General features: G+C 40.7%; 3 protein-coding genes across 12 annotated transcripts; 1 reads left to right on the top strand and 2 right to left on the bottom strand.

Annotated features, from left to right (window-relative positions):
* Nucleotides 1-14,675: 14,675 nt before the first annotated feature.
* On the bottom strand, nucleotides 14,676-26,497 carry CBX3 (chromobox 3). 5 transcript variants are annotated; one of them, XM_077176246.1, is made up of 7 exons: nucleotides 25,478-25,575; nucleotides 23,906-23,956; nucleotides 21,987-22,136; nucleotides 20,040-20,182; nucleotides 18,330-18,495; nucleotides 16,877-16,971; nucleotides 14,676-15,320 (listed from the first exon to the last, which is right to left on the bottom strand). In XM_077176246.1, exons 3-7 carry the CDS (start codon nucleotides 22,026-22,028, stop codon nucleotides 15,194-15,196), a joined length of 573 nt encoding a protein of 190 aa, XP_077032361.1. In that variant the 5' UTR covers nucleotides 22,029-22,136; nucleotides 23,906-23,956; nucleotides 25,478-25,575; the 3' UTR covers nucleotides 14,676-15,193. The 5 variants fall into 5 exon arrangements, with proteins under 5 accessions (XP_077032361.1, XP_054506183.1, XP_054506174.1 ...); XM_054650208.2 differs by lacking the exon at nucleotides 21,987-22,136 and having other exon boundaries at nucleotides 25,478-25,616; XM_054650199.2 differs by lacking the exon at nucleotides 23,906-23,956 and having other exon boundaries at nucleotides 25,478-25,614.
* On the top strand, nucleotides 25,704-39,051 carry HNRNPA2B1 (heterogeneous nuclear ribonucleoprotein A2/B1). 5 transcript variants are annotated; one of them, XM_054650169.2, is made up of 13 exons: nucleotides 25,704-25,877; nucleotides 30,900-31,010; nucleotides 31,773-31,919; nucleotides 33,005-33,215; nucleotides 33,503-33,604; nucleotides 33,694-33,774; nucleotides 34,281-34,343; nucleotides 34,813-34,932; nucleotides 35,206-35,328; nucleotides 36,339-36,421; nucleotides 36,573-37,501; nucleotides 37,744-37,874; nucleotides 38,704-39,051. In XM_054650169.2, the coding sequence occupies exons 1-10, from the start codon at nucleotides 25,848-25,850 to the stop codon at nucleotides 36,398-36,400; spliced, it is 1,050 nt and encodes a 349-aa protein (XP_054506144.1). In that variant the 5' UTR covers nucleotides 25,704-25,847; the 3' UTR covers nucleotides 36,401-36,421; nucleotides 36,573-37,501; nucleotides 37,744-37,874; nucleotides 38,704-39,051. The 5 variants fall into 5 exon arrangements, with proteins under 5 accessions (XP_054506144.1, XP_077032316.1, XP_077032323.1 ...); XM_077176201.1 differs by having other exon boundaries at nucleotides 33,694-33,783; XM_054650177.2 differs by lacking the exon at nucleotides 25,704-25,877 and adding an exon at nucleotides 27,145-27,301 and having other exon boundaries at nucleotides 33,694-33,783.
* Nucleotides 39,052-43,767: 4,716 nt separating this feature from the next.
* On the bottom strand, nucleotides 43,768-63,008 carry NFE2L3 (NFE2 like bZIP transcription factor 3). 2 transcript variants are annotated; one of them, XM_054650122.2, is made up of 5 exons: nucleotides 62,979-63,008; nucleotides 62,764-62,823; nucleotides 49,896-50,000; nucleotides 48,960-49,043; nucleotides 43,768-46,585 (listed from the first exon to the last, which is right to left on the bottom strand). In XM_054650122.2, exons 1-5 carry the CDS (start codon nucleotides 62,991-62,993, stop codon nucleotides 45,374-45,376), a joined length of 1,476 nt encoding a protein of 491 aa, XP_054506097.2. In that variant the 5' UTR covers nucleotides 62,994-63,008; the 3' UTR covers nucleotides 43,768-45,373. The 2 variants fall into 2 exon arrangements, with proteins under 2 accessions (XP_054506097.2, XP_054506106.2); XM_054650131.2 differs by lacking the exons at nucleotides 62,764-62,823; nucleotides 62,979-63,008 and adding an exon at nucleotides 62,412-62,687.
* Between the last annotated feature and the right edge of the window lie 7,837 nt (nucleotides 63,009-70,845).

Genomic DNA, 70,845 nt, shown 5'->3' with positions numbered 1-70,845 from the left:
TTCATAAACTTTAGATGGAGCCCTGCTTTAAGCAGGTTGCATGTGGTCATTTCCAAATACACAGTTGGAAATTCATTTCCAAATTCCAGGCTGCAGTTGGCAGCCTGGGCTTTGTGATACTCCATGTGTGAGTTGCAGCAGTAGCTCAGCACCAGCAGCAGCCTCTGACTATTACCTCATCATGAATCCATGTGGTCTATTGTTCCATTTCCTTCATTTTGTACATTTACAGTGAAGGAGTAGTGCACTTTGGCTTGATCTGTGTAAGATCGTTACTGGGAAACAATCTGAAGTGCAGAACTGAGAGCCCAGAAGCTGTGGTGTACCAGTTCCTAAAGAAGATGCTCTTATTTTCCATGATGGATGCTTCTGTTTGCTTTTAACACAGCTCACTTCTCATGGTCAGCTAAATGCATACTTAATGCAAAAAAAAAAAAATTGTCCCCATGGGAAGCTGTTGCAGAGCAGATACTCTGGTTATTCTTAGCTCTTTCCTGTGTAGACAAGTTCTGTGATGTAGATCATTGCTTTGTCTGCGCTTGATGTCCTCATGTGAGGCTTTTTAATTATATTACATGGCCAAAAAGAGCTAATGCCAAGATCTATCTGAAATGTGTTATTTTATTAGACATGGCTTTAGGAATTTGATTGTCTTTAGTTTCCACCTGTGTCTTGATTTCCTCTTTCTGACTCCAAATTTTAAAACATTTGGGTTTGTTTTTTAATTACCTTGCAAATTACCAATGTTGGATAATAACATAATGTGGGAAGAGTGGTAAGAATTCCTTAGTTAAATTTTTACAAAACTCATTGGCCTGGCCTTCAGATTTGTTGACATTGCAATACTCCTAGGGAGATTTATAATGCCTCCTCTCTCATCTCAGTTTGGGATGTGGGACTCTACTCTGCACTTGCTGTGATTTCATGTAATTATTTCCATGCTCTACTGTGCTGTGTTCTCACTTCATTAGCACAGTTAAGCAAGAAACCAGAAATACTTTTGCAATTCCTTATTTCTTTTAAAAGAAAAAAAAAAAACAAACCAAAGAAAGCTTTTCAAAGTTTTTGTATTACCAAGCCAAACCAAAAGGAAATAATAAAGAAGCCTTTTGCCTGTGTGAATGGAGAGCCTGGTAGTTGGGCTTGCTGTTGCTGTTACAACCATTATATTATGATTACAGAAAGATTGAGTAATATCTGGGGAATGGGGAGAACTAAGATTTGAAGGGGCTACATAGGCAACTCTTCTTTACCTGTGCCTTTGTAGGGCATGTATTCATTCATATCTGCAATGTCCAGGCCTTGATATACTGACCTCTGTCGCTGTCGAGGCAGTCACGACATAAAGCAGAGACCACAAGCAGTCTCAGTTGGCAACACTTTATTATTGAATATGGCTGATTTTTATACACTTTCCAATTGTTTATCCTTCTTCTATCTTTACTATTGGCCACAATAAATCAACATAATACTATTGGTGAGAAGTTATGGTGACTTAATTAACTTTCTAAAAATGTTTCATCCAGCTGCAAAGTTCTTCTGTCCCTCCTCTCTCAGTCTCCTTGGTTACAGCCTTAGAGAGAGCTCCTTATCAGTTTCTTCTTACTTCTCAGCTTCTTCTCACTCCTTTAGCTAACAGGCCCGCTGTTAGCCCCTTCCACAGACCTCCACTCAAATCAGCCTTAGCAACTACAGAATTAATTTCTCACTAAGTACAGGAAAGAGGCAAGCTAATTTCAAGTGACACCCTGCCAAATTGTCTTAGTAATGACATGTGGCTGGGTCAGACACAAAAAGATGAAGTTGGGTCTGGTTTTGTGCTTATTCAAAACAGACACAAGCAGTGGGCTGTCTCTAGCTGCTCTAATTGAGCAGCTTCAGGTGGCAAGGAATATGAAGGGTGATAAGCAAGAGAAGGAAGTCTGAACATCAGTTTTGGTTCAAATGTTTGAATGTCATGTTTGAAACTCATTTCTCCACTTAAGATTGTAACTGTCTTTCAAATACTACTACTTCAGTGCTGATGTCTTTAGGTACATACATCATTCTCTGCTAATTCAAGCTTTAGTATTCCCTTAAACTTTAATTTTGCTTTTTCAAAGCACTGTCAAATAGATTTATGTCTTTTTAAAAAATACAGCATTGATTATTTTGAGAGAAGTTTATATTCATCATGAGAAAGAGTGAAGAATTAGGAATCAAGCCTGTGATGGCATTGGTTTTATAGGTTTCTTGCAACTGTGGGAAAAAAAAATGCTCTGTGACTTTTGTTTTCACATAACACCCCCAGTGTATACTCAGTCATTATATCTGTATGGGTAAAGTGCTCTCATTTATTTTCTCTGTTCCTCTTCAGGTGCTTTGCTGCATCCTCAGCCTTGCATTGGCAGGTCAGCTCTGAGTCTAGTCCAGCACTTACATGTTGTAGGGTGTGAGTGATGTTACTGCAAAGGAACAGGAATATTTCAGTAGATGCTGCTTCAAGGGCTGTTTTAGCACTACAGCTTTCTTGGAAACATAGTGATTTATCAATGCATAGTCTTTTTACCAATTTGAGATATTCACATTTTGCACTTCCAGCTGTTGAGATGTGTCCCAAATCTCTGTTTATCACCATTTGTTCTGATTCTTCTGTTGCTCTTGCACATATGCACAGCAGGCAAACTGCACATCACTGTGTACAGCTGGTCTGCATTCCTCCCTATCTGCTCTCCCCTGCCACTCCACACCTGTCCTGCATGAAGTTAAACAACTCCTGCCTGCTGCCCAAATGTTAAATGAGGCCATTTGTAAGCCAATGAAGCAAATAGTAAGTCATATATTTAGGACATCACACCACCACCACCAGTGTGACATGCAGCCATGAAATCACAAGCAGGAGGGCAACCATGACTCCCCCAAAATCAGCTTGAGAAGTTATTTTTCAGCAGAATGGTAGTTTAAAATAGTCCTTTACAATGCCTTTGGTAAGGGATTTAAAATTCTAATCCATGTCATTTTACATATCTATTGAATTAAAGTTTAAGATTTGTCATTCATCCTAAAAATGCATTTACAAACTTCAGCATGGGTCTTGCATATCTGCCATGAGATAAATAAAATCAAAATCTCATTATTCAAGCCTTGACCCATACTTAAGCAGTTAATATCGAAGACTTATGTTACTATCTTTATTCCCCTGGTTCACTTACTTCCCTCTAAATGATCACAACATCCTCTTAATGGAGGCACTAATCTTTATGACAGGAGCCCTGGCTGCTGATCTACTGGCAGCAAATAGATCAGTCACTAGAAAGCAATGAGTATAATTAGATTCCTGGACGAGATGTCAATATATGGAACCATCTTGAGGGAAGTCACCATTCATCTCTGAAATTCTTTGGCCACTGCTTGCCATTCCATTCTAGCACATCCTGAATGGACCTCCACAAGGAGATGGCTATACAGAAACAGCTGCTTTCATGGTCTCCCTTCTTCATATGTCATGTCAGAGTGGCATAGAATCATAGAATCACAGATTGGTTTGGTCTGGAAGGGACCTTAAGGAGCACCTAATTCACCCCCCCTGCCATGGGCAGGGACACTTTCCATTAGACCATGTTGCTCAAAGCCCCACCTTCCAACTCTTTGAAGTCATGCACCAAAAAAAGGGCCAATATGATGAAGAACAGTTCAGTATTAGTGTCTGTCAGAAAGATGGTGCACGGTATTTGGAATGTGGCACCCAGAACATTAGCAGCAAATTTAGTCTGGAGCACTGAACATGGAAAAAGGGGTACATTGTTAATTTGACCCCAATCCTTAGTATTCTGATAGGTTCTAAAACACATTGCATAGGGCAGACAAAAGGTATTTCACTGCAGAGTAGCACACAGGCTATGAATTCTTTGCAGTTATGTGGGGAAACCCAAACATCACCCCCCAGCAGCACCTTTCTGAAAGGGGAGGAACAGACTGCAGCAATCTGCTGTTAAAACACAGCAGCTTAGGGTCCCTTTTAGCCATGAAACTCGTAGAAGAGTCTACAGCAGGGTGGCACAAGGATGACTGACTGCCTGGAACACCCCGCCGCCGTTCCCACCATGCCAGCCGGGTGTTCCCAGAGGTGCCCGTGGCTCCCCAGCATCTCCCGGGAGCTGCCGGCCCAGGCAGGGCGGCACGGCCGCTCCACCTGCTGGGCACCGACAGGGCTGGGTGCCGGCAGCAACGGGGCTGCCAGGCTGGAGTGCCATCTACTGAGTCACCACCACTGCTACCCTTGGCACTTCGGTGGTTCGGCCACAGGAGTCCAAATAAAAGCCGCAACACCCAAGATATTCAAATTATGTCTTCCATATAACCACATGTTTAAGTGATTAAACCTATGAATTGTGTTCTCCATTGCCCCTGAAAGGGTAAAATTAGCTGTAAGTCAACAACCCATTTAAAAAAAAAAGGATAGATTTAACTAGGTTCTTTTCTAAATGGAGGGGATAGCATACATTTTCTAAGCAGTGGCGTGCAGAATTCTGAGACACGCCACTTGTACATCAGTAACAGTTTAGAGAAACAGCAGAATTTCAATGGGAAGCACACGAATTCTGCTATTTCTCTAAGAAGTACCAGGTATTATTCCATAAAAGCAGAAGTTCTAAGCACCTCCACCTGGGTCATTAATACAGTGGTTATTAACACTGTCAGGACACAAGCGTTTCCAGGGGACTGGAAGCATGCTGCCTGCACACTGCTTCACCTGGCTTTTGTTCAACAGAAATGCTGTGTCCTGTCCAGGCTTCTTGTGGTGCTTGGTGATTGAAGGAGTAAATAGGTTTTCAGTTCTTCACCTTCCCAATACATTTAGTACAAAGAGCATTTGGTGGTTCTGGGAAAACCAAAGTCACAATTCATTACCTGCCTTTTGACTGGTAATTTAAAAGGTGCGGTAAAGAAATTCAAGCAGCCTTTCAATTGCAGACAGTGGAAGAGCAAAATGCATTTAGCAGCCTTCTGTTGTCCAACTTGTGGGAACATATTGGCTCCTGTATAGTAGCCTCCATAACTGTATTTGTCTTGATTGGTCACATTCTCTTGGCTTCTTTTGAAACAGATTGTCCACAAAGAGCAAAAATATTTTAGCTTGCTGACCATAGCATGTGCACGCTGAAGAGAAATTGTTATTGCTTATGGGACAGCAGAAGACAATACAAATCAGTATTGTAGTAGTAAGTGTAATTGTTCTCTGTAGCTGAGTACTGCTTTTATGTATTTCTCAGTATTTTCCTGTTTTATTTGTGTTTAACTGTAGTTAGCTAGTTTAAAATAGCCTTTTGTTGTCATTAAAGGAAAAGAAGATCTGACTTTCTAACATCATTTATGGAATACTTGAAAATTTGCAACTTAGTCTATTAGGGCTGACATCACTGAGAATTATATTGAAAATCAAAATTTGTTATTCCTAATTTCTTAAGGAAGCAAGTACTGTTTATTCACCTTTACATACATCTAAGATGTATCTCTGTAGTATCTCTTGCCTTAAATTTCCTCATCCAGAGAGTTGCACTGACCTATTTCTTTGCTGGATTTTACACTGCAGTGAGAGAAATGAGGGAGTTGCCAAATATAAAATCCTGAATTCAGAGAAATGCATTTACTAGAAAATCGACTGTGCTGTGACTTGTCAAAATCAAGAAATATTTAGCAACAACATCCAAAACTGCAGATTAATCAGCTGCAGTAGATGGAATCATAGAGAATAATCAGAAATGCTGCCGAGTAACAGACAGTTATGTTCCTGCAACAACTGCAAAATGTCTGTGACACCAATGTGAGATGATGTTTCTCCCTTGAATCTCTGATTTTACTGCCTTCACAGGATATGTGGCTTAGTACAACTGTTGGAGTATCAAGTTTAAAGGTTCAGCATATAGGCAGATTGCCTTCCTTGCCCTGGTGAAAAATTTCTCCTTTCTAGTTTTACAGGTGTATGTGTGTGTCTGTTTTGTATTTTTTTTCAATTAATCAAATAAATGAAAATTAACTGAAAACCCAAACTGCAACTCTGTTCATATGATTAAAAAATTAATTAATAAAACTATAATTTCTTTGTTACACAAAGAAGATTCCTTTATGTATCTATGATTTCAGCTTTTCTGAAACATTAAGACATGCTCTTTTGCAGGGTTTTTTGGTTTCAGGTCAATAATTTCAAATGATGGTAAACAATCCACTGAACACAAAGTCTTGCATTACAGTAGGGTCTGGTAGAATCATTAGACCCCACCCAATTTTCTGTAACAGCTCCTTTCCTGTGATGATATAGAACAGGCGTGCAACTCTATGTGCAAAACTGATTCAGTACCTGCAAAAATTATAGAGAAGGTCATGCCTTTTCCCTGAGAACCAGTTCAGGATATAGCATGAATCAGCAAAGTGTCCTTTCATGGCTTCTCCTGTTTCCTGCTTTTAATTTTGCTCCTCTCCTGCAGTAGCATTGCTGCTGCAGTTCCATCCAGCTTGTCTCCCTCTGCCTTGGCTGCAGTGCTGGTGAGTTGAACTGGTGTCTTCGGCACAAACCTTCAACTGGACTTACCAGTACTGCTGTAATGTCAGGGCTTGTTTGCAGATGGGTATATATATAAATATATATACATATATTTACATATATCTATATATACATATATCTATATACACAGATATAGACACGTAGGTAGATAGAGATATATAAATATAGATACAGATATATAGATAGATATAGATGTGGGTAGTTGTGTGTAGATACTTTCCCCCAGTGATTTCTGAGAAGTGATTTTGCTCATTTTGTTCCAGGAGTGGGCAGAAACAGGAGCATTTTCTACTGTTGTTTTGAATGTAATAACGGTGTTGTGCCTAAAAGAACAGTTTGTTCAAACAAGCACAAAAATTTTCTAATTTCAGATGGGAGCCCAGCTGGGGCTTCTGCAGCCTACAGCAACATCTCCAACAACAAACACAGTGACTCTCCCTTTTTCTCTGAAGACCACTCAAGAAATAAGCCTTACTGGGGGAGAGATCAACAGTCATTTTGCATTTCTAGGATGTGAACAACATTGCCAGAGTGATTATCAGTCTCTGAATATCTGCCTTCTATACAGTACCCTTAAGTGATCCTTAGCTGAGCTTTTTTAAACTCTTGTTTTTCCTGAGTTTTGCAGGGAAAACCTTCTCAATCCACAGAACTGTAAACCAAATTGGGATCAAAATGCTTTATTGATCTGTCAGCAATATGGAATTAAGCAGCAATCAGTGAAGTGTTGCATTCAAGTAGTAATGCAATAAGTAAACCCTCAGACTAGACACATTAGTGTTAATTAACACCAGCAATATAAACACTCCCTGCAACAAATGCAAGAGGTTTCTGAAATGCTATAAGCCTGCCTGACCACACATGCACATTGTTTTAATACTTGTGAGCATCAACTCTGAAACAGTTTCAGGAAAATAAAATCCTGTTTCCTCTTGCAACCTTTTGATTTGTCTTCTTGAAAGGGGTTTTTGTAGCTGATAAATCCCTGGCATTTCATGCAAATAAAGATGTAATTTTTATTCAACTAATGGTGAGTTCAGGGAAGAGAATAGAACAGAAGAAAATCTTTACCGTGAGGGTGGTGAGGCACTGGAATAGAACTCCAAAAAGTTGTAGATGCTCCATCCCTGGAAGCATTTAAGGCCAGGTTGGATGGAGCTCTGAGCAACTTGGTCTAGTGAAAGGAAGACAAATTCCCCTCTCTACGGTGGGAGAATTGAAACTAGATGATGTTTAAAGTTTCCAACCCAGGCCATTCTATGATTCTATTAATAAAATAGAATAGTTATGCAGTGTTAAGACCAGCATTATGCATGACAAACTCTGATGTAGAAGTGAAGGATCTATCCAGGACAGCATCTCTCTGCTTTGTACATACCAGGCCCATCCAGCACACAGGGGCAGAGATGGACAGAGAAGGGGAAAGGTGGGCTCTAAAGAATGTAATAAATAGTGACTTTCTTAAAAAAAGAGAGTACTCCTGATTGAAATAATTTAATCTAGATATTATTGAGAAGGACAAAAACTGCTGCCATCTTCTTTTCATTATGATTTCCCAGAGCAGATGTGTGCCTTAAAATGTGTGAAAAAATATTCTCAGTTCTAGAATTTTAAATACCTTCAAGCTGAGAATAAGGTAATTTGCTCATCTTCCATCCAAAGAGACATAATTCATCTTTGCTCTGGATGGGTGATGGTGCTTCACTTACAGTTGTGTGATATTACATTGCATTCAGTCTCCAAATCCTATCTTGTGATACAGAGATCACTGATAGAGTTTTTAATTCCCAGACAAGTAAGGAAGCGGGTCAGCAGAGCTGCACTTTAGACTTCTGGAGGGCAGGCTTTGGCCTGTTTAGGAGACTGATTAACATTGTCCCTTGGAAGGCAGTCCTGGGGGGCAAAGGGGTCCAGGAAGGCTGATCATTCTTCAACAGGGAAATGTTGAAGGCAGAAAAGCAGGCTGTCCCCATATGCAAAACATGAATCACTGGGGAAAACCAGATAGCTTTGGCTAGAGCTCAGTCTGTGATACTTAATGCCTTCTTTGCTGAAGTCTTTATTCGTAAATCCAGTTGTTCTTGGAATATATGGCCCCTTGAGCTGGAAGACGGGGACAGGTAGCAGAATGAAGCTCCCAGAATCCAAGGGGAGATGGTCATCAACCTGCTACACCACTTAGACAAACACAATTCTGTGGGGCCAGACGAGATCCATCCAAGGGTACAGAGGGAGCTGATGAAAATGCTCAGTAAGCCACTATCCATCATTTACCAGCAGCTCCTGCTAACCAGTGAGGTCTGAGTTGACTGGAAGTCAACAAATGTGACACCCATCTGTATGAGGGGCTGGACGGATTTGGGGAACTACAGGATTGTCAGTGTAACCTTGGTGCTGGGGAAGGTTAGTGAGCAGCTCATCTTGAGTGCCAGCAAGTGCAGGAAAACCAGGGAATTAGGCCCAGCCAGCATGGGTTGACCAACCTGATCTCCTGTGACCTTGTGATCCACTTAGAGAAGAAGGAAAGGCTTTGGTTTGTGTCATCTGCACTTCAGCAAAGTCTTTTACACCCTTCTCACAGCATTCTCCTGGAGAAACCAGCTGCTCATGGCTTGGACAGGTGCACTGTTCACTGGGTAAAAAACTGGTTGGAGGGCTAATCCCAGAGAGTGGTGATGAATGGTGCTACGTCCAGTTGTTGGTAAGTCACAAGGGGTTCCAAAGGGCTCAGCACTGGGACCAGTCCTGTTCTAGATCTTTATTGACGATGCAGATGAAGGGATTGAGCACATCCTCAGTCTGTTCATGGGCAACACTGAGGCGAGCAGGAGTGTTTGTCTGCAGGAGGGTAGGAAGGCTCTGCAGGGGAATCTGGACAGGCTGGATTGATGGGCCAAGGCCCACAGTCTGAGGTTCAACAAGGCAAAATGTTGGGTCCTGCATTTGGGTCACAACAATCCCATGCAGTGCTACAGGCTGGGGCAGAGTGGCTGAAAAGTGGCCCAGCGGAAAAGGACCTGGGGACAGCAGGTGAACATAGGCCCAGCGTGTGCCCAGGTGGTCAAGAAGGCCAATGGCAGCCTGGCTTGAATCAAGGATAGTGTGGCCAGCAGGACCAGGGCAGTGATTGTCACTCTGTACTGGGCACTGGCGAGGCCACACCTCAAATCTTGTGTCCAGTTTTGGGCCCCTCATGACAAGAAAGACATCGAGGTACTGGAGCAAGTCCAGAGCAGGGCAACGGAGCTGGGGAAGGCTCTGGAGAGTGAGTCCTATGTGGAGTGTCTGAGGGAGCTGGGGCTGCTTAGCCTGGAGAAGAGGGAGGTTCAGAGGGGTCTGGTCACTCTCTACAGCTGCTTGAAAGAAGGTTGTAGCTAGGTTGAGGTCAGTCTCTTCCCAAACAAGCTACATGACAAGAGGAAATAGCCTCAAGTTGCACCAGAGGAGGTTTCGATTTAATATTAGGAAATTTCTTTTGCTGAAAGGCTTGTCAGTCATTGGAACAGGCTGCCCATGGGAAGTAGTAGATTCACCATCCCTAGAGGTATTTAAAAGATGTGTATATGTGACACTTAGGGACATAGTTTAGCAATGGACTTGGCAGTGCTGGGTTAATGTTTGCACTCAATGACCTTAAAGGTCTTTTCCAACCTAAATGATTCTTTGATTCTAAGTTTCTTTAACATCCATTTTCTTTATAAAGACAGAACTTCCTGATCCTTGATCTTGCTTATAGAAACTCAGGCAACAAGGCCCAGTGCTTTTCAACAAAGATTCTGGAGCAAAACTACATACACATTTCAAATTGTAACTCTGTGCAGAGCAATGCACCTGGATAACATTTCTGGGAAGGAGAAATTGTTTATAGAAGCCAATAATACTCCTCTGGTCTAAGCAAATCTGAGGGATTTACACATTCAATGAAGGAAGAAAAAGAAACCAAACTCTGCCATCCCATCCCCATAAGGGTGACCTTTTCACCAGATTAAAATATTTTGGCATACACTGCAATGCATGCAAGTACTTGACCACTTACTTTATCTAGTAAGAAAATCCATCACAAAATGTTATTACATTCTCAAACACCATGCCATCAATGCCACCATCGTAAGACAATATGAGCTTCCATCTGGCAGGTGCCATCTGGAGCCCTGGGAATCATATCCAATTCTCTCACCAAGTTAAAAAATGCTGCAGCACTCTACAAGGAAGAAGAGCACCATTTCTACTTGAATCAGACTGGAACAATTGCAGGCGTTTTTTTTTTTTTGGGACAAGTGTTTCGATTTTGCTTAGTATAACTTATTAGCTTTTCTAGCTTAAACCATCTATCATTTACTTGAAATCAGAGTCCAGAATGTCAGGAGTTCCTGACAGACATTTTGGGACATGGACGTTTTCTATTTAAACTTCAAAAGGATGTGGTATTACTCAAACTGGGATGGCTGGGATTGCACCAACAAGAGGCAGCAGGAATGAAGCACAAAGCCTCTGCAACTCTTTCCTGGTCCTGCTGAGATGAAGGTACTACCAAACACTTTTGGCTCCACTGCAGCATGCCCTCAGGTGAATAGGAAAACACTGTCAGGTGGAAACAGCTTGTCAAAGTACCCATCAGTCAGGTAAACCCTGCAAGAGCTAGTGTGGATATTCACTCTGCAAAACAAAGCACAAACAACTCCTTGAGCTGGTAGTGTCACAGTATCATAAACCTAGAGGGAAAAACAAGGTTCTGTTTGATCCTGTGGCATTTTGTTCCAGGAACCTCACAGCCCTACTTCCATGGTATTGCACTTCAGCTTCTAAGGTGCAGTAGGTTTGTGCAGCAACTTTTCACTTCAGAAACAAATCTGGGGGCACCTGGCTTGGCTACTAGCCCAAGTTTAGAAACCTCTGTCAGCAGAGTAGCCATAACATAGTCTTAACATAAGTAGCTAAATTCAGAAGCTGAATAAAAGGTGGCATTTTGAGAAGACATTAAACAGAGAGGGACACCAATGGCAAGGAGAATACTGAGAATATTGGAGAAAGGTCTTAGAATAGGAAAGGAGTACAATCTTTTAGGCTGCAAGAGCCCAATTCAGGTAAGCACGTAAGATAATTTGCAGTTAAAGGAAAAATGTAGTTATAGTTACATTTCAAGTTATGACAACATATGTTGAGTCCTAAATGTACTATAATCTATTGCTAAGAAACTGTCACAGTTTTAAGGAGAACTGCACCATAAATCTAGAAGAATTACCACAAAGCATGCAGAATCCATTTGTGCTGAACTGATAAAAATCACTTGCAATGCTAATAGTTTTTTCGCAGGTACCATATTTATTTTATTCAATTTCATATCAATTACTCTGATTAATTTGAAAGTAATACAATACTAATAAACAAAGTATGAGTTTTATTCTTTCCTAGCGAAGAAGTAGGAACAAGGCTATAAGAGGATGATATTGTAGCTGATCATGATCTCAATTTTACATAATCTAACACTACCTGGTTATGTTTAACCTGAGTATTTTCTTCAGCCAGCGTGAGAAGCATTGGAGCAAGCACAACTGTGATTTTTGTGGTTGTGTGGGTTTTTTTTTCAGGACAGCACCATTAACACAGAGTAATCATAAAATTACAGCCTGAAACCCATTTGGTTTGGTATAAGAAAGGAGACAATGATGAGAAACCTCTGCACAACTCAACTAACTACAGAAGATATCTCATTTATTTCATCAGTTAATTTTAAATTAATAACATTTGTTAACTTTTTGCCTATGTATGCAGCACATTCAGCATACTTTACATAACTTGTAACTTTAAAGTGTTGCATTGCATTACTAGCAAAACTCAGTTTGACACAAAGTGAGGAGAGAAAAAAGGAAACAAATACCAGTCAGCATATTTACCATCATAACATAAAAAAATCAGCAATCTAAAGAACTGTCTAACAAGCTGCAAAGTTGTTTAAAAGTGAATTCAGTGTATTTTTATTAAGTCAGAAGGAAGAACCAAATATAAGGTAAAAAGCTATATGTAGTTACAAATCTGTATTTTAAGGGTTACAAACTGAGGAGAACCAACCTTTAACAAAAATCTTTGTCTACCACTAACAATAACCAATAATTAAAAACAACCGTTTAACCTGTATTGCTTCAAATCAGCAATTTCACACAGACTTGATATCCACACTTGAAATGTGTTACAGAAACTGCAAAGTTTCAGGCAGTAAAATGCAACTTGTACAGTAACAGTTTTAAGACTCTTTACAAAGTACTCCATACTGAAGAAACTGGCAGGAGAATACAATCTGCTTTGAAATTCCTCTTTAGCCCATGCGTTTATCAAGCTACTGGATAAAAAAGCAAGGATTTCAGAATCCTATATACTAGATGTATAAATATTCCTATTACGGGCCTCTCAAAAATTAAGCCATGAACTCTGTAGGAGTCTTAAACATGATAAAATCAGGGTGATTTGTCTAAGGAATAACCAAGAGAGGTTAGTTAAGTGCTCAAATTATCATTATCTGGTGCAAGGGAGCTCCATGCTAACAGGGATATCAGATTTTTCCTAGAGCCACAAACTGACTGAATTCTGCCCAAAACCAGTAATAAAAGATCTTTAGGAAAAAGTTCATATAGCAAGTTTAGTCATTGCTGTTTAACTAAAAGTAGGTGTTCTATAGTGGCAGGCTTTGTTTTGCAATATAAATGGCTTTTGAAACTATTGAAAGGACTAATAATTATAGTAATGATTTGTGAAACAGTATCAAAAGAACATCAAGCACAGACTGGATTCCTTCCTTCACTTGTCAGGCTATGCACACTATAGGAGGGTTTCCAGGAATATCCACTTTTTTTTAATCTTCTGAAAAAACATACCCAGGCAATCCCAACTGTCTCACCTTTGAGAAGGGCCACAAAGATGATCAGAGGGCTGTAGCACCTCTAGCACCTCTCCTGTGAAGACAGGCTGAGAAAGTTGGGATTGTTAAGCCTGAAGAAGGCTCCAAGGAGACTTACTAGAACCTTCCAGGACCTAAAGGAGGCTTACGAGAAGGCTGGAGAGGAATTACAAAAGCATGTAGTGATAGGATGAGGGGAAATGGCTCCCAGCCAAGAGTAGGGTTAGGTTAGATATTATGGGAAGAAATTTTTTACTCTGAGGGTGGTGAGGCACTGGAACAGGTTGCCCAGAGAAGTTGTTGACAACCCATCTCTGGAAATGTTCAAGGCCAGGCTGGATGGGGCTCTGAGGAACCTGGTCTAGTGAAAAGTGTCCCTGCCTGAGGCAGGCAGGTTGGAACTAGATGATCTTCACAGTCCCTTTCAACCCAAAACCATTCTATGAGTCTATGGACACTAACAGTGTACTACAGGATTATATTTTTTAGTCAAAACTCTAAATTAAGGATAATTCTGAAATAATCTTGGCCACTGATGTATAAGCACAGCTTAAGGCGAACTATAGTATGGTAGTCAAAACACAAAGATGATGTTTAGATAAAAGCATGTGAAAAGATGAATGGCAACTTCTGCCCTTCTGAAGGTATTATCCAAGCAGCTGATTATAGGACTAATTTCAAAATTCAATCTGAAATAGAAAAAAGTCTTTTGCTCCAAGTATATGACTTAAGTAGCTTCATTTAAATATTCCACTTTAAAAGCTGAGCTATGTAAGTATTCTCACATAGGTGATGGCCTGTAGAATAATTCCATCTGAACCAGCCCTAGAGTACATTATAGCCTCCTATTAAGAACTGAAATTAAAACAAGGGCTAATACTGTCAATACACGTCAAATATTTCCCAGTGTGCCTGCAGAGGCTACTTGGCCTTGTGACCAACTGTTGTAGCTAAGTTGTGTGGTTGCAATCTGTGATTTAAAGAGTACTCAAAGCACATTAATTTTACAGGCCCTTCCTGACCCAGAAAAACCCGTGTCTCAGGCAGTATTCATGAAAACCTCCAACTAATAATCAAAGCCTGGTACTTGTCCAGTATTCTGGTAAGAGTAGCAGTGGGGTAATATTAATAATCAACCTACCCCCCGAGAGAACAACTTACAGTTAAATATATTACAAACTGAGTTTAACATATCAAAAGTTGAGAAATACCCCGCTTCAAAAGAGTCACAGCCTATCAGTATAAAGGAAGAATATAAAACTATTTTATTGACCACTGCTCACCAGTATTTACAATAAAGTAAACAATATACAGTCTGATAACATTCAAATTACTACAAAGTTAGTTTTCACCTGGTCTTCTTAAGACCGAGTGATCCCAAATACTAGAAAGAATGACCTTACAGGTTTAAAGGGCTAGGTTTGGGTAAAGAAGATACATGCACATCAATAGTATAGAAGACTACAAAACATCTGTGAGTTTGTTTAGACATTCATTATGATCCTGTAATAACTAAGGAAGTTCATCAATGTTTTATAAAAGCTTTTACCTAATATGGAGGAAGTAGTAGTATCAAATGCTCTCTTGTGGTAAATGAAACAAGTTGCAGAAAGCTTTTATTTACTTGCTGTTGATGCAAAACATACTACTTCAAAAAAATATCAAATTTGAAACTTGTTAGAATGTATGCTTCTCACATTGCTAATAAATCAAATTTCGGGTTTTAATATTCTTATATATAAAAAAAGCAATGCAAACAATTATTGTGCTTCATCTTCTGGGCATGAATGCCAAGTTAGCCGTTCTTCATAAAAAGCGATTACAATCTGAGGACACTTCACATTAGCTTCTTTGGCCAGCACCAGATCTGCCTCATCAGAGTCTTTCCTGATGTAGAAGAGAGCAGGATTTGAGAAAATTAATAATCAGTATTTCAAAACATTTAGCAGCTCTTCATAAGTTCTAAGTTCTGAAAACAACGTCAGCTAGAAACGTCAGCTTCCAGTATTCCTTTCACTAAAGCTACCAAGACTTTCCATGTTAATGGTAATGACGAGGTGTCATAGCTCCATTGTTCTTCCCTTCCCATGTATTTTCTGTTTGAAAGGAAAATGCTATTCAAAGGGAATCAGTCATAAGGTTACATACTGGAGTATATAATGAAAGAAGTAAAATTCAGTTACTTTTGTCTTTTAAAGACTAATCAAAGCTTCAAAGTAAGACTTCAAAATCAATAGGACCAACCAATCTTAAAGAGTTGGTACTTCCATGCAAATTACATTTGCTGTTTATGCAAATAACTTCCTGTATTTCATACTGTTATTCTTGATGCTGTCTTGGACTAACAAATGAAGCTTGCCAGTCTGACATGACTTCACTTCATTTTGAAGTCTATGCTGCCTTTAAAAGTCAGCTTTGTGCATATAAACTCATCTATGTTTGTTACCTAAGACCAATTATGAAAAACTCATCAACAGCAACTGAATTAAACAAAAAAAATGTCCTCTGTGTTTGATATTGCCAATTATCACTGCAGAAATTCAAACACTTGTGATCTTTGTTTTTCAACTTTTCTAAGTTTCACATAGAATTTATAGAAAATTTGAGAACACAGAAGGCAGACCATCTCCCACAGCACTAATCTTCAGCAGTCTAGGTAAATCCCAAGACAAATGATGTCTCAGGAGATCACTCAGTTTAACTCCATTCAGAAAATTCTGCCCTTCTCAAAGGCTGTGGAAAGCCATCCTTCTTATCCCATCGCCTTAAGAAATCTGACTCTCAGCAAATGTCAATTCAATCTCTTGATTTCTCAACACTGGGAAGAAGCATTAATTTTACCCCATTTGTTCACAAAGCAAGAAATCCTTCTCCCAACACTGTAGCTAATGAAGCTGGTCCCCATCTAGTCTCCCAACAACACAAACTCCCCACATCACTCTTGCCTCTTACTAGCCCATAATGTCAAGCCTCAACGTGTTGTTTATTCTTTATCCCCACCACTGCTTTCTCCCCTAGTTGCTTCCAATTTCACTTTGATGCATACAGAACAGCTGGCACTATGCTTGGTTAAACAGCTGGCTATCCAGCAGCTGGCTTCTGCTTATTGAAACATGTAAAGCTGGATTTCTGCCTGCCATTCCCTCTGCAAGAGCATTATCAAGATCCATTTTTTTCCATACAAATGCCAATTTCTTCCTATTTTATCAGAAATTACCTTTTAAAGTAAAACTGAACCAACAGAAATGAAACATATTTTGGGTTTTGAAGGAAGAGGGACTAAGTCCTAGCTGAATATAGAAAGCTTGTTTTTCTAAGAATACAAGGTTAATAAGGAGACCACCAGCTTCTGTGTCTTATTCCTGAGAGGAAGTTGTCTCTTTAGGCTAAGTGCAGCTGCCTGCCCTCCCTTTATGGACAAGAACTGTGGATGTAAGACTTACCATTTCATGAGGAACATAAGCTCTCCACTGCTATCCGTAGCCCCAATTATCCGCTCAGGATCAAGACCCCTTGCAAACCCTCTTGGCTTATCAACCTAGTAATTTAGAAGATGGTTATCTAGTTTAAGACAAAATTCTATTTTGGTACTAGATACAGGAATTTTTGTACATACATGCATGTGTGTATTCGTGTATCAGAACGAAAAGTACAGCCTTTAAACCAAATCAAATCTATAATTACATAGTATTTTTTCATGACCAATCTTCAGGCCAAGTAATTTAGAGGTAGGATAATAATAAAGGATTTTATATCCATGTTTCCAGCATTTATTTCTGAAAATATAATAGATGAAACAAATGGTCTAAAATAATTTCAGCAGATAAACAAACAAGCATGGTCAGTAAAAAGAACAAAAACAGCAAAGTAAAAATGCATGCCTGGAAGTGGAAAAAACATATCCTTTTCAGCAAAACAACAGGCATGGGTTGCCTATACCAACAGTGAAACTGCACCCTTGGGGAACACCTCAACTCTTCTTGGCTCACTGACATCACACTGGTGACAAAAAATATCACAACTATTTCCTGTATTAGCTCCTTTATAGGTTCATAATATCCTTTTAGAGACAGTGGCCACTATTGTACCAGATGAAGCCAAACAACTGACTTTATACAGAAAGCAAAATATTCTTTGTATAATTCATGGACTATTCTTTCTGATGCCTTCCAACCTTTTTGACAGTAACCACATGTCCAACTGCCTGCCTTCTCCAGTACATGAAAATGACTGGCAGTCTCAGGTTTCAAACCACTAGTCCAAAAGTTTACAGAAGAAAATGTGAACTGTTGAACACATTATTACGTGTCCATTATTCTGTACTTATCAGCATTAAATGTATCAGTTTGCCTACTCATTTAAACTGAAGGAGAAATCCAGACCTCTCAGGAAAGGTAGGCTTTTTTCACTCACCTCTTCTACTCCTTCTCCACCATTATGTCTGCTCCTAGTCTAAGTAACTGATTGATTTTCACATTTTGCCATCTTGCCAATCACCCATTCAAAACCATATACTAAATATGGCAGCAAACCAGAACTTCATCTTTGTTCCATTCATGGATCTTTTGTTCTAATAGAAACCTATTGCTTAATACCATTAATTAATAACTCTTAACCAGTGTTACTTTCAATTATTCAGTAAGTGGGATGATGGGACAATGTAAGAACTTCTAATCATCGTGTCAGTCAATCATTCTTTACTAACCATTTGGACAGTCTCATTACCCGCAATGAATATATACCCTTTTCAAACCACAGATCCAGATGCTAAGAAATTTTTACAGTTTTACATCAGTGTTCAGTCTCATTCTCAAAGTCACAATATGATTTTTGGGGGATGGAGAGGTAGGAGAGAGATGGAGGAAACAAAAACTTAACACATGAACATATACTTACAGAATCACGCTTTTTCTTTGATTTACTATCATCAGATTCGCTATCTGACAAAGATTTTCTTTTGGCACCATCTGTTTTTTCTTTACCAGCTTTCTGAGAGTTCAGAAAAGCTTCAATTAGCTCTGGACAATCTAAGTTCTCTTCAGGTTCCCATGTGTTGTCAGCACTGAAACATACACACATTTATGTAGAACTAAGTAAAAAAGAAAAATGTAAAACTAGCCCCATGGCTCCCCTTAAAATAAGCAACTTAATTTTTGTCTCACTATGTAAGGTAGGTCTGTTAAACCCTAAGGACGTTTATCTTGCCACCTTTAGTAGCCTTCATGTACTGCATTTGATGACTGAAAGGATGCTTCATTAGTATTGAAAACAACATTTTTAATCTGAAGGTAACAGAAAAAGCAGCTCTATTAACACCTGTGTTCTCAGTGGGGTATGAGAGTTGAAACAAGCAATCCACACCCTACCAAAACTTAACTGTCCATTTAAACTGACTCACTTCCCTGGCTCCTCTAAAGACTGTCCATGAAAACTAACAGTATGATATGAGTTACAGACAACAGAGTGTACACAGCAGTCATTAGAAACAGCCTAAGTATAAATCCATACATATAAGCTTTCAGACATGAGGAACACACTAAAGTTGTCTCTGAGCACTGAACACAACTATACCTAGAACTATCTGCTTCCTTCAGTTGACTGACTGCAGGACAGAACAAAGGTGGGCAGAGCTGGGCACTGCCTATGTTTCAGTGAGTATGCATTTTGCTAACTAAATTTTTAAGAATATTCCTCACAACCACTCTGTATCTCACATGCAAGTACTGGCACAGCACTACTGCACCAGCAGGATACCTACAAATTATTTTCCATTACAATAATATATTATTACAAGTTCAAATCAGACCCTCAAATACTAAACACATTGTGCTTCACATTTATGCACACATGACTACACACATTCCAGGTTGCCAGACTGCACAATGTTGCAATGCACTCACTTTGGGAGGTATGCAACAATAATATCATAGCATACATAACCATTAATGCACAAATTCTTCTTTCAGCTGTCAAAGCAAGCTGCCACAGTGTCACTGGAAGGAGGCACAACTACATTCCTTCTTAAACAATCAGCTTCTTAAGTCTACTGCAAAGTTTTAACATACATATGTAAGTCCTGGGAAAGACACTCAAAAATTCCTTTGATGTATGCCTAATGAAGGCCACCATTCCACAGGCATATTCAGTTAATTTGAGAACAGTTCAGGAAAATTAATAATAAGCAAACTATCTGCTTCAAAGGTGCCTGCTGTTTACATTCCTGCGTGATTTGTTACTCAGAAGTACCATTCATTCTGCTACATATATGATAACTGTCAGTCTATCTTACCTTGATAGCTATGGACACAAGCTCTATGAGAGTGGTAAAAGAACAATCACTAAGAACGTCGTAAAAGTTCTCAAATGTTTTATATAGAGTAAACAATGAACTACATTATCTTCTATTTTATCTTCATACTCGACTATCCCACTTGACTATGCATTTAAGAAAAAAAAAAAAAAAGTCCTTCCCTCAAGCTTCTTTAAAGTGGATGCCCATTGTCCAATCTCTTGTCACAGTTTCAAATCAATGGTGTTTATCATTCTATCAGGAAAAAAAAAAAAAAAAAAAAAAAAAAAAAAAAAAAAAAAAAAGGAATGCCTTACTCTGTAAATCCTTTCCACTTCAAGTAGTATTCCACCTTTCCATTTACAACACGTCTGTCCAGGACTTTCTCCACAACAAATTCTTCAGGCTCTGCCTCTTCAACTTTTTTACCTTTGCCATTCTGTTTCTTTCCCATTTTGTGCTACAAAAGAAATTCAGAATAACATTATTCTTTTTTATTCTTTTGCTTTACACAGTTACTTCACCGGCTTATTAACATTAAAGCCAGAAGCTCAGACTCCTTTCATGTTAGTGCATGTGGTCAGGTAACCTGAGCAAGACATGGTAATATTTTGGGTTTTTATCAGTTGCTTAATGAGATACCCAACACCAGTTTTTAAAAAGGTGAAATTTTTTTGTTCACATACTCAGTGACTATACTCCCCTTAAAAATTTAATTCTCAGTGCTACATGCTCAAAACATCAGGAAGCTTCTAAAAGTTAACTCTATGCCTGTGAAAAGGCAGAGGGCAAGGCAGAAGTAGAGAGAAGTAATAAGGAAACTGTGAAAATGCATAAAATAGAAAAGGGATGGTACTGAAAAAAGGTGGCTTCTACCTTTTCCAAAAAAAACCAAGGAGAAACTGATGGCAGCAAAGTTTATGACGTATTGCTACAATAAGCAAAATACTCAATAATAACCCGCAACTATTGAAGAGGACACATGCTAGGAGCATTCCATTACTGCAGTCCCTTCTCATTCTTAGCCATGCACCCATGTAACTTACAAAGAGATGTCACAAAGGTGCATACATTTAAGACTGCTACACTTAAGTACAGCACTTAACACATAAATGGAATTTTGCTAACTTACAAAACTTTGGAAGTGTTTTAAAGTTTACATTTGATAGTTCAGGTAATATTCTTTAAGTTCTTAATACAAATATTACATCCACATCATCCTCAAGGCATTCCCAGTTTAATAAGGCACAATTGAATAGCAGTAAAAGGACACATTTCAGAATTTCCTTGTTTGTAATCTTATAAAAGTTGGAACAAGCCTATCATGCTGTATCACAGTTCTGGAGGACTAGCAGACCAAAAGCAGTTTGCTTGCCATTTTGGACTGCACCTCATAAAGAAATTGTCAAGTGGCAGCCATAAACTAAGTATTAAGCTCCTAAGAGTTATGCAGCACCCTAAATCAAAGTGGACAGAAGTAATTCCTCACTAAAGCACTTTCTCTACAACAGAACACAGACAAGCAAATACCACAAAGCACCTCTATTTGCTTGATAGCCATTCTCTAGTCCTCTCTAATATGGGTTAGTTTGACAACACTGCAATTTTCAAATTTTCAAACTTTCAGACTTAGTAGAATTTTGTCTTGATGTGGTGAAAGGTAAAAAAAAAAAGTATGTTAGAACAAAAACTGTATTCTTTTAGTGAAGACTGGAAGATGCTTCTCTTGCCAAAGCCCTGTCTTTGTACCCCTTATTTTTAATAATTAATTTTTCCCTCCCTCCTCAAAATACTTCACTCTTTATGGTTAGCAACCCATAAATTGAAGGTTCAAAGTACAAAGAGGAGAAAAAGTCTCTAGTTTCTCATTTAAACAGCAAGTTTCTACATATATCTCACACGGCCATCATTTTGATTTGAGAGCATAGAAGAGAGAACAGAGCATGTATTTCCAATTAGATTTTAGGTGCCTGCATATCCCAGGTGTATTTTGACCACAGCATTCATGTCTGAAAAGTGTTAACTTAAGCATATTGGCTTTTTTTGCCTCCACAGGAAAAAGAATGCAAGACTGATATTGAAGGGAAATACAACATGAAGATGTCCAAGGCTTCTATGAGGGCAGCTTCTTTCAAAAAATGGAAGTGTGAAATAGAAAGGGGTAGATATGAGGGAAATAAACAAATAATAAAAGTAGCAGAGGGGAAAACGACAACACAGAAAAAGACAGACTCACTATACCATAGTAATAACATTATAATTACTGGTGATGAGGCAAGCAGGCTACAAGTGGGGAACATCTCCATCTGTATTCTCCGTTGGACTAAAATTCTTTGATTCAATGGAAGACTGTTTTCTGGTACTCTTTTCGGCTTCACTAATTCTTGTCACTTAAAGATCAATGTTTTGGATTTCTGTATCAAAGCAACAATTTGGTTTTTTACTTTCTAAAACTTAAGTATCTTAAGTATCTTCCACAGAGGAAAATGAATGTCATGGGGGTCTGTATTTTTTCTTGAAGTGCAGTAAGAAATAGCAAAATAAAGAGTATGCTGCTTCTGTTTTAAATATTAGAGATTTATTAGGTCTTGTGCATCAGCACTGCTCTTCAAACTCTTGAGCCTATTAAAATAACACTTGATTGCAGAGCCTGCAGAAATACTGAACATGTTAAAAACCTGTACATTCTGGGATTATACAAGCCCATGCACATCTCAGCCCACAAGTGAATTGTGACACCTGACTGAACTCAAAGAATACCAAATGCCCACTTGACCCCTGAAGCTCTCCTCTCTAGGGTTGCATGCTGTAAACTGGACATTTGACCATTGAAGGCTAATGTATAGCTTGTTTCTCTTTCTGCATTCAGAAGTCATATGACACTACATATGACAGAGGCAGATCTAAGGATAATCACTCTTTCTTTGGGGGGTAAGCTTAAAACACTGATGTGACACTGTGGTGTAGAATTTTAACATTCAAGATATAAGAAAATTGGAATTACAGCTCTAGAGCTACCCTATCCCTTAACACATTTAGGTTTTGCATGCAAATATATAACGAAGCAGAATTAGTTATGGTTCCCATGGGAACCATAACTGATTTTCCTGACCTGTGCAGCAAAATTCTTGACATCAAAAGATTAAAAATACTGCATTTGTAAGATTTTTTTCCTCTCTCCAAAGTGCCCTTCCCCACCCTGGCTAACTTCTTCTTCAAATTCGGGATAAGTGGACAATCAACTACTAACAGAAAGTTCAGACATTCACCTTGGTGAAATATTTTAAACTAGTACAACACAGAGGAAGCACTCCGTTGCACTTCTAAGCCAGGAGTTAATACAAGTTTTGAATATATTTTGAGCTGAGTAATCATTTCTGTAAATTTAAGAACAGGCCTTTTGAGTGCATTATAAACCAGCTGTTCTGCTATTGAAGTTCTGAATTGTGCACATGTATTTTTCCCTTACTTCCCCGTCTACACCTCAGATACATCTCACATTATACTTCTACAGGTCTGTCTTTTGTGAAACTATGTATCATTATTAGTAGAACTGTAGCCAGCAACCAACTGCCCTTAGGAGTCCATATTTTAATGTCAAGCAAAGCTTTAGAGGACTTGAGATCCATGAATGCATCATTAAAATGGTCCAGGAGGGGTTGACATCTGATAATCTCTGCTCCTATGAAATTCAAAGAAACTGTTATTTGTTAAAAAGCATTTCAAAAGGCATCTTAATTATGCCACATCATTTCTCAATAATGTTACTTTTCATCTGTAAAGACTGCCTTTTGTCAGGCAAATAGTTTTCTCCAAATACACTGGGAGAAATTAAATGAGTACATGATTTGGACTTTATTTTTTACATGTATGATGAATTACATGGTATGCTGAAAGGAGGCTAAAAAAATCCTCAGTATTTTCTATTGTAGAATAGATGAAATAGTGCAGAGTCCTTTCACACTTTTTTCCCAACAAGTTTCTCTTTAGAAATGGCAGATTTATTAAAACCAAAGACAATGTCCTTTCTAGTAGCCTTACTTTCTGGATCTGAAATTTTGGTCAGAATAATGCTGGGGAGGGGAGATGTGGATGTATCTTTTAAATGGAGATGCCAAGTTATAAGTTTGAAGAAAAATATGTTGATTAAATCCTTATATACTTTAGGTGTGCATGAACTTACCAATGTAGTTTTATTGGAGGCCATTTTTATTGCAGACTTGCAGAGCTTTTACTAGAAAAATGCATGACAATTAAAAGGAAGTTTGCATTACTCAAAGAAAGGCATCCCAAGACAAGCATGGTCCTTGTTCCAACCCCCATGTATTCATTGCATACAACATTTCTTACACGGATTAAATCCAGAACAAAAAGTAGGTTACTACTTTGTCCGGCATAACCCAGTAATGCACCATTAGGCTAGCCAGGATAAATGATACTGACAAGGTGGTATATAGGGTTGAAAAAATTTTTCCCAAGGCCTTCAAAAGCATAGACATGTTTCTAGGGAAAAGGGGGAGGACCATCAGGGATGCTTATTTCCTTAAACCAAATAGAACAAGAGCTCAGATTCTAGAAATTGAAGATATACCTAAGTTATATTAAATGCAAATATCCGATGGGGAACAGATATATTTGTGGTGCAATGAATCACCCATTATTCTTACATGGTAGCAAATTCTTACAAACAGCAAATATTTATCTTAATGCAACTATAACGTTGCCTTCTGATTCTCAAGTTGGCAAGAGTTAAGGTCCTAGAACAATATTAACTCAGCTAAGATGCACATATTACATATTTAACCTATGCAAATTACGTTGAATACAATCCATCCCCTTTTCCATGTCATTTCTCATACCGACCAGCTCCATAGGCATGTATTGTCACCGCCCCGCAGCGAGCTACAGAAATGCTAGAATTCCCCATATGCCTGGGTAAAGCAGAGAAGTCCTTTAAGGCCAGAAAGCCTCCCGGACTCAGCGATCCCGCCCAATCCTCCCCTGACACGGGAGGTGGATTTTGGCAGTCCCATGGGCGGTGGGGTAGGCGAGGTGGGAGAAGGGCCGGGGCCAGGGCGCCAGTGCCGAAGGTCTTGCCTTGTGTCTCCCGGAGAGGTAGCAGAAAGGGGTAAAAAAAAAAATCCCCAAAACCCAACAACAACCCCCCCCACCACAGAAGAGAGGCAGCCCTGCGGAGGCCTGCTGGGGGCGGCTGCGCCTCGGGCCTGCGGCGGGCGCACATGAGGCCGGCGGGGCCGCCCCGGGCGAGGTAACGGGGACGCAGGCCCCGGGCCGCTTCCGCCGCCGCTGACAGGGCCCCTTCCACGCCGTCTTCCCCCCGCCCCGTCACGATTCCCTCGGGCCGGGCACACGCAGGGACGGCCGGCGGGCCGGCTTTGTCTGCCGCGCGGGTGCCTCTGCCCCCGCCCCCGGCGCTGCTCTCCTTCCCCGTGGCGACAGCGCCCGCGGGTCCGGGGGCCGGCCTCCCTCCCTCCCTTCCCGAGCGGGTGCCGAAGCCCCGATTCCCCGACAGCTCCGCTCCGCCCGCCACCCCCCACCGCCAAGGAAGCGGGGGTGGGGAAGAAGCGGCGGTGGGGGGAGGCGGGCGGGTTGCGCTCCGCATCTCCCCGCGGCGGCCCGCAGCAAGCCGCAGAGGAAAGGGGAGTCAGGGAAGGGGACTCGAGGGTGAGTGGGGTGAAAGGAGGCGGCTGCAGCGAGAGAAAAGAGGGAGAGAGAGAGAGAGAAGGATACAGACTTCAATGGTGCCCAGCCGCTTGGGTCTCCTGTCTCCTCCTGGCTCCCGCCCTGCGCGCACTGAGCGGCGGCGGCAGCAGCAACAGCGACATCCGCGGGGGGCTGAGGCGGGGGGTGGGGGCAGGGAGGGAGAGAGAGGGAGGGCGGGAGGCGGAGGGCGGGGAGCGGCGCGGCGGTGGCTGGCGGGGCTGGGCTGGGCGAGCACTGCGCGCCGGCGGCTGTGACGGGGCAGAGCGCACGACGCCGCCGCCGCCTACGCGCGAGCCGCTACAACCTCCGACCGTCGTCGCCGCCGGCACAGGAGGGGGGCCAAGACGTCTCTCCAACGCGGGGCGAGCGCAGGACCGCGCCAGGCGTCCAAAAGAAGGAAGATGCCTCGCGGCGACCGGGAAAGCGACTGGGTAAGCCTGGGGGAGCGGACGGGGTTGGCAGACCCCGGGAGCCACGGCCGCCATCATGGCCGCCGCTGCGAATGCGCGCCGGGCCGATGCTGCCCGCCGCCGCGGAGCGAGGCCCTCGATCGGTGCGGCCGGGCGGGCCTCGGGCGCGCGGAGGGCGGGCGAGGAGCGCTGGGGTGGGTTTGAAGCTCATTTGGAAGGGTCCCCCTTGGAGCGCGGCCATTTCCCGCGTTGCGGCGGGGAGGCCTGGGCGTGAGCAAGGGGAGGGGGGAGGGAAGCGGGCTCGGAAAGCAGTGGGGCTCTGAGGCCCTAGAACTCATTCATAAGTGGGAAAAGAGGTTCGGGGAGTCTGCTGGGGAGGCCTCGCTGCGGGCGGGAGATCCGCGGGTGGATCCGCGGTGAAGCTGAAAGGGAGGGGGAGCAGAGGGGGCGGGAAGAAAGGAGCTGCTCCAGCGCCATTTCTTTGGCGCGCGGGGCGGCAGCACTCACCCTTTGTCGCGGTGCGTGTAGGGCTGCCGGAGAGGGAAAAAGGGAGGGGAAGAAGGAGGGGAGGAGAACAGAGCGGCGGAGCGGGCGGCACGCCCGATGCCGACGGTGCGGGGTAGAGCGGAGCGGGCTGCGGTGAAGTCCGCCTCCCTCCCTCCGCCGGGGCCCCGCGATGTGTCGCACTTGTGCCAAAATCTGTGTAGCTCTCACTTCCTCCTGCCTGGGCGGAGGGGGAAGGGGGCCACGGTGAGGTTTCGGGGGGCGATGCGCGGCCGCCCCCGACTAATATTAAAGCCGAGGTTTGAGCCTTCGGGGCCTTTTGTCAATTTCCGGAAAAAAAACCAAACAAAAACAAGTGACACGGTGCCAGCAGCGTTTGAGGCCGCTTCGGCTGCGCTCGGGCACGTCTCGCGAGCCTGTCGGTTGTCGGAAACTGCCGAGCTGGCTGAAGTAGTCGATGACTTGCTGCGTCTTTCTGTCCGGAAATTGCCGAGCTGGCGCCGAGCGCCATTTTCGCCTGCTGCGGCAGATTCCGGAAATTACCGAAGCGAGTCGAATGGGCTTCCATTCCTGGTTCGGCTTTTTCCGGCGGCTGTCGAAGCGGATAAGCTCGACGACGACAGCTCCTTCGGCTCATTTCGGAGACGGCCATTACTAACGGAGTCGATGACTTTTCATTATACGATAAAAACACGTAGGGGCGTTATTCAGAACTGCAGCCCCTTTGGAGATATTTAAGCTCCAGATCCTGGCTTTTTTTTTTTTTTTTTTTTTTTTTCCTTTTTTTTTTTTTAATTAATTAAACCTCGGAAGCGAGCCCGAGTAGGAGGGCGCTAACACTACGCGGAGCTGAATTTCAAATTACGTAACAGCTCAGGCAGCCATTACCGACCGGTTGTACGGTACTCTCGGGCAGGAATACATAAACCATGAAGAATATGGTACGTGGAATGGGAGAGTTTAGAGCTTGCTTTTAAGGAGGGAGACGCGTTTGCTTGTGCAGACAGAGTGATTTTTTTCGGGGCTGAGCATTACAAGCAAGCTTGGTCGTCCGCGCAAGTCCTGGCGCTGCTGCTGGGTCGCAACGCGGGGTGGATGCTGGATGTCTTTGCGCAGAGGAAGGTTCTGGAAGCGGCGACTGGGGCTGGCGCGCAGACAGGCGAGGCGGCGGAAGCTGCGGTGACCGCGCATGGCGGACAGCGCGTTCTTGAGCCCGTGGCCATGGCTATTAGCTGCGCTGCTGCTGAGGTGTCGCAGGAGGAGGGGGAGTCGGAGCTCCGCGGGCTGGGGGCCGTCTTGGCCCCGCCAGGCGCGGAGCGGCCGAGGCCGCGCTGCGGGTAATGGCGGTGGCGAGGGGGAGGGGTAAAATGGCGGCCTGGCCGAGTCTCGTGGCTGCGAGGGGCAGTGGGGATCCCTCCGGCAGAGCGGGGTGCCAGCTGTAGTCGTCAGGTATTCACGGGGGCGAGAAGGAGCGCCGGAGAGGTCTTAGTACCGTGTGTGTAGGTGCACGCTAGAAACAATTTGCTGCGCTCTCCCTGGAAGCGGCGGCTGCTCCCGGGCGCCATTTTCCCCGCCCGGCTCGGGGCCGCGGTGTTCCCGCTGCCGCCACATGGCGGAGCCGGCGCGGCCGCTGCGTTCCGGCTGCCACAGGCGGCGGGCGAGCAGCCACTGAGGGATTGCCGAGCCCTGCAGTTCAGGGATCCCCCCTCCCTAGTCTCCCTTAAACGTTTTTGTTACCCGAATTCTTAATTCCGCAGTCAGCGTGGATTATGTGTGCGCACGTTACTGCTATATGAAACACCTTTCCTTGCTCTGGTGATTAATATTTCAGTAAAGGTTATGCATTTTTTAGTGCTTTCAAGTTGCTTTAAGCCTGTGAAGGAAAGGTTTAAAATACACACGGATGAAGATCCTACAGAGGTAAAAATTTGCTCTGGCGCTTGATTCCTGCACGGGATATACTGTGGAATTCTCGAAAGAGGTGTTACCTCCAGCTTTTATACTGTGGCCTTTTCTAAGTATGAGATGTCTGTGTCTTTACCAAAAGAGCATTTCCTCAGGATTCTAAGAGGTACTGGCATGATGATAGTTATTGTTGTACATTTTATACTTTCTGCACAAACTTTAGATGGGCAGAACTCTCTGGACTTTGGTAGGAGGTTAATGTTATTGCCATCCAGAGCTTCTTGAAACTGGCTCATTTAAGACAAATAGTTTCTCTGCATCTAGAGATTGTCTGCATGTTCGTGGAGCAGCCTGTGTATGCTGTTTTGGCACAATGGTTTTCATTAAGAACTAGTGATGAATGTTGTTATTGCTGTTTTCTGACGTGTGGTGCCTAGCTATTCTAGGTAGATCATGACCCTAAATACATCTGTACAATGCATTAACTATTGTGTTCAGTGTCTGTTAGTTATATGTAGTATATTTTTATAATTGTTCTATTCTTTCCTTGAGTTCCATTTACAGGTTTATAGCTATTTTCAGGAGTAAACATAACACTGAAAATATCTTACCTGCCTACTAAACTTTCTTAATTCTCATATTATTTTATAATAATGCCCTTTATTAAATGTATGGTAATTGATTATACAGGAAAAAGGTGTCGTGTAGATCTATGAAACTGTAAGCAAATGGTCCCTAATTCTCAAGCAGCAGAACTGAAGGGAGGATTTTTATTTTTGCAGTATTGATGCTTAAATTTTTTTCTACCTCCTACTCAAAATTAATAAATGGCATATTGATGTATATGATTTTTTTTATAGTGGTCTGGTGTGCAGTGTTCTTCTGTTTGTTCCTTTTATGCAAAGAGGTGAAAATAAATTAGTTAAAGCACGTGTCTGCTGCTTTTGAGCACGTGTCTTATTTTGACTGTCCTTTGTGTAAGGAGGAGACAGTACTAGCTTTCTTTTTATTCCTAGAAGAAAAAAAAAACTAGATCCAACAGCAGATTCCAAATATTTTTCAAGAGAAATTTGAACTCATCAGTCTTAAATAGAGGATGTATTTGGAAGAAGGAGGGGAGAAAGTTGATTTCCTTGTCAGACTGCAGTATATGAGGCTGGCAATACGGAGGTGTATTTTGAAGAAAAAACCCTGGGTTGTCACTGCCTACAGTAATTGTGTTCTGTTATATGCATCTTGATCTAGGCCTGCCTTGGACAACTTCAGAAAATATGTTGGTCTGCATGCAGCTTGGCTTAATACTTCTAAAAGCATATGTGTACTGAAGTATTTCGCTTGTTTTCTTAGGCTCAGTGTTTTTCTAGTTTCCTATTTAAATTTAGCTTAATACCCATTGCACAGTTAATCGTGTTGTGCTTGTCAATTACACCTCCTGCTGCGATATTTGAGTTGTATAAAAAAATAACCACCATACTGAAGAAAACACACAACCAAACACCCAAGCAGATTTTCTTGATTTTTAAAGTTAGTTAACAGTAAAAAGCTGAAGTGATTTGAGTTCTGTTGTCCCTAGAAGAACAGTTCTCTTCAAAACAACATTCTAAAATAATGAATTTGTAGAAGAAAACTACTTCTTAGTGCATTTTTTAAGTGTTTGGCATGAATTTTCATACATATGAGCTGGTGATACTTTTGTATGTAGAACCTGGCAATTAAAAGGCCTGGTTTGTATAAAAAGTTACAGTAAAAGTGCTTTGAACTGGTAGAAGTCGGAAGGTTCTTCTTTCTGCTTTAGTTTACCAGTACATACAAAAAAGTGAATTCAATAGCTTATTACTGGTCCTGTTTGTTGTTGGGTTTGTTTGGGTTTTTTTATGATGTTCTTGTTAGTGCATAAAAGATCTTTGCTTAACAAGTGCATTGATAGTTTCTTCGCAAGAAAATAAAGACTTACTGAAAGCATTAGTGGATATGAATATGTATTATTCACATTTCTACTTTGAAAGGAATTATTTTAATGGTGCTCCTGTTGAGGGTGTATAGGTTTGTTGGTAATTCCAGTGGTGTGGGATTCCAGGTTAATTTTACAGATGCTTGAGTTTCATTTGTTTTAGTAATTATGGAGAATGTATGAATTGTTAACCTGTTAGAGAACATACTTAGATGTATTTAATTGATTTTTACTTACAAAGCCTTGGATGAATTTTAACCATAATGGTTTTTATAATTGAATATTCCCCAGGATGGAACCAGACGGTATAAATTAATTCCTATTTTCTGTAATAAAAACAAATCCCAAAGTTCTCATTTTCTTTAAAAAGCATCTCATATGGGTCTTACAGAGGAGTATTCTGAAAGTCTTCAAGTGTGGTCCCTTGTTTTTGATATCTAGAGGGAGACACAGGAATAAAGACTAAAAAAAATTTGTTTTGTAAAAGTGGGCCTGTAGAATTGCAAAATTGCTTAATTTCTTTAATGGGAGTAGAACCTTTAGAAGAGCCAGGTCTCATTTTGAAAACAAATCTTACTGAAAGTCTTTGATACCTATGAAAATCTTGGTTAGTGTTTGATTTGCTAATGCAGAAGAGGTGTTTCAAATGATATTAATGTAATCTTTTTTTTTTCCCATGGCAGAGGGAAAAGGAGCAGTTCCGCAAACTGTTTATTGGTGGCTTAAGCTTTGAAACCACAGAAGAAAGCTTGAGGAGTTACTATGAGCAATGGGGAAAGCTTACAGACTGTGTGGTAAGTTTAGCATACCAATACATAGCAGTGGCATGGAATGTGTAGGAATTTTAAATGTTTGTTTTCTGGATTGCTTAGAGAAGATGGAATATTAGCTTTTAATGGTACAGTTGGTTGCTTTATACACAGTTCAGTCCATTGTAGGAATGCGTAAATTTTACTCTTGCAAGCCTAATTGAGTTAGGGAACATTCACAATCTGTTTTCTGTAAAATTCTCCCAGATTATCTAACCACTGATTCCAGCAGTTCAACTTTGGTATCTGAAAGTTGTCTGAAGTGCATTAGAAAGTGCTTACAGAGAGCATTATTACATGTGTGTGGTTGGTAACATTTGGCAAAAAACTGGTGTCTTGGTAAGCAGTAAGCAGCCTTAGTAAAGCTGGAAAAGGATGTCTTTCTCTGTGATGTTTTCATAGAGTTGGAAGAAACCATTTACTTTTTAACCATGCACTGACAAGTTCATCACTAAACCATGTCTGTAAGCACCTCTGTTTTTGTGTCTTCTGAATACTGACAGGGATGCACCCCACTGATCTAGCAGCATTTCTGAGTTAACTGAGTCTTGGAGGACAGCAGTGGTTTGAATTTCTTTGATCCCAAGCAGTGTCACTCATATTATATCAACAGAGTCTGCTACTTTGTGTTTTGAAATCAAAGCCAGGAAAAAGTAAATTAAGTTTACACACTTACTCTTAATACTGTTACCAAAAAGCTTAACATGAGACTGATACAAATAGTTTAAATGTCTTTATTGATTCTAGGTAATGAGGGATCCTGCAAGCAAGAGATCAAGGGGGTTTGGCTTTGTAACATTCTCTTCCATGGCTGAAGTTGATGCAGCTATGGCTGCAAGACCTCACACGATTGATGGAAGGGTGGTTGAGCCTAAGAGAGCTGTGGCTAGAGAGGTAAGTGTGGCTTTGAAAGCAAATGCTTCTTATGCTTTGAAAAATGCCTGTTTTGGTCAGACAGTTAGGCTTTGTTCTTGTTTGAAATTGCCTGGGTTTAAATTACCTGGTTCAAAGCCCATAGTTGGGGTGTTATTTCCCACACTTTTAGTCTCTTATATAAATGTCTACTATTACAGTAAATTATTATGTTATTCTGGTTATGGAATCATATCTGCAAGGGACATATCTGTGGTCTGAAACATGTTGTAGCAAACATGTTCTGTTGAATATTTGTGATTATGCAAATTCCAAAGTAACTTTTCTGGAATAGTTCCTTGCACAAGCCTCAAATTAATAAACTCCTGTCAGTTTTTCTGATTATTCCAAGATCTTTCTGGGGTATTTCTAAAAGGTACATAAAACCAGAGCCAGGTAACTGTGGAACAGAGGTGCTTGAGGAGCAAGGGTGGATTATAAGGCAAGTTCTGTTCACCACACGGAAGCTCTGGAAGGGTTTACCAGATTATGGTTGGATTGATGAACTGGATTTGAATGAGCTGTCCCAAAGATATGGGGAAATGGAAATTGTAATCATTGGTAGCCCCTGTTAGCTATCCCAATTTTCTTGCCATTCTCTGCAGAATGCAGGGTTGGTTGGCATTTGGAAAAAGGTAATTAAAACAGCATGTGTGTATGCTGTTTAATGGGATTAAAATGCATAGTTGTGAATTTGCTGAGGTTGAAGGGCCTTGAAACAAGTGGAATGTGGGTTCACTGCCTTTGGAGTATTGGGCAGAAGAAGCTGATGCATCTTTGTTTTAACAATTACAAAAGTCATGCACGAACTTAAGTTATTAAATACTTGCAGTTCATTCAAACAGTTGATCTCTATCATTTTTCAGTGCTTTTAAAGCTTTGACATAAAAGGGGGAGGAAAAACCTCCAAGTAATGCTGTGTTACTTTCCTCTTAGAAGGCCCCCTAAATGAGCTTGCATTACCTTAAAAATCGTAGTTTATCTGAGTTCTATTCCTGAGATCCAGGTAAAATAGTGCTTTGTGAAATTGGGTTTTTTTGTGCTAATTTAGAAAGTTCTTTTAACAGGAATCTGGAAAACCTGGTGCTCATGTTACTGTGAAAAAATTATTTGTTGGTGGTATTAAAGAGGACACTGAAGAGCACCACCTTCGTGACTACTTTGAGGAGTATGGAAAAATCGACACTATTGAAATCATTACTGACAGACAGTCTGGTAAAAAGAGAGGGTTTGGATTTGTTACATTTGATGACCATGATCCTGTGGATAAAATTGTATGTAAGTAATTTCACTCCTTTTTTGGATAGTATTATTTCTTACAGCCTCAGTGTAAAGCTAAACTTACAGATAATGGGATTAGTTATGTGCCTGTATTATTTGCTACATCATAGGTTGCTGGATTGTGTGGGAACATGTATTTCAAATAAGTGTTGTCATCCTTGTTAAAAAATTGTATGGTATTTTGTGTTCTTTTATATGATTCAGGATGTGTTTGTATTAGAAGTCTGATATTCTGACTTGTTGCCAGTTAAATGCTGATAGCCTGTTATTTGATACGGTTACAGTGCAGAAGTACCACACCATCAATGGACATAACGCAGAAGTAAGGAAAGCTCTCTCTAGACAGGAAATGCAGGAGGTTCAAAATTCTAGGAGTGGGAGAGGAGGTATGTACGAGTAATGGTTAATAGTTTGTGGTTGATTTTTGTGTTCACTTTCCACAATCTCGCTACTTATAAATGTTAAACTGATACAGGAAACTTTGGTTTTGGTGATGCTCGTGGAGGTGGTGGCAACTTCGGTCCAGGACCTGGCAGCAATTTCAGAGGGGGAGCCGGTAAGACAGGCATGTTTGTTGCATTTACATTTTTTACCTTATTAATGCTGTCTTTCTGGTTTTGGAAAACTTTGTATGCTTTGGTGCTATTTGACTTAAATGCACCTGTAGCAGTTGAGAGAATTTTTGGGAAAAGTAACTTGCAAGTGAACTTGTGTTTTGGTTTTTCTGTTTTGCTTTGGTTGTGGTTTTTTGGTTGGGTTTGGGGTTTTTTTAGCTTTTATTGAAAGCCAAAAGTAATCTAAACGTAATTATTTGCTAAAAAGAGATTTCTCTGGTTCTATGCAGTGCTTGCCTGACATTTTAAAACTGGGCACCCTACAAACCCAAGAAAAGAAAAAATGAAGAACGATGATTGGATGTTTAGCTTTATTTTTCTGAAGTTAATTGTACATGTTCTTAATTGATAATTTCTGAGATTTAGTTCTGAAGGTCATAAGAGTTTGAGAATTTGACTAGTTTGCTACAGGTAAATTGAAATCCGTTGGGGTTTTTTCTCCCCATAGATGGATATGGAAGCGGACGTGGATTTGGTGATGGATATAATGGATATGGCGGAGGACCTGGAGGTTAGTTTGCTATTGTGGTGGTGATGTATTTTTCTCTCATTAGGAAACACTTCCGTATTTATATTCATATGTATAAAATTTATCTGAATTACCTGAGCCATTTTGCTAGCTTTAAGAAATGTACATGGTTGTTGGCTTATGTCACATTTCCATATGGCAGATTGTATGGTTATTTTTTGGACAAGCATTCTTATCTTTAGGATGAGTGGGTCTTAAATTTCCTGGAAAATGAGGATTTTAATTAAACCTTTCAATTGAGATCTTTAGGCAGTCTGACTGTTGGGGTTTGGTCATAGTTCAGTTAGGGTAGGAGTTAGTATGTGCTTTAAAAAATACTGTGCTTAGAATTTTCTTTACAAAACTACCTTTTTCATTCTCTTTGTTCTTCTAAACAGAAAAATATTCTTTGTGTATAATTTGAGTGCATTTTATATTGAAAAGCTCATTTAAAAGGATTATGTTCTCACAGGTGGCAACTTTGGTGGCAGTCCTGGTTATGGAGGAGGAAGAGGAGGCTATGGTGGAGGAGGACCTGGTTATGGCAACCAGGGTGGGGGCTATGGAGGTGGTTATGACAACTATGGAGGAGGTAACGTTTAGGCTTAAATTGTTCAAGCATTTCAGTTACAAGTTACTGCAAGTCATTTGAGTTTGGGGGATGGTTGTTTGGAAATGTTGTGGAAGGAAGTTGTTGTTTTTCAAGTAGTATGAAATAGAATGAAAACATTGTTTGGTGCATGCACTGCTGGAATACATGTGTGATTTTGTACTTTATTTAGAATTTTTATAATGGGGTGTCTTTGAGTGTTGCATCCATTTTAGCTCATGTAGGTATTTCTCCACTTTTGTGTCGATAATACAGGCAATTATGGAAGTGGAAACTATAATGATTTTGGCAACTACAACCAACAACCTTCAAATTATGGTCCGATGAAAAGTGGAAATTTTGGTGGCAGCAGGAACATGGGGGGACCATATGGTGGAGGTATTGTATATGTCCTGTGTATTTCCTTGTAGTTGGAGTGGGTGGATTTCTAGGACTTGGGGGAAATAAAAGACATGGGGTGGTAGCTGTTTTGAACTAAAAAATGGTAGACTGAGATTAGGTATTAGGAAAAAAACTTACTGTGAGGGTGATGAGGTGCTGGAACAGGTTGCTCAGAGGTGGTGTGAGTGCCCCATTGCTGGCAGTATTCAAGGCAAGGTTAGATGGGGCTTTGAGCATCCTGGTCTAGTGACAGATAACCCTGCCCATGGCAGAGGGTTTGGAACAAGATGATCTTAAAAGGTCCCTTCCAATCCAGGTTATTCTATGTGCTTCCAAGGTGGGTATGTAGGAATTGGATAACTTCTGCAGTAGATGGACTGAAGTGCCTGTGTTCTTTCTGCAAGTTTGCTTCAGTGTCTTGATATTGTAAAGCCTGTCTCAGGGAAATTTATTTTTATTATTTTGAAACAGATAAGACATACTAACTTCTTCCACAGTGTTGTGCAATTTTGAGTTTAAAGATTCTATTTCATGTTCTTTGCTGTCAGCTCACACTATTTGTGGAGAGTCTAGTTACTTAATTTCCATCATATTTGCTGTGATTTTTATCCTCTTTTTTTCTGAGGCATCCTACTTTTTGTTGTCTAAAATGGAGTATCAGGCTTGTGAAATGGAAACTGAAACATGATGCCCTTTCTTATAAGGTTTAGCCTGCAAGCAAATTCAGCCCTCACAGTCTCAAGACAGCACAGTGCATCAAATTACATGTGGCACTGTTGAATCTTCTAAGATTTCAGCATGTAGTTGCTTCCTGTGGCAGTCTTTGGAAGTTCTTTAGAGGAAGACAGTGAAATGTTAGAAGTCGGTGTTGCAAATGCTATCACTGGAAGTAAAGCAGATGTTACTCTTCATTTAGTCAAGCTTTGATTGATTGCTTCTGTGAAAAACCTTCCTAGATTTAAAAATGCACTGATGGGACCGTTCTGTTTCTTGTTCTGCAACTGCAGGAAACTATGGTCCCGGGGGCAGTGGAGGAAGTGGTGGATATGGAGGGAGGAGCCGTTACTGAGTTTCTTCAAGCATGCCATGGGTAAGTATGTTTTTAAGTGTTAAAATTGCAGTGATTCTTGAGAGTAGCTGCAGGAGTTAAAAGCTTTTTAGGATATTATCTTTCCTTTAAAAAATGGTTAGATGAATAATTTCATAACCTATTTTTTTACTCTTTACTTCTGTTGAAACAGGCTTCACTGTATAAATAGGAGAGGATGAGAGCCCAGAGGTAACAGAACAGCTTCAGGTTATCGAAATAACAATGTTAAGGAAACACTTATCTCAGTCATGCATAAATATGCAGTGATATGGCAGAAGACACCAGAGCAGATGCAGAGAGCCATTTTGTGAATGGATTTGGATTATTTAATAACATTACCTTACTGTGGAGGAAGGATTGTAAAAATGCCTTTGAGACAGTTTCTTAGCTTTTTAATTGTTGTTTCTTTCTAGTGGTCTTTGTAAGTGTAGAAGCATTCCTTTGATAATGTTAAATTTGTAAGTTTCAGGTGACATGTGAAACCTTTTTTAAGATTTTTCTCAAAGTTTTGAAAAGCTTTTAGCCAGGATCATGGTGTAATAAGACATAACGTTTTCCTTTTAAAAATTTAAGTGCGTGTGTAGAGTTAAGAAGCTGTTGTACATTTATGATTTTAATAAAATAATTCTAAAGGAAATATTGTGTAATTTTAGATTTTTTTTTAATACTGTAAAATAAGGCAAGGAGTGGGTAGTATAAGGTCCCACAAATAATACAAAGCTATTGTTGTACGTGTAAAATTTAATGCTGGTGAGAAAAAGTATGTTGTCTGTAAATTACCAGGTTTAAAATATCTAGGTAACTTAAGGGGTATCTCTGCAAGGAGAAACACCTTTTTAGATTTTTTAGATGCTGCTTCTTCAATGGCAAGGAAAGGAAAAAACCCCAGCAAGGTACTCTTCCAGGGACGCAGGTCTAGTACAAGAGAACTCTTGAAAACGTCACTAAAAGTTCAGCCAGTCTTAAAAAGCTGTGCTGTATCTCTGCAAACTTTAACTACGGTAGATTGTTTATAAGGATGGCAACGAAGGCTGAGGGTGTAGAGCAAAATAGTTCTAAGCTTCAGTTAAACTTCTTTAGGTAAGATCTTGTTTACTTTTCCTTTCTTAATGTTTCAAACCCAAGAAATTAATAATGTATGACAGTATTCTTTCAGTATAGTCATTATCATTATGTAGTTTAACATATAGCAATGAATTGAGTTAACTATTACAAATTGAAAAGAAATTTGTGAATCCTGTTTTCTTGTATTATTAAATTTTTTTACAAAAATAATTGTTAATTTCAGCTACTTAACATATTTTTTTCCTACTGGAATCTAGCTATGATATGAACCCTGGACAAGCATAGACTGCTGCCACTGTACACTGCTACAGTTGAACAAATGAGACCTGCAAGTGTCCATTAGTAAAGCTTTGCAAGGGTTCCATCCCTGGTGTTGGTAGTTAAAATGGTAGGTCACAAGTTAATTAAATCATACAACTTTATTTTTGCATCCTGCAACATTTTCTTTTTTCTTGGGAGTCTATGCATTATGGTGGTTGCAAGGTAATGCAATGAAGGTAGTTCTGTGCTGTTGAAAATGAACTATGTTGTTCCGTGTCTTGTCTGCTGTAATCTATTCTATATAACACATTTCATCCCAAAGGTTCCCAAGTAACTGTAGAGTGTTTACGTGTAAAGAAAAATTTCACCACAGAATACATCTGCCTCTGTGAAGGAATGTGTCGTCCATTTTCTTAACAACTGCATAAGCAGTTCTTTAGGAGGGCAAGTGAAACCTTCAAATGAAACTGCAGGTGGTATTTCATAAGTGTACAATGTATTTGTGTAAATTGGAATTTGGCTAGAATGTTGAGGTTTCCACCATTTTTTATAGTTCTTGCAGCTAACAAACCTTAGTGCCAAATTTAGTCAGCCTTACTCTCACTGCATTGAATGTTTGCACCTCAAATTGATGGAAATTTATCAAGTATTGAATGAGTTACTCAGAGTAAGGGTGGCATACTCTACTAGATTTGGTTTTAAATAAAAATCAACAAAACCTGTCAAAAAAAAAAAGGCAACCAAAAATGCCTTAATTTCAAAGTTCATTGCCTTTAAAAGGCTACCCATTGAAGAACGTGGACTCAGCTAACAAAAGTCCTGTTCCTTTTGTGTTAGACACACCAGTGAACTGCTTATACTTTTTTTTTAAAAAATGGCTGAAGTTCCCCTATTGGTAATTTGGTTTAGACATATGTGATAAACATCTTCAGATACACTTTTTTTTTCTTTGGCAGGAAGGTGCCATGCTGCAGGTAACTAATGAAGAAGTGGTCAACCACAGAAACGCTTCAAGAAATAAGAAATTCTGTATCATCAGAAAATAGTTGTTTTTGCTGCCTTCATTAAAAATCTAGAGGTTAAATGAGTACTGATAAAACATCACAATTAGTACAGATCCCTGTAATGATGGGTTTTTTAAATTATAGTAATAATGTCTTGTAAACCTTTCGAATAAAATTCAGATTCGTTAGGAGAAACAAATCACTAATGTTAAAATAGCAAACATTCTGTGAGTAGAAAGTTTAACTACATATATTTATAACTTTCATAGCTTTAAAATAAAGTATTTTTATACCAAAGTAGTTCTAGTGTAATGCTTAATAAAAACTTAGTGTGTATCTAACATTAAATAATGTTTATGTTTAGACCCTTCCATGATTTGAAACATTCCACTTTGAGGTGAATTTAAAACAGAATCAGTTTGACAAGTGTGTTCATGGAACTTGTTTCTCTGACCATGGGCATCTGTTCTCTCTTGGGAGAAACAGCGCTGCAAATTTAAAAGTGCTGATGTCTTTGCTGTTGGACACAAGTGCTTAAAAGTAGCTTTATTTGGCTGTGTTTTTTATTACCTCATACTTTACTGTTAATGAAACTACCACCAAAGCCAGTTTGTCAGATTTCAATAGGACAAGAGCTTTATCCTTTTCACTTTTAAAGTGCTTTTAGCATGAAGACAGACAGACTGACTGGAATGTAGAATTCCTGCTGTACAAAACTTACTACCCATAGCTGCATCTGGGGGCAGAAGGAAAATACCAAAACAAAAAATGCCAAACCAAATAAAACAAACACCAAGTGTGAACTTGGGAAAGCTCAGTTGGGAGTGTATTTAAGGGAAGATATCTTGAGGTTATACTGTTTTAACCACTTATCTTCATGCATGGTTTATTCAAAAGTTGAAATTTATATGCTTTGGCAGAATCATGTTTTTAACCTTTATTAATACTGTTTAAGGATTCACGTGCAATTTTCTTCTGTTTCTTAAGTTGAACTTTGAAATACTTGAATAGGTAACCGGTGGGCTCTAACGGAAGCAGTAAATGAAGACGCACAAATCTGCTTTACTTTCTTCTTTCCAACAGAATGACCAGATCATAAGGAATTTGCCTTCTTTCCTATAACTTAGATGTAGTTGATGGAAGTTTTTTCTTTACAGTTGCCAAGTCCACATTCATACACCATTTAAAAAAACTAACCAAACCACTTCAAAGGACAGTAATTTTTCTGTTTAAAATACTATTTCAGTAGTGTAGCAACAAGATTTAAAATTTACTTGCATTGAGTATGTTTTCCATAAGGAGGATGTTCTCATTTTGGTCTGATGGCAGTGGGCGAAGGGAGCGTGTAGGGGAGACAGCATTGCAAGAATGAAATTACTGGATATTTCAAGTCTTGAAAACCTGGTGTCTTTAAGTTTGCTGATGTCCTGCTTTTGAATTTTCATGGCTTTTCTCTTGGTACGGCCTTAAAAGTTAAGGCTTGTGACAGTCAACAATGGTCACCAACAAATGTGGTGAGACAAGTCACGGTTTTGAGTCAACCTGATACTGGAGGTTAGCAACTTCAAATAAAAGCAGTATTGTGTGGTCAAGTACTGGTCATCAATTTGTAGACAATGGATTCTTACTTTCTATCAAGTGGGATTTCATCACTACAGACTTAGTCTTCCAAGTAAGTGTAACGTTGCAGTGTTTCCAGGTACTGACAGCTGAGGATCAGGTTGTCAGGACTAGGTCCAGCTTTCCCCCAGCGAACACTTCATGCAGCAAACTGAGGGAAGAAAGAAAAACAACGTAGCTTGTGCTGACTGGTATGTGAGCCAAAGAACACCCAAAAATTGAGTGTGACTTGTATTTATAAAGTGATGGTGAAAAGAGGTCGGTAGTAGGGTTCTGGCCACTCAGACTTTGTGTTATATACAATGATAGTTGAATTTTTTTCATTTCTGTTGTGCTGCAGATGCTAAAAAACACTCAAGAAAATGCAAACAGTTGTTGTTAATGCTGTAAAATGAACAGGGCTTGAATTTTGTTATGTGTAGGAAAGACTGTTCTTTTAGTTTGATGATTAATGTACATGATCTCTTTGTGATGAAATCATAACGCTTCTGGGGAAGAAAACCCAAGCCCCAGAAATGGATCTGAATTTTCAAACAGTTGTCAGCTGAGTTTGTTTTGGCAGCTTTGCCTCATTGGTAGAGGATAATTTGCTGGGAACATACTGGGGCTGTGCATTCCCTGTAGGTTTAGTATTCCTTTTGGTTTTTGAAGTAGTGTGTGAGCACTACCATAGTAGTGCTGTTGCTTTTCCACCTAAGGGAGATGGCTGTTTCTCTTCATGTTTATTCAGCCATACCATTCAGTGTGTCAAGGGATAGGAGTGTTACATGGAAGGGTTTGCCTGGGTAATAATCCATGTTGGTGAAAGTACTGTCCCTTTTAACAGTCATGTTTTTGCTTTGCAGCTACTTTTGGTTTGTGTTGCACAGAAATTTTGTCAGGAGTTACTCCAGTTAATGGAGCAAGAACTGGTTTGTTCATCAGCAGTAAAATTGTATAAATAATACCTTTGTGCCTTGCCTGACAGAGTGCTATGAACATTAGGTCAACAGTGTTCAGGCACCTTGTGAGACCTCCCATGCTGTTTCACTGTACAAAAAAGGGTGCCTGGGGGAAAGTCCTAGAAAATTGCTGTTACCAGCACTCTTCCCTCCCCCCTTTTTATGTTCATTTGGAGATACTCTATGAAAATGGGTGGCTGGTAGACTTCATGGAGTTGTAGTAGCTGTGCAGCAGTGTCAAGTGGCAGTACTTCATGAGAGATACACACTACAGTACTACGACTTCACGTGGTTACATCTGCCATCTCTATTTGGTTTACTTAATAAACAGTTTCTCACTACACCCTGGTGTTGAGTGTCCTGTTGCCTTATTTATAGGTCTCTGCCACCTCTGTCCTCAAGATTCTTGTTAGATGACTCCCAGAGATGAACTAATGTGTGTGTTTTGAGACAAAGATTGACAAGTTGATACTCATGAAGTGCTCTGTCTGTTTTCCTCATTGAAGTTTGTTCTGGTTCCCCCATCTAAAACTAGATTGTAAGCTCTTGAGCAGGAACACCTTAAGCTTGTAAAATTCGGCACTGTAAAAAGCCACAGCCATTGAATAAAACCTAAAACATGAATTCAAAGCTGCACTTCAGTGCAGTACTGCAGTAGTCATTTAAAGTGCGTGCAGTGTTTCAGCTGTGTGTTCTGGGAGCGCTTGTTCACAGGATCCCTCTATGCGAGTGTCCAGCCTTACAGCTCAAATAGCATCCACTGGGGTTGCAGTTGGATGGAGTACTCAGCTTGTCTTGGCTGCTGGTGCATGTTTCTCCAGAACAGGAGTGAATCTTGGAGCAGCCAGCAGGTAATGCTTTGTAGTATGTGTTACTGCCATCAATAATGGGTATACAGTCCACATAGTGTTTAACTTAATCTGACCTTTCCTAACCTCTTGCAGATAAGCTTTTACTAACATAACGAAAATGCAGTTTAGCACTGAAGTGCTACAGACTACTTCAAAGCTTTGTCATGGGACCAGTATTGTAATGATCACTCCCACTTGGGTATTCCTGAAGTTTGTTGCTGTCAACAGCTATGTTTACAATCATCAGCTTAGTGGTTTCCTAGTTTATTATATTTAGTAAGTGTTCTCAGTCTAACCTCAGAGACTTGTGTTTCAACAGAGTAGTAGTAAGGTAGGATGCAGCTGTAATGTCTTTGTGCCATCTGGCTGCAGAGTAGGTTTGATACCATACTGTGTCTTTCCATGCAATAAAGCTCCTGGTTTGTACACTTGGGATCTTGATTTTGTGAAAATCTTGATCTGTCAATAATGACAAGACAGACTTCAGTCAGCTGTTACCACATTTTACAACCCTTTTGATTTGTCCTGTTTACCTGAAAAGTTCAATTCTGTAGTGTCTCTATTTTGGTATAGAGGTTGCAAATATGGTCTAAGGCCAGTACACAAAGTGCATTAAAAGCTTCAGCTGGCTAGCCTAAGCACACATCATTTAAGGAACTATAAAACATAGCCAAGACCAGGCCATGTTTGGGAATTTTTATTTGGTGTGGATTTTGTGTGTGTATGTCTGTTTAAACACAGGCTAGTTGCAGAAAGGGAAGAAGACAGTTCAAATGAGTGTCTACTCCAATTAAAAACAGGACATCAGTCTGAATTCCACCTATTGTTTTGTCCTGTGGGCAGGTAGCTGATGGTTTAAAAAAATACACATCCAGACATAAAGTTCATTGTATCATCAGTACTGTTGCAGTCTGCCCAAAATCAGTATTTCAGCTCAGTTTTTTGTAGTAGAGTTTCTTTGGTTCTGAGGAACTGAGGGTCTTCCATTATTATTGTGTTCTGAAAGGGTTACCAGTATGCTTTATTTTTGGCATGTACCAAAATGTAAATGTGTAGCTGTTTCCCAATTGGGTATATGCAATACTTCATTAGCAGCTGGCCTTACAAAAATCTACAGAGCTCACCTGCCACTGCTATTGAAGGAGTGGGCACCAAAAAGTTCAGGCTTTTTTTTTTCTTCCCTGTGTGAGGCCCTAAAGCAGAAATACTTGGCTTTCTGGATTTCTCAGTTGTGAGCCTAATGTAGTAGCTATGAGAATTTGTGCACGTAGGCAGTGAAGTAGGTTTAAAGACTTTGTCCTGCAAAGAGTAAGTGCGTGGATTTTAAAATGTTTACGTCATTTAATTGATTATGATCATGCTGACTTGAATATGCACTTCTTTTTTCCCCTACAACTAAAGTTAACAATTCATCATATGTATCTGATACATACTGCATGTTTTGGGTGGAGTTTGTGATCTAGCCAGTAGACAAATCCCATGTGAACACTGATGCTTAACCAATAGCAAAAAATAGCATACCCTCAGTAATAAGACCTTCTGCTATGAATTTACACTTAGCAATTTCAGACTGTGGTGAAATCAATAAAGAACACATGCACACATTTATTTAAAGAAATCTTTTAATAGAAAATGCTGAGAAAATTGTTCAAACAGTCTGATTTCATTATTGATAATTCAGTGCACTTGGCACTATCTTAGGGCTCCCTTTTTAGAAAATCTCACTTGATAGTATCAGTTTTGTTACAGATAAGTGCAAGTAGCCAACGTGACTTCCATGGTAGTGGCAGTTTGTTTCTTCAGCAGGTATAATTTGGCATTTAAGCTTGTATGTGGAGTTCTTACATGGTTGGTACAAGAGATTTTTTTATTGTACCTGAATGTAAGTTTGCTCCATTGTCATCATGCCATGACCAATGAGAACTTTATAAATACCAGTTTTATGTGTTTTAGTTATAAAATTAACAAGAAGTATTTGTTAATCTAGAAATCAATATTAGTAGTTACTTTCATAATAATATACCTCAACATTCTTTCCTTATCATTCATTACAGGCCTTTTAGGCCATCGCTCTTGCAGACCTTTTTCAGGCTGTAAAACAGTAAAGGATAGGATGTTGTAAGTATGTAAGTGAATAAAACTTCTCCTTTCTAATAGCACAAATAAATGTCAAACCAAAAAACTTTTCATTTGGAGCACTATCAGAGTGTAACCTCAAAATTACAAGTATAGATAAACAGTAATTTGGTTCAACTTAATTTAAAGACTAAGTAAAATGTATATTTAAAAAATTAAATCTGGGACATTAAAAACACTTAAAAATACCAGTTAAAAAAGCCACAGAGAAAAACTCAAGTACTTCTTGAGGCAGGTGTCAAAATGGGAGGAAAACAGAAGGTACACAAATAAATATCACATTCACTAGGAAACAGAACAGAAACTCCTTCACCATTGGTCATTTTTGTGGAAGAAAGTTGAGAATGATTTATTTGCAGAGGATGAAGGTAAGAAAATATTGAATCAGACACTATTTTTCAGCATGTTTGCAGGTTGAGTGTATGAGTTGTAAAATTAAGTGGCAGGCTATCTTTGCTTGGAGTTATGATGCTGAAAGTAGTGAGGAAAAATGCAGTAGCCTCCTGGGCTGCTCTCCTCAAAGGAAAACCAGGAAAAGCAGAACTGTTCTGAATAAATGCAAAGCATGCACTTATCTCTTGAGCCTATGTAAATCCACAGTGAGTTTAAGTTGAAGATGCACTAGAACTATAATTTTTCTTTCAGTGCTAGAGAATAAAATAAGATCATTTCTGTATAAAGAGTCAAGTATTCAAGACTAAAACATTTTCCTTCATGTGTAACATTGATCGAAAGTTGACTTTATCTCTCACAGGTGTTCTCCCCTCTGCCCCCCATTACCAGTAACCAAATTCCTAGTTTTAACCTAGGTCTATAAAGCTACACTACACTGATGGTCTAGCTCCTTTGATTCTAACTAAAACTAAACAGATTTCCTCATCCGGAAGCCTCAGCTCACAGACCTTCTAACAAATCACAGCTGGTTGGGTTTTCCAGACTCTTCAACATAGAGTGTTTCTCCTCAAGTGTAGGTTCTGTTTGAACTGCTGTAATCACTGACCTTTAGTTGTCACACAAGTACTCTTATCATCCTTTCAGGCAAAATAAAGGTGATTTAGGTCATCTCCAGTCATCTTACTTTTGTTTCTGCTCTTTTCTGTTATCTTGTTTCTGTTCAGATTTGGCCAAGTGCTTGGGTATTATGAAAACACTACCATTGCTATTGCAGTGAATGACATACTGGCATGGGTTAACAGGTCTACCCTGGTCATCCCTCAGTCTACTGAAAATGTCATGGTACAAGTTGTTTAATTTTTGCTTTATCTGGTTGATTAATTTGCTACACTGGGAGTGCTCCTTTTTAAGGCTCTCCTTTTGTGTTTGGAGATTACACACATCTTCTTCCAAGTTAAGAATTGCATTCAGTTTGCGTTTACGACATTTTTGGGCAGCTACCTTGTTTTTTCCTCTTCGCCTGATGTCACGTAGAAGTGATACCTGAGTTTCTGTCAGCTGGTTCTTTGCTAGCATGGTGTTGAAAGAGTCAACGGACATGCTCACAATTTCCTCCACTGAAAATGGTATTCTCAGAGCTTTTGCACGCCACTCATCTCTGCTCCGGTTTGTAGCAGTAGAATTATGGCACCTCTCCTTCACTTCGTTTGATTTCTTCATCCACATCTGTTGATAAGGCTCTGGAGTGGATGCTGCTTGACTTGGCAGCTGATTGTAAGTGTGATTATGAAGAAACTGCTGAAGCATGGCTTCTGTAGAACACTCTGCAACACCTGGATATTCCACATGGCTGTGCTTAATGTTTTCTTGGCAGTGGACACCAACAGCTCCTAAGCCGTGCGAAGGAGCAGATTTAACACCGCTGCTGTACCCAACAGAACCTTCACAGCAGACTGAATAAGAGGTGGTGCTGTGATTTGAATTCAAAGGTAGTCCTGAATCTGAGCCATGCTCTTCAAAGATCTGAGAAACTTCTATAGGACTAAAGCCTTCCTCCAAAGCCAAAGACATGAGCTTAATTTCATCAAAATTATCATCATGGGCTGTTAGATTTCTAAGATCAGCAGCTGAAAACAGCCCTGTCAAATTTGACCCATGAAATTGTGATTCTGGGTTTGTGATATCAGTGCTTGATTGAGGGAAGAACTCTTGCCTTTGTAAGTGTCTTGGTTTTGAATTTAATTGAGTGGGGTAGTCTGTTCTTAGTAGTATGGCATCAGGAGGACTGAAACTGTTGTGAAGTGTCTGGGTCAGGTTTATATTGTGGTGTGAGGATGATGGGTCTTGGCCTCTACTAGAAGTAGCAACTTGTGTATCTTCCAGTAAGTTCACCTAAAAGATGAAGGGGAAAAAATTGAGATCTTTCATAAAATGAATGCTCTACATCCCTTGCCTAAACAGTCACAAACATTTCTTAACATTCCACTACTTTATTCTATTAAAACCAAATTTTTGTATGTTAAACTCTTCTTCTAGCTATTTGGAATGATGTTTCCCATCTGTATAAAGCATAATCTGTATTGGCATATGGCAAAAGGAAGAAGGAAGAGTGAGTGCAGAAGTGATTGAAGGAACGGGAGAAGGACTTGCAAAGGACAGTGTGGGACCAATTAGGGTTGAGAGGGAAAAACGGGACTATTGCCGAGTGTACAAACTGTGGCCTATGTGTTCTGTCTGATCTGATCTAAGAAAAATGTCCTGCTGGGAGGAGTGGTCATGACCCTTCCCTGGCAGTGGTACTGATGATTCAAGGGTGAGCTGGTTCAAGGTGCTACACTGTTAAAAACCAAACTTTTTTAAGAAGATAAATAGCTCATCTGCAGAAGTTAACCAGTAAGGACAGCAGTGAAGAAAAGAGTGGAAGACAGGAATATTAAGACTGTGCTTTTGCAGTCTCACTACTTATTTCGCAGTTCATGAAGCTTTCAGGCCTGTGAGGTGCCACATTTGGTTTAGTTCCATTTAACTGAAGTCTATTGCATCCAAAATTCAGCTGAACTGTTTTACTGATCATTTTGAAGGTAACATCCCCCCCACCAAGTCACGCCTTTTGTGGATGTCTTGACTTTAAACTACCACTCAGGGTTTTTCTACAAAACCAAAGCTGATATATGATCCCTCAGCCCTGATGTTCAAACAATAAACTGGACTGGTAATGCTGTAGTAGCACTAAGGCCCATGTTTTGAGGACCTGAGTTAGAGTTGCTGGTCTCAGGAGCACAAAGGCAGAGGAGTCATGAACTAGATTGATACAAAGTACTTGAGAATGTAAATACATCAAGTAGGAAGTGTATAGGATTCCCTCCATAGTTGAGTGTCCTTACTGTGATTCAGGAAAGAACTTCCTGATTGCCATTCAGTGAACATGTAAAAAGCACTTTCCGCAGGGAAAGAATGATGGGTACATCATTCTGGTAAGGACCAGAACATCTTAGGTTCCCTATTATGCTTACTGGGAGCTCAGGTAACAAGAAGCTGGTCTCGCCTTATTTCTCCTAGGGAGTTACCTTGTACCAGACCACCTGCAGTCTGTGGGATAGAGATGCTATTTTCAACTAATCCTTTGAAAATAACGATTCTTAGAAAGTCAGCTATCAAAAACTTCCACTCACTGTAAAGACTTGATACTTAGCAGAAACAATCAATCCAAATTCAACAGATAGATTGTCACAAGATGGCAGTGCATTAATGATGTTAAATAAAATATGCAACGTGGTACTGTGTATTGTAATAGCTGTATAAAGGCTACAGACAAATTCCTTTCAAATTCTGAGAACAGAGAAAACTAAACTGATGAACTTCTATGTCTCATTAGTGTGCAATCCATTTCCAGAGCTGAACAGAAGAGGAGGCTAATTTATGGGCTAGAAGGTACTATCCAAGCTAGAGATTCCCAAAACGAGACAAGCATGGAGTTATATGGAAAACACTAATGACCCCGGAAGAGGATCCTATGATGGGAAGTGTATATAAGATGCCCTTGACGTATTGCAAAAGAGGAATGTAGGGAGTAGCTTTATGGTCAATAATTGCAGCTATGAGCTGTGGGAGGAGGGGGAGACTTCAGTTAAGATAACAACTGTTTTTTGTGAAGATGGGCACACAGAAAGTAAAATATAGTATCAGAAGGCCACAAGATTTAAAAATACAAAAAAACACCCCAAAACACTAAATGAGTTTACTGCTAAAGCTGACAGATCTGATTTGCAGTGAAGATGATCTGTTGTTCTTGAGAGTATCAACCCTGTAAGCACTTGACCCAATATTTATGACAAGTGTAATCTTTCACCACAAATACAATAAATAAATGTGTAATAAATGTAATAAATCAGTGTTGCTCTAGAGAAACACAGCAAGAGCTGCTGCATAAATACAAACTGGTATTAGGGCTTTAGAAAGGCAACTATTAGTTGAACTAACTGAGTTGTCCAGTGGCTCCATCCAACTTTGAACACCAGATCACAGTAAAGACACAGCTCTTACACCAAAAAAGTTGCTGGGGAAAATTTTTCAAGTAAAGCCAATGAGAGCTGCCGTAAAAGGTGGATAGCAGCATCTTTAGCAGTTTCAGGTAAGTTTTACTACATTGATTTGCCAATAAATTCCCAGAGTGGGTAGGGTAGGCTGTGGTGGTTTTATTTGATAAAACAGAGTAATTGCTCACTGTATTCAAATCTATTGGCAATACCTGTATTTTCTCATTTACCTCTAGCATGTTTTCCACCTGCGATGACAGAAGCTGTAAATAGCCCTCTAAGGAGAGAATGGAATCTGCATGGTTGCTGTTGCTCTGTGACAAAAAGAGAAACATGGTGTAAGGCACAGTTATTTCACCTAAAAGGAGGTAAAAATCAAAGTCTGACAGGAAACAGCACCATGCCACACTGCTGCTGACCCCACCATCAAGTCTTCATCCTGATGGGAGATGACATCTGCTAGAAAGAGCAGATCAGCTCCATGGCCTGAGCATGCCTACTCTGCCCACAACAGCAGACCTGGGCTCTCCTCTGAAGCTGTACCTCCCCCCACCAGTGTGGAAAAATCAGGTATTTTTTCAAAGCCAAGCCCTCAGGGGAGTGGCAAACAGAGAGGCTGGCAAGACACCTGGATCAGACATTCTCAGCTCTCACAAGGTCTCAAGAAAATGGAGTGCTCTTTTCATTGCAGCTTAGAGAGAGCAGAACTGAAGAGTTCAGTGCCCCAAATGTAATTCTACATCTGAGCATCAAGCTTTATATAAATTGTGAGAGCAGTATAATTTAGCATCCATGTCGCTAGTGTTTGTAGGCAAAAACATCCTTGCCCACTAGCACAACACCTTCATACTGGAAAAAATTAACCCAAATTAAAAAATAATTAGTTGCAAGTGTTTTCTGTAAACCTCTGAATATTTCAACTACTCAAAAAATAGTGGGGGATTGAGGGAAGGAGGCAATTTTCAAAAAGGTGTACAAGGGCATCATTCACAACGCACTGTCTGAAGTGAGCATTTCTTTCCTGCCCTGGCAAGGAACATTTCAAATAAAAAGAGGAAATAAATTATTCCTTTCAAAACTTTTCACTACTATTTATCTTAGTGATAAGTTCTGTATCCTCCCTCACTACTTCAGTTTTCTCTTCTTCCCTTTTTTTTATCACTTACTTGATTTTTGTCTTTCTCCTCTTGTTCTTGCAGTTCCAGCTGATCCTCTCCTGGAGGTGGACAGCAGTCATCCAAAGCTCCCTGACATGCTTTCAGGTCAACATCCTGAAGACACAAATAAAACAGTTCTATTACACAGCATGCTCTCAAAATTCATCTTTAAAAGGCACTTTTTTCTCCTCCAGCGATAGCATTCCAAATAAAATATGCACTGAACAGGCCATGGGGATGAAGTGTGTGTGTGTAGACTTTGGGGACAAAATAAGACTAGTGTCAGTTCAGAGGGGCAGCCACCACCTCTTGGCAGGCACTGAACCCATCTGCACTAGAAATGGACACCGGAAACAAATTCCTCTAAACCAGACAAAGAACCACGATGTAATTTCATGAAAATTTTGGACTGATTATGGATATTAGAGGTCATTTCACAACAACATATCCAAGCCAGATAGAAACTCAATGATGGAATCATAAAGCAGGAATTATACATAACCAGTTAGCAAAATCCCTTCCTTACCTGTATTGTAACAGGAACTCTGCTTCCCATCACTTCCAGGTAGACATTACCCATTTTCATTTATCCAAGTGATGGAGTTTTTTAATCTCCAGTGATGAGACTGTTCAAATTTAGGGGCCTCAGAAGCAATTTTCAAGTTTTATTTTATTTATATTCATATCATCAGACTTTTTCATTGTTTATTATATAGGGCTGGAGTATTGCTAGAGTAAGAAGGAGTCAGTGCTGATTCCTATTTTTAAAAAGCGTGTATTTGTATTTAAAAATATTTTCATATTTCAGCTTTTGCAGGGCAAGTCTGTATTATTAAAATTAAACTCAGAGGAGTGGCAGCCAGGAAACCAAGTGGCCACACTGCATTAGTTCCAGGTATTCCCAGAAAAATGCTGTGGCAGGAGCAGAAAAGACAAGTTTTCAACAGCAGCAAAGATAATGAGATAGTGTTCATTTCTAAAAATCTCAGCAAACAATTTACAGGTTTGTTATGAAAGCATAAACTACAAAAAATCTGCAGTTGTAACAGTCATCAAAACATATAAAAGTTTTTAAATTGCTCCTTCGTACAAAACACATTAAAAAGTAATATAAAAATTTCAAAAATAGGACTCTGGAGAAAAATTAAATATAACTTTACAACAAATTAACATTATTTTCATTTTTTTACATTCTATTTAAATATTTAAAAATATGAAAATTAATTTCATTTTAAACTAATTTTGTTTGTTGGCTTTCAATTTTTCTGTGCTTTCTTTTCAAGACTGGAAGAGAACTTCAGCTTTATAAACAGCCATTTGTAAAAACAAATAGATCTACAGGGCACTCATCTGTCATTCTGATGTAGGAATGAAGAGTTTCCTTCAGTAATGCCTAACACATTTTCTACTCATTAGAAATTATATTCCAATACATGATGTCTTCTTTGTCAGCTGCATCTGGAAACGACCAGATGATTTTTTTTATTGCCAAATACGAGAAAACAAATTTGCTTGCCTAAAACCAGACATACACACATACAAAACAACAATAACAAGAAAACAAACCTCCTAACTAACAGTTTTCTCTATGCAGTTAAACAGGAGAGGGCATTTACTACACAAGACACTGGGAACATGGCAAGTAGCTACTTGCAAACACTTTAAATGAATCCAATGGAGCAGATCACAGGCATGAAATTAGTCCCATACTTATGTGCTTGCGAGATCAGGGCTAGGCTTTAATTTTACGGAGAACAAACCTAATACTTGTCAAATTCATGTGACCTGTTAATATTCTAATTAATAAAATTCACGATCATCAAAAGTAAGTAAGAAGTCAAGGACAACCGCTAATAAAGGCCTTAAGCAGCTCCTCTGGAGCCAAGTGGCCTGGAAAGCTGCTGCTGTGGCAGAGCATTCAGCTCCTGCATAACACAGCAAATCCATTACTCTACTGGCTGCAGAAGAGGCAAATGCAGGAAATAATTATAAACGTGGTATCTATAATGTGATGCCTCTAAAAACAAACTGCAAGCACTAGGTTTGTATACAGAAGGTATAGGAGTCACAAACTTATAAAATTTGTCACTCCTTTTAAAATTTCAAGGGGTTTAAACCTATTCCTCTACCAGGGAAAAGAAAAGCTTGGGGAAGCTTTGGGAAGAGCCCATGGTGTGTCCTACAGATCATTCAAAATCCTCACAGTTCAACTTTCTTACAGTGGAGATCTGACTGCAGATGATGCTGGTCTGCTGAAGTCTACTGTCACAGACACCTTTTATGAAAAATCCTTTCCTTAGGATTTTTCCTCCTGAGAAGCTGAGAGGCCTCAGGAACAAAATGTAAACAATGGTTATCTGCTGCTACGGAATGCAACAGGTGGATCTGTGATTGGCCCATGTTGGTTGTTTCTTATTAATGGCCAATCACAGTCAGCTGGCTCAGACTCTCTGTCCCAGCCACAGGCCTTTGTTATCATTCTTTTTCTATTCTTAGCTAGCCTTCTGATGAAATCCTTTCTTCTATTCTTTTAGTATAGTTTTAATATAATATATATCATAAATAATAAATCAAGCCTTCTGAAAAATGGAGTCAAATCCTTGTCTCTTCCCTCATCCTAAGACCCCTGTGAACACTGTCACAGTCTACAATGGAGATGGTCCTTCCCCAAACCATTGTGAGGACAATTAAATTTCTGATGTACCTGATGGGACATCTCCTTTCTGAAGGGAAAATAAATGCTCCTGAAGCTCACAGAAATTTATGAAAGCTGTCTTGTATTAATTTCTCCAAGATGTCAAAGATAACTGAATCTTCAGGTCTTTTCTTATCAGTACATAAACCTCTTGGCTGCTAAGGAATTGGAGAATATTTCCAACTACAAATTATGGAATTTGTCTGGAGTCTACATTCATTTTTATGTTATCTTTTAGGAAAAAAAATGTATCTATTTTCTCTACTCAGCCACAGATGGTGTCATGGTACCCACAGTTTCCAGGCTGAGAGCCACCAACTGCACTACAGGATCACAAACCATTTTGTCTGAAGGACTCTTGACCTTAAGCACAGAATGGAGGTCAGAATCTCCCTCTGATCTTTGCACAGAGCTCCTGCTGATGTGAATGGAGCAGAGGTGCCAGTGGGGAAGGGAGGGAAGCAGGGTCTCACACTTGCAGTCATGCCCATTCCCTGTGGCTTGCCAAAGGGAATGTGTCGTCTCTTCTGAGTGAGCTTCACAGTGTGGCCCTGAAGATTAGTCTTACTAACACCATTTCTTCCTCCAGCAGGTGATATTAAAATAGATACCATGGCTGTTCACAGTGATTATTACTACAATAAGTTCTCCATCCTTTGAAAAAACCTGTTTTCAGCACTACCAGAGCACTTTCTGAAGGATCCTGGCCCTGCAGCCAGGTTTTCACAACAATGGTGGCATAGATACAGCACACATGAGGTATTTCACATAACGAATTTTCACCTAGGGGATCATTTCAGCAAAATCCTCTATACACCAATCAACCAGAACCTTTTTGCCTTTGTTTCTCTGTTTTGGCTTTTCAAAAAAATCCCCTGGATTATGCTGTTTTTTGCATAAACCAGGTATCCCCTGGTGTTTGCTTTTTATTACACTTTGCACCAGCTTGTCTTCCTCAGTGATGAAGAATGACCGAACAGCACAGCTCAACAACAGAATGCTTCCTTCCATGCCTGTTGTATCACTTGGGACTGACTGCAGGACTGTGGGGAGAATAGGAGGGGTCTCTCCCCAAGAAACAGCCACACTATGTTTTTGAATAAGGCATTTCATTAAAGATACCTTAATTCTACAGACTGGATGTACACCTATTGACAAAAGTTTTATTACAGAGGATATTAATCTAATAACAAGAAGGATTAGGTATAGATCCTATTTATTCAGCACTGTGCTGCCACATTCAGTGTTTCTGTCCTTCCCATCCTTATTTTGCAACAAGGGTAAGAGAAGAAACAGTAATAGAACTACAGCAATACCACTGAGCCCAGGAATTTGGGAAAGCACATGGCTGTCTCTGTATAGAGAAAAAGACTTAATATTTGCTGATTGTAGAAGACTTAATAATACCACCAAACCCATCGACTGCAGGAGCCTTTCCCTTTCTACCACTGGAGGGTGTGGAAGTTCCTGCCTCCAAGAGTAGGCTGTTTCCAAATGGTAAACTGCAACCCTACCTGAGGGCAACCTTTGATGTGCATTTGGAAGGACTTCTGTGCAAGCACAAAACCAGAGAGCTACACTAAAATTCTCATCATAAAATAATAATAAAAAAATAAAATCCCAACTATCTGAAATTTCCATCTTGCTTCTGCCACTTACTGTTTTCAGTTGCATTAAAGAACACAGTCTGAGACTGAACATGATTTACCGAATTATCCACCAGCCTTGTATGTGGGGGGCTGGGCTCTAACCATGCACCTGCCCTTTCCCTAAGGTACAGCTCACCACAGGTCAGCTACAGGCTTCAGTTTGTCAGTCTTTAGAATATGAAAAATAGTAGTTTCTGTCAAATCTGCTACTTAAGGAGGGCCAAGAATCAATGTGGAAGGGAGAGAAAGTATGGTTTTGTGGGTGGCCTGGCCTACGCTTAATTGGAAGCATGCTGCCTGCTCCGGCAGGTTTCCAGAGTTTCTTACTCTGTGTTAAAAATAGAGCTTTAAGTTTCCAATTGAGTAAATCACAGTATTGATCTCAGCATCAGCTGGGTGTACTGTACATCAAACTTTCCTCCACATATCTCCTCCCCTTGCTTCCTTCCTACACCCATGTCTTATCTGCTGTCCTTAAAAAAATGTACAGGCAGCAGAACCTGTAATGACACCAAAATACAAAAAGGTCTACTGTGGTGTATTGGATGGGTGAAGAAGATCCCTCTGGAGGAGCAGCAGAAAGCATAATAAATCTCTTTTCAGCTATTGGTCTGTGTGCAGGTGGCACATAGGACTAGAACTACACAACCCAGGGCTACAAGTGCACAGAAATACTTGAACTAGCTCTGGAGTAACAGAAAGGGCTTGCTGGAAGAGAGCAGAGCAGACAGAGTGGTTTGCCTGGGCACACAGAAAGTGCTGAGAGGCAGGGGGTACCTGCCCCTGCAAAGCTGTTTCACTGCACTCAGACTCAGAGTTATCACTACAAACACCCCAGTGCTGGAGCAAAGGTACACAACCACAATTACTTGCAAAATAACATTTTTATTTTGGTGCTGTTAACTTATGTATCCTGTTCATGTGCTATCTTAGTTACTCTACATTATGCTCTCTTTATTTTTGTTGTTAAGTTTTAAACTGCTCCATTGATGTCATTAACCTTCGAGATAGTTTTCCACAAACTTTTGTCCCTTCTCCATTACTAACTGCACTTCTCTGTGGAACTAGCCCTCTCCTCATTATTAGCTGAAAAGATGTGGCACAGGCCTGGTGCTCTTTGCCATGTTTTGAATAATTAAGTAGCATTTCCAGAATAGAATCATTAGAATGGTTTGTGTTGCAACAATCCTTTAAGCTTGCACAATACCAGCAGAAGTTAAGCAAAACAGCTCCTAGTAACATAACCAGTAGTTTCACTTTACTACTTGGTAGGATTAAATACAATTAATAATTAATTATAATGAAGTGTATCTGATATAATTCAGCTCTAATTTTAGTGATCTTGCTCTTTGCCTGTGTACTTTAAATATGTGATTATAATCTTACAAACTGATATCTACTTAATAGATAAGAAAAATAGAAAGAAAAATATTTCTTGTTATTTCTCTATATTCATAATAAGCCCTAAAATATCCTGAAAACACCAGAAGAGTACTTTATTTTTTTAAATGCAGCTGGGGTTTAGGATGTGGGGAGGGTGGAATGGTGGATGGACACACCAAATATCAAAGTAACTTCCATGTTATGGCTAGGCTTAAAAATGACAATAAACCATGCTAGGTAGGCAATGTAATTGAGTAAATCAAATGGTTCATAGATGTGATTCCAAATGTGGCACCTGTCAAACATTTATGACCTATCTACTCTAAATCCCAATAGTGCCATCTGGGCTGCCACCAAACACTCCCTGGGAGAGCCCTCCTGTGAGCTGCAGTGAGATGATAGCACCTCTCCAACCACATGCATTTCAGGGCTTTAGATAGCATGGGCCAGCTGTGTCAGCTAGTACAAAACACACATTCTGTGTGCACTCTGTTCCAACACAAAATTAACACCAACCTACTCTCCAGATGGAGGCACAGACAGGTACATGTTGAAGACACAGAGACTGATAGTGTTGTCATTGACTTCAATTCAAACATCAGTTTTCATGCTGAAAGTAGCTCAATAACCTCCTCGAAATGAGCTTTTAAAATACACCAAACAGGTGCACACTCCAGCCATTTGGTTCTGTGCAGATGTTTTTCACCAGAAACCGATTTCATTGCAATGACAGACAACATAAAGTACAGAAATTTTCAGTTTCCCTCGAAGTTGCTAAATAGAGCTTAAAGACTAACTAGCAAAAAGATAAAAGAAGCAAAAGTAGACACACAGGATACTAAATACAGCTGGAACCAGAGGATAAAGAGATAATGAGGAATGTATTGGCTTTTGTGGCAAAGCCACATAGTAAGAAATAACAGCGCATGCCCTAGGGCAAGTTCATGTGTCACACTGGGGGCACTCAGTGAGTATGACCAACAGAGACTGCTCCAGACAACCCTCTAGGACCATAAAAGGGCTTCCAGTAAGAGGCACATGCATGCAAATTAGTTCTCAGAAAAATGATGTTTATGTATTAGCTAGTACACTGTTGTGAATATATATGGTCCTCGTGGAATAAATATCTTCTTGTAAAGTTTCACAATACATTTGATTAGATGAGATATTCTCTGGGTGTGTTCAGCACACTGAGAATAAAGAATGCCTGCTTTCTAATACTTCCAATTGTGTTTGAAAGTTTGTTTTCTGTCCAATTTCAGTATCAGTAAAGCATGCAACATCCCTGAGAGTAAATGTGATGAAGGTAATTAAATATATTTGGTCACTCTTTCAGATGGAGGACAGTAAAAAAACCAAACAAAAACCAAAGCCCATGTGCCCCCTCCCTCCTGAAAAACAAACCACCCAAAACAAACCACCCAAAAACAAACCCAAAATCTCTTTCTATGCCTCTGGTGCCCCACGATGCTTTCTTTTGTGGTCAGTGAACTACCTGACATCAGGGCTCTATAAGATACCTCCCTCCCTTCTTGCTCTACCTTTACCATAAAGTGGTTGTATACCCTTACTGGCAGTAGTCAGTACTGAATAAAGACAAATTACCCAGGGACCCCTTTTAGATAAAATTACCCTTTCAGATAAAACTTTGTCTGCAATGCAGTTCCAGATATCTTCCTTTTGAGTCTTCCTAGGCAAACATACTTTCTCAGGTATCTAGCTTATCCAACTCCCAGCTTTTCCAAGCTACCAGCCTCTCTACAACACCAAATGCCTGCCAATTCACAGTTCTGAATAGGGAACACTGCTAAAAGTCACAATCTGACACCTCAGCTCCTCTAGGATTTGAGTATCTCCACCTTCCCTCTGACCCTCACCTGTAATTCCTCTTCTACTTTCCACATTTACCACACTCTAATTCTTCCATCTTTATGCCTGATATCCCCCTCATCTACTCTTGCAAGCACTTTTCACTCACCCCCTGCACTGGCAATACCTTGGCCGCTCTCCAGAGAGCAGGAAAATGCTGTTGTAAGTCAGCCCTACACCACAACTCCAACTTCCTCCAACACCCTCCCTGAACACTCCTTTGACTAGGCTTTTTCAAACCCTTGCAAGACTAAGTTTGAGGCTCTTCTCTTATGCCACCTCTTTCTGAAACACCATGAAATCCTTCCCCCACCTCCTTAAGGTGAGTTCTGGCTAACAGGTAAGGGCCATTCACAAGCAGGGACCCATCCCATTTATCTAGTTCCAGATGTCTCTCCACAGCAATATTGCCATGTCCTACTGCTCAATGAATCCAAAAGAAAAAAAGGAAAGAATAATTTGAAATATGTTCTGTAAGTTAAGCACACAGCTTCAATGGGCTTCAATCTCAAATGGATTACAGAAACACCCTTTGGAGAAAAACCTTCAGAGAAAAGCCTTCCTATTACTTAACTTCCACTTTACCAAACTTTGACACTCACCAAGAAAAAAAAATAAATCCATAACTCAAATTATTCTCACTCAATATAAATACTTCAAATGGTGTTCAAAGTCTGGGACGGATTCTCCCCTTCCATAAAACTTTGCCTCTGATGGTGTTCAAAGAACTGTGCTTGTATGAGGTTTTACAAAACCTCATACTCAGTTTGACTCACGCTGCCCTTTCTAAAAAGTAACATAGAGACAACAGTACAAACAATACAAATTATCCACTGTGCATCTTCTCCCTTAAATTTTGGAATTCACGAACAACAGCAATGTTATGCTGTTAATTATTAATTAGAGCAGGTGTTTAATCGAGTGCAGGAATTCAGCTCTCGGGTGAAAGAATGCAATACATTCAGATATAACAAACCTACTTGACTTGTGTGGGAGCAGAACCTTCCTTCTCTGTCCCACCCTGAGCTGGAGCTCATTCCACATGGAGTACAATGACCTAGCACAGCAACTCCTGCTCTCATTCAGGTACTGCCTCTTCTGCTGGCATGGGCACTGCCTGGGTTCATGTGATTTGGAATGAACATTTTTACTGTAAGACTAACACAGAGAAAAAGCTGAAGAGCTACACAGTCCATTCTTGCTAGTCTAAATATTCTCTCATGTATATTCTGTAAAAGATAAAGAAACCACTGAGTTTTTAAACTCCCTTTCTTCAAATGTCTACATACATACATAAACACACTTGCACACATAGAAATACTGATATACAAAAAAGAAAGGGAAAAGAAAATCACTGAATCAAGCAGAGCAGTTCTGAACTCTTGCAAGACCTTCACACACCTTGCTGTGTGACAAGCTTCTTGAGACTTTCTCTGTTTGGGAAGGAATACTATTACCATACACATAGGACTGATGCCACATCTTGCAGCACTGAGGCCTCCCGTTTCCCCCCCCACATACACAGTTTTTAAGGTGCTTTGGAAAATATGTCTCATTCATTTTTCACATGGACATAGGGCTTAGTGTTAAGAGCTTTCCAGAATTGTTGTTAAGGCAGTGTTACATTGAGAAGCCTAAGGAAAATGCAGTTGCAGAGTGGGCCGTGGAATGTAACCCAAGTTATGTGCCTGTAGAATGGCTTCTCTTTTCTCCACCAATATAAGACCTACACCCTGTGTCAGCTACATCTTTCCCCCATCTTCCCTTTTTATAGGCTCTTTCTGGGCTTAAAACTTAAAGATGTACACTGCCACACAGTGCCTCTATATTTCAGTTTTAGTTTTCCTTAAAATAATCTATGTCCTTGAGCAATCCAACAATACTTTACAAGCACATTGGGGAAAAATAAACAGATATGCCCAACTTTACCTGTGTGACTAATTCAATGTGGCCTACTCAATGTGACTTACGTGTATGAGTAGGTTTGAGTAGAACAAAAAAAGTCAGGCACCCTGTTTTCAATAGGAGATGTTAGTATGCAAACAGGTGCTGAATATTAAGGAGAAAGTGGTGCTCCCATTAAAAACCCTTTCTTAAAAAGAACACAAGCAATATCAACCAGGACTGCAATCTCTTTTTTCCAGCAAACTGTGAAGAGAAAGACTAGGTGCAGCACAAACACTGTTGGAACTGGGAAATAAAAGTAGCATGAGAAATAATCACCCCTCTTAACTTACAATACCTGCCTCTGTCTCAGGCTTTTTATCTGTTTCCTTAGCAAACATGCCCACTGGAGCCCAAACTCTTGGACTCAGGTGTTCTGCAAAGAGGTAGGGCCAGAATCACTACCTTCCATTACTATAGAAATGAATCCATTTCCTTGCATGAGATGATCAATGTATTTCCAGTTACCCAAAGCAAATGTTTATTGCTTTTTTATTTCTTTTCCTCTAAACTCATGGTTCTCAGGGAGCTTAGTCTCAAACATCCCTGAGAACGAAACCAACAAGCTGACTGTAGCTGACCCAGATCAGAACAGTGCAGGGGCATTAAACTAATACCCTAAGCCATAGGGCACACCTACCAACCCTGCTCTGACCTGCTGTAGGGGATGCAGGACAGGGCAGTATGCACAGTGCAGAACTTGGAACAAAAAACCTTTTTTTAATGTAGCCTCTGTAGTGGTACAAACACTTTTACCCCTGGTCCTGTTACACATATCCATCTAAGAAAACTGACTTAATATTATTATTTTGTCCATTTAAGGGTGTATTTCAGAGGAAGTATATTTTGCTATTTTTATTACTAAGGCAATAAAATATTGTGGGGTTTACATTTCATCAGCAAGCCTATGTTTGATTACAGAAACAAACAGAACGAAATAGTTTTCTGGGAATGCAGTGAATACAAAGGTTAGGGCTGATTTGAGACTGCTGGGCAGCAAGCTGAGTGTAGGAACCCCCCTACCCACTTTACTCCTTGTCAAAACCAAAGTGCTCAGGCTGTTCTAACACTGCACCTCATCTTAGCACAGGACAGTTTAAACCCCTGCAAGTTTAGTATGCCTCAACAGCATGCTTTGGCCACTGAATTAATTTTCATCTGCAATTGTCTTCAAGAGTAGTTCTAAGCACCAGATCTCAAAAGACAAGGACCAATAGCTTGCATTGTGTTGCCAGAAATGTTCTCATCAGGGACTGGAGTCCAATTAATAAAATCAATCCAGGGATGGCTAAATCCAGCTGCAATCTTATCATGATGCCACACAATACCGAGCAGAAAATAAACCAATACTTCCATCTGTTTACATAGACTTCTCATCCTGATCTAGTGTGATAAGAGAAATGCTAAAAATAGCTCAAATCTATGTTTACAAAAGGCAAATTGAAAGTTACAAATCAGCTGAACCACTCTAGAATCCATTATACTATTACAATAACGTTTTGACAACATAAGTAGACTCAGACAAAGCTACCAAATGTCACCTTGATCTGTGTTTCATGTTTTGGACCTGCCGTGTGCTTCAAAAAACATCTGGTGGAAGTGGCATGGGGGTTTCTAGACAGATGTCCCTTTACGCTTTATTTCAAGAACTGATTATCTTGCTCCAATCATTATTTCACTTAAATGCATTGTGGTAAAGAGAGAGGCCCAGAGCTACACTCAGCAAAGAAATGAATCATCTTCTCTCCACATAAAAAGTCATCTCTTACAGTCAGGGTGTTGAAACTAGTTTTGCAACTACTTTACAAAAATAACCAAGTGAACACATGGGGAAATAGGGAAAAAGAAAAAAAATGTAGAAAGAAAAATAAAATCTATCATGTATGACAAATTAAACAATTACCAGTTGATGCTGGTCCATTAATTCACAATAAGAACCAGCTATTCACAATTGTTCAAAACCAGCTTGAAAAATGTTGGTAGTTCAGCTTGGTATTTCAAAATGTACTGAACATCAGAGTCACAAGCCCACCGTCTTGGCATTCCTGTACCTTTTGTATCCACGAAGCGCACCACAAAAGTCCCAGACCATAAACTACGCAGGAAACAATGAAACTCTATTCCCAACAGCGGTTTAACTGGGAAAAGCCAGCCCCGCAGCTGAGCGGCTTGGCTAATCTTGGAGCTGCAGCTGTGCACAACTCTTCAGCTCTGTGCAGGACGGGGCCTCAGCGGGCACAAGGCGACACAAGCGCGGCAGGGACTGCACGACGAGGCGCGAATAAACAGGGAAACCTGGTCAGCGCTGCCGGCTGCCTATTGCTTCACAGCGAGTTTGAAACTGCCGCGCTGATAACGGAGGGCAGATAAAAGGAGCCCCGAGGTTTGCCCGGGCACAGTGAGACCCCCTGCACGTAAGAAATGTTCCTGACAAACGTAGCTACCGCATTACTACGCACAGGTGCCTTGCGCCCAGGTGAGGGGTGCACCGTGTGAAACACCCTGGAGAAGCTGCGTTTCTGCAGATACGCGATATTCCTGAGAAGCCCGTGTGCCCGCGTGAAGAAAACAGAGGCGATGCCGGAGGAAACGCCCAGCAGAACTGTCCGTCCTGGCTTTACAACCCTGCCCGGCAGGTGCCAGCGGCGCTGGGGCCGGGCTGTGCCCGATGCAGGGCAGCTCTGCGGGGCTGGCCCCGCTCGGTGCGGGAGGCTCCGCCAGCAGAGGCTGCGCGGCAGCCCGGCCCCGCCGCTCGGCGCTGTGCCTCCCGCCGCCCGGGACACGGGCAGGGCACGGCCAGCCCCGCACACCGCCGGAGGTGTGTATCCCTCCTGCCCGTTTTTTTTTTTTTTTTTTTTCTCTTTGTGGGACGGTGCCTGGCTCACAAAAGCGTTCTCCTTCGCGTCCCCACCGCTCCCCCGCACGGACACCCCGGACCGCCCCGCTCGGCCGAGGCGGCTGCGGGACCGCCCGCGCCTCACTTACCTCCGCCATGGGGCAGCCGCCTCGGCCGGGGCCGCCGCCGCCGCCGCCTCATGCTGCTCCCGCGGCGGGGCGGGGCCCGGCTCCACCCGGGCGGGGCGGGCGGGGCCGGGAGCGGGCCCGCGGGCTCCGGGGCTCGCTGCCCCATGCTCGGCCCGTGGCTGCCCGGCGCAGGCCCTCAGGGGTCGTGTGGGCTCGGCGGGACGCGGAGCGCAGCCCCAGCTCCGCGGCTCCGCAGCGCAAACCCGCCCCCCGCTCCCCTCGGCGCCGCCGCACCGGCCCTTCCCGCGGACGGGAGGCGGCGCCGGGGCGGGACGGGGACGGGGACGGGGACACCGCGGGCACGGGATCCCGCCTGTGTGCTGGAGGTTCCTGCGTGCCGCGGGCAGGAACAGCGTGCGGTTGCTGAAGCGAGCTGGAAATAAAGGAGATGAGTTACAAGGGGCAGTAGCAGGGAGGAAATTAAAAAAAAAAAAAAATGAAAAGCTAAGGGATTCTCCACAACTCCCGGTCAATAGAATCTCCAAGTAAAGTTACAGGATGCAGATACAGGTTTTAACTACAATGAACCTGCTGCTGAAGCATCTCTTCAGTGCCTTTTCTTTCCCACCTATTGAACTCGGCATTTTCCTCGGCACATCTACTCAGCACAACAGGAACTTACTCTCTCACATGCTAGAGATACATTTCCAGTTGTGTTGTCTCTGTCCTCTGAAAAGGTCTCTTATCACTTCTCATCACTTCTACTTATCTGAGTGTTTCAGACTTGTTTTGGCATTTGCAAGGCGTTGGGCTGTTCGGGCAGACCCCGAAAGTGTCACTTCTCCAGTGATAACTCTGTGTGTAACGGGTGCAGTTGCTCAATTCCGCTGTTATCACAGACGACATTTCCCTTTTTCTGCGGGGTCCAGTGTGATACCACGCAATGAGTGTATTACAGTGTCCCTAACGTTTTATTGCAACACTTGTTTCTTGAATTCTAACGAAGTAACACTTTTCTTTAAAAAAAATCTAGAGTACTGGAATAGGATACAGTCTTCCATTGCCATTTTTAAGGGGGGCTTTTTTATTGTTGGTGGTTTTTTGTTTGTTTGGTTTGGTTTGTTTTTAGGTTTTTTTGTTTGTTTTGGGTTTTTTTTTAGTTTTTTTAAAATTTCCCTTTTGGTTTGGTTTGGTTTGGTTTTATGCCTGAGTGAGATCTCTGACTTTTAAGTGGAAGTAACGTTAATTTTCCTATGGGAAAAATAAATTATATGTGTGCTAAGGTAAATATATTTACAATCATGATTCATTGCATAAAAGCCAAGACAGCCACCACAAGCCTTTATATTCCACATTGTGCATTGATGTTAAAACTTTTATTTTTGGGGGTATTTTTTCAGCATGGTCAAAATCTCTGCACATAATTTTTATGTTTGTAGATCAAGTGTTCTGATGATAAGAAAATATATGGCAATTGAAGAATTTCCATTTGCCTGTAGAATTTCTTGCAAGAGACAGAGAATGAACTTGGCACATCCCACTCCCCAAGGGAGACAAGAGCCTCTTTGTGGCCACTGTAGGCCACTGCAGGGATATCCATGAAACAGGCTTGTTCAATCGTTTAGTCTTCAACAAGTTGTGTTCAAAATGTTTAATAGCAGCTCTGAACTGTTAGAGTTGCTTTTGGCTGCTAGGTTTTCATCTCAACTGACTTTTAAATCACGGTCCTTAAGACTCTCAGCAACACACACAAGCCACTAGAGAGGCACTGAAACCTGAGGCTGGCCCAGATGCCTTAAACTGGGGATAACCTTCACTCAGAGGACATTCCATGGTGGCAGATTTAGGGATTCTGTTCAGGTCTCTGGCTCCCAGTATTCAGAACTTTAAAATCCTGCCCTGGAATAGTGATGAACAAGTGTGTGCTCAGTTAGCACTGTCTTGCAGAGAAGGCATTGGTGTCAGAGAGTTCTTGTGTTCCCTCTCCCAAAAAATGCTGTGACTATTTTGCACATCAGACACCGTCTACATAGACAATCAGCCCTTCCTCCTGAGCTGCAAAGTACCCTTTCTGTGCATCTTTACTAAGAAATCAATTGCAAAGACCATTGCAATGTCATAGCATGAACAGTCCTTCTAGAATGAACCCCTTGAACAAGATACTTCCCCAAACCTCTTAGTCGGGTTCAGCACAACAGCAGATGTAACAACTTACACCAGTTTGGCCTGCTCTGGCAGCTCCTTGCTGAGGGAAAAGAGACAATTGGCTTCCCTGTGTCTGACTAAAAGCTTGATCTGAGCCTGTGAACAATCATAGAATCATAGAAAACGCTGAGTTGGAAGAGACCCGTCAGGATCATCGAGTCCAGCCCTGGTCCTGCACAGGACACCCCAAGAGTCACACCACGTGTCTGAGAGTGCTGTCCAAAAGCTTCTTGAACTCAGATGGGCTCAGTGCTATGACCATTTCTCTGGGGAGCTTATTCCAGTGTCCAGTCCCCTCTGGGTGAAAAGCTTTTACCTGGTATCCAACCTAAACCTCCCCTGGCTCAGCTTCATGTAATTTCCTTGAATCCTGTTCCTGGTCACGAGAGTGAAGAGATCAGTGTCTGTTCCTCTGCTTCCCCTTGTGAGGATGTTGAAGACCACAGTGAGGTCTCCCCTCAGTCTCTTCTTTTTGAACAAACCAAGTGACCTCCCTCATAAGGCTTCCCCTCCAGACCCTTCACCATCCTCCTGGCCCTCCTTTGGTCACTCCCTGATAACATAATGGGTTTTTTATGATGTTGTGCTGAAAACTGGCCCCAGCACTCAAGGTGAAGTCACCCCAGAGCGGAGCAGAGGGGGACAACCCCCTCCCTTGTCCAGCTGGTGATGCTGTGCCTGATGTGCCAGCCAGGACATGGTTGGCCCTCCTGCCTGCCTTCTCCTTCTTTGCCTCAGTTTGCAATGTAGTAACTTAGTGTTTCTCACAAGTGACTCAAATGGAAATAGAAGTTGGTCCCTTTGGCATGTGGTCCCCTACACTTGTCTCTGCATACAGGAAGGCTGGACACATAGCCCAGGTGAGTGCCACAATGGTTTTCAAGACTCCTGGTATGAATTCCTAGAGAGCAAAGAGTGTATCTATGTTCATGTAGGGAGCTGCAGGTGATTACATCCCAGCTGTTTACAGCTTCCTAAGGGCGTCTGTCGTCATTAATTCCAGAGAAATCTTTCAGTAGTTTCAAGTACTCAGGCTAACATTCAGTGAATCTAAATAACTGTTTGGGTTTTTTTTTTCCTTTTGCTAAACTCTGATAACAGTTTATTTAATTCAATAACACATCAGCTTGAGTATGACATTTCATGCATAATTCTGGATTCTTTCAATTTGTAAACTGACTTCTTGTGAAACATGCTTTTAATCAAGGTAACCTATTTAGATAATCTTCTCTCAGGGAAGCATTAACATCAGCTTTAACAAGTATGTTGCTCAACTGCTTGAGTGTTGATTCTGCTGTTCTAAACTGGTCCCCATCATGCCTTTGTGCTTCATGCCAGTGTTGAAAAGGAGGAACAGGCTCTTCACCATCAGAGCATCTGCAGCAGAAGGCAAGTGATGGAGTGGAAATCCTTCTGGCAGCTAATGCAAGTGTTAAGTTTGGACCACTAGAGCAGGCAGGTACTGTCAGTCCGAAACATAAAAATGTCAAGAATTTGTTGTCTGGCTTTAGACTGTTAAAAATTTCCTACTTTATTTTCTGACTGATTTCTTACCATAACATTAAGTTTGTCACCCTGAGTGTGACCAAGTAGCAGCAGTTTTATTATTTCCTTAACAGATGCTCCTGTTCTAGTTTCACTTTTATACCTTTTGTGTCACAGGAGATTCTACAACTGGTATTGGGTTTAACAATTCTCTCACAATCTATGCATAAGTGGTTTCAGTTATCAGTTTTATGTTATTACCTAACAGTGTTAGCTATAAAACAAGTAGAAAAAAAACCCTTTGTTAATTTTGGTCAAATTTTTGCTCTGTGCTTTGCAAAAAAATAATTCATCACAGGTGTTTGTATGGGCAGTAAGAAAAAATAGCAAATGAATCTTCAGTGGCCAGGTCTGGCTTTTTCTGAGTCAAAAGGCACAAGCTGAGCATGGACCTGGAACCCATTTTCTACACATCACATTTTATCACTTTCACACACTCAAACCAGCTCTCTTTTATGTCAGATGCACAAATACAATGCCAGTGAAATCAGTGTATAAATACCAGGCTGGATCATGTATCTTGCTATGCTCTTACTACAAATCCTTTGGAAGGGCTCTGAAATAGCTGCATTAGTGCTGCTGAGGCCATGGCTTATAGAGCTGGACACAGATCATGGGAGAGTGGCTTATGAAGTCCTTCTAAGCTGGTCTGTAATGCACACATGCTTTCATGTCTTGTCTCTGTTATACCTCCTTGCAAGGGATATAAGCAGATACAGATCTAAATCTGTCTGTCTATCTATCTATCTATCTATCTATCTATCTATCTATCTATCTATCTAATCTATCTATCCTCAGGAGTGGGAGGTCAGTTATGCCTCAACACAGGAAGACCCTTAAGTTCTAGATATTGAAAGAGTAAAAAGTAAAAAGCTTTGTCCCCTGGACATTGAGCCACTCATTCACAGATTTAGCTAGTTAAGTATGAAGCTGAAAATCACTTTCTTTTCACAACCCATCCCCTAGATTCAAGCTGCCAAGTCTCCTTCTCCAAATGCTAACCCAAGCTGCCCCCCATGCTGGCACTCTGCCTAGGCACAGCAGTCTCCCACAGGAAGAGATGGGTCCTGGTTTTCTCTTTTGACCCATACCATCCACCTACTCAGTGTTTTACCTTTGTACCATCTGGAGAACATAAAATGAATGTCAATTCCTTTCAAAACCATGGGAGGTATCATTTTTCCTCGCTGACAGACAGTTCAAAACACAGCAGACATCCAACCTTCAACATTGCCTTTTTTAAGGTGTGCCTGGGTATGATCCAGTTCCCTCTCCATCCTCCACAAGGGAGCCCATTTGTCCTGTCCCAGTAGCCTTAGCTCTAGGAAATTCACTCTCTGGTCCTCTTTGTTACATCAGTTGATCTCAACACCTGAAGAGTTGGTGGCAGCCCTGTATAGATGGGCTTTTTGTGCATCTGTGCCTTAATGCTTTATTCCTTCATCAGACAGTAGTTGGGGAGCAGCTGAGGCCACAGCTCAGCAGGAATTCCTCCTACCAACACAATCACAATGGCATGTGCCAGAGGAGAAGACAGCACTCATGTACAGAAACACATTTGGAGTACAAGACTAGTGGAAATAACAGTTGTAACCTGAGGAACACTTGGCTTCTTCCTGGAGAGAATGATAAGTAAGAAGTGATTGATCCATATTAAAAAAAGAACCAAACACCAAAAGCCAAAAGACAATAACAAAAACCAGTAGGGACACTAGCTGAAAGCTAAGGAATAGAAGATGGAATAAAAAAAAATCCAAGAAGGAAATCCTTTAAACAATCTCAAACAGAACAAAATATACTAAAACACAGAAAATAAAATAATTTTAAATATGTGGCAGAAATGTGTTGGTTTTGTTTAGGAAGAGGACAGAAGTCATCATGTACTAGACTTGGGTAGCAGTTGTCAGTAGAAAGAGCTACATTTGCATTTCATTTCCAGCTGAAGCTGTCACTTCCATAGTAGCAGCATCCGTGGAATCCAAGGATATATGGTATGATAAGAGGCCCTGATTTTTGGAGGCAGTCAATGCCTTAACTCTTGAGAGCCTGAAGCACTGTTCTACTTTTGGCCACTAACTACAAAAGTAGAGAAAAACAGTAGGGACAGAACACTTGGTGCTTTCAAGATGTTTTTATATTTGATTTCTTTTTACTAATTGATGCAGTTGTATGCCAGGAACAATTTGTCACTGAGACTGTGGTAACTTGGGGTAGAAAGGAAAGATAGTGCAAGGTGAAAGGGGAGATTGCATTGCATTTTGCAGCCATAGCATTTGGAAAGATAGCATCCAGCCAGGAATGGAGTTCATGGCTAAATGCCAAACATGTTTTGACTCATGGGGATTTGCTGGAACATAAAGAGTTCAGAGAAGTAGCTCTGCAGTTTACCTCAGTCTTAAAAGACTTAGCAATTTTAGGAGATTGTTAGACTGGAGATTTCAACAGGAACATGGGAATTTCTCTTTTGCTGAGGCCTACAGCAGGTCAAAAGATTTATTCTTAGGATTTAGGAAGATTTTGGGATCCATACCTGTCAATAACATAATATTTTGTTATGCCTGGAAGAAAATATTTCAGCTCTGAGTTTTCTTAGTCAAGCTGCCTTTATGCTATTGATAATTGCCTGAGCAATTTTGAAACTCACTTCAGTGCCTATTGGTGCTTACATATTTTGTAACTCTATCTTCAAAACATTTAAATATTCTTTAATCTCTTTCTGCTGTCTTTTCCTTTTAGATATCTTAAATATGTATGATTCTATGATTCTCTCCTATTGGATTGCTTTGTGTCAACAATGCACTGTATATAGCTTGTTTGGCTTGGAGATGCTTTCAGAGAAAGGATGAAGAAGGTAGAAATTGTCATATTATTTATGTTTCTACAACAGCTTCTACTTTTATAAAGGCTGCATCTTCACCTTGGTTAGACAAATGCATGTTGAAGCTAGATGTGTCTCATAATCAGTTTTTTCTTAGAAGCTGCTTGCAAACAGAGGCATGGCTAACACTGTGGTTACCTTTTGAGTAGCATCTCTTTTTTTCTCTGTTTTTTTTTTTTCCCTCAGCCATGTGTAATTTTTGTTGTTGTTGTTTTGTTTTGTTTGTTTTTTTTTTTAAATTACAGTATAGGTCTCTTTCAGGCACCTGCTTGTGTTCTCCCATGGCATCCTTTACAGTTGGGATGAGGTACACAAAATGGTTCATTATTGTCAGATTGAAAATCTTTTGCAAAACATCTTTTGCAGCAGTTCTCCAAGTGAGGAGCATGTTGGAAGGCACCAGTTATGCATGCCTAAATAAAAAGCTGAAATCTCTTTTATCTGCTGGGATCCTGCAGCTTATATTTATTTTAAGTTCTTTAATATGGTTGCTGTTACTAAAAATGCCAACAGAGGTGATAACAATAGCAATAAAAATAATATTTGAAGAACTAACAAAGAACAAATGTTCTGTTAGTGATGAGTCCTGCTAGTGTGGAAACTGCTGCCTGTATTTATGTGCAAATTCTGTGTTGGCTGAACCACTCTCTTCTGTCTTGGTGTGTATGGAATGCACATAATTAATAGAATAGGATAAATTGAATTAATAGAATAGATAGAATTAATATGTACCCTAAGTATAAAACTGACTTTAAATCCCACAATCAAATTAGAACCACCACTTTCTCAAGCACTCTAAAAATCGTTTGCCTTCTTTAAATAAAGAAATGTTAGTGAAAACTTCACATCATTTCAAACACAGAGCTTTTATTTGGTCACCTGGTGGGGAATGATTTTAAATTCACCAATGGCACAGCTCTTCACAGAAGGCAATGGAAAAAGAATGGAAACCTTATGGGTTTGTGAGTTGGTGCAGGGAGTACAGCCACCTGCTGGGTAACCACCGAGGTGCTGCTGGCTGCACAGCTCACAGAGCAGCATCACCAATGTTAGTGCCCAAAAGGAGCTGCCAGAGAAGGAGATGGGAATTGCTGCCAACTCATATCTTTCCCATCACTTTGTTCAGGACCAAATGAGTTCCATCAGACTTTTTCTGGAGTAGGGTCTTACAAGGACTTGTTTTCCTCCCCCTGTGGTGTCAGATGCTGACCTGCCTGATGAATGAGCTCATTTAATAATGATTCTTTCTTTTGTGCCATACCTGCTCCTGGAGTTGCTCAGATGATACCAGTATGTACATTTTAAATTAAACATTTTTATGTATTATTTAAAATAATAATAAGGAATGGGATACTGTCTCCTTAAATCACAGTCCTGGGTAATTACAGCTAGGATAAGCATGGGAGACGAGAAATCAAACCCAAACTATTAAATTGCTGTAGCAGAAAATAGTTCCCTAAGGTTCTATAGCAAGGTGCTCTGCCTAAGCAGGGATACAGCAGCTTGAACTTTGTCACATTTACAGCTTATCAGTGATGGATTGAGCAAGGAGGGTCTGCTGATCACTGATAAGGTTGAGCAAAGGGTCTGCTGTTTGTAGAGGATATGAAAGCCAGGTGCTTCCTGACTGAGGCTGGCATCAGCAAGGCTGTGCAGGCACTGATACGGAAGTGAGAGCCAGAAGTGTCAAGCAGAAGAAACCAAAGAGCTCATAACACCTTTCCAGCAACAAAGCATATTTTGCTGAGTAAACCTGACAACACATAATCTAATAATGCATGTGACTGACAGTCAAACACTTTATTCTGTTAGAGGCCAGTCCCACAT

This window comes from Agelaius phoeniceus, chromosome 1, assembly GCF_051311805.1.
Source record: "Agelaius phoeniceus isolate bAgePho1 chromosome 1, bAgePho1.hap1, whole genome shotgun sequence".
NCBI lineage: Eukaryota > Metazoa > Chordata > Aves > Passeriformes > Icteridae > Agelaius > Agelaius phoeniceus.
Note: the sequence above shows the minus strand (reverse complement) of the source record. Positions and strands in the feature narration are given on the sequence as shown.

Bases quoted from the DNA above. Each gene is read 5' to 3' on its own strand.
- CBX3 (XM_054650199.2), bottom strand. From the start codon at position 22,028: ATGGAGATGTTCCCCACTTGTAGCCTGCTTGCCTCATCACCA. The intron at 18,496-20,039 runs GTAAGGCATTCC...TGTATGTTTCAG, and splicing joins AAGTGGAAAGGATTTACAGA to TGCTGACAACACATGGGAAC. The intron at 16,972-18,329 runs GTAAGTATATGT...CTAAATTACTAG, and splicing joins CAAAGAAAAAGCGTGATTCT to GTTGATAAGCCAAGAGGGTT.
- HNRNPA2B1 (XM_054650160.2), top strand. From the start codon at position 25,848: ATGCCTCGCGGCGACCGGGAAAGCGACTGG. The intron at 25,878-30,899 runs GTAAGCCTGGGG...TTCCCATGGCAG, and splicing joins GCGACCGGGAAAGCGACTGG to AGGGAAAAGGAGCAGTTCCG. The intron at 33,605-33,693 runs GTATGTACGAGT...AAACTGATACAG, and splicing joins TTCTAGGAGTGGGAGAGGAG to GAAACTTTGGTTTTGGTGAT.
- NFE2L3 (XM_054650122.2), bottom strand. The intron at 49,044-49,895 runs GTAAGTGATAAA...TTTTTGTCACAG, and splicing joins AGGAGAAAGACAAAAATCAA to AGCAACAGCAACCATGCAGA. The intron at 46,586-48,959 runs GTAAATGAGAAA...TTCATCTTTTAG, and splicing joins AGGTGGAAAACATGCTAGAG to GTGAACTTACTGGAAGATAC.